This window comes from Nematolebias whitei, chromosome 9 (genome assembly GCF_014905685.2).
Source record: "Nematolebias whitei isolate Nwh7 chromosome 9, NemWhi1, whole genome shotgun sequence".
In the NCBI taxonomy this organism is placed as follows: Eukaryota; Metazoa; Chordata; class Actinopteri; order Cyprinodontiformes; family Rivulidae; genus Nematolebias; species Nematolebias whitei.
The window spans coordinates 46,092,037-46,162,967 of NC_056506.1; the positions used below are offsets into that span (position 1 = coordinate 46,092,037).

Here is a 70,931-nt window from a genome sequence, read left to right on the forward strand (position 1 = left end):
CTAACGCTGAAGCGCTAAAAAGATCAAATTGATCGTAAACTAACGCTAAAGCGCTAAAAAGATCAAATTGATCGTAAACTAACGCTGAAGCGCTAACTTTTCTCGTACACTGCTGTCGCTGTAAGACTGTAACGTGACAACGTTGTAAGTGAACACGACTCAAAACGGTTCATAAACCACAAGTAAAGCGTCCATGTCCCGTTCAGAGGTGAGCTTTCAGAAATGAATCCGGTCCATCAGAACCAAAGAGGTGGAGCAGAACTCTGCTGTGCTGAAGCAGAGCGATGCGTTCAATGTGTGTCGGACGTCTCCCTCATGCCATTTACTATTAATTCACCTTGGAGATCCTCTTTGTGGTCAACTACTCTTATAAACTAATTACAAAGTTGCTGTGCGTCATCATCAATATTCTCTCTGTAATAAATCTATGTTAAAGGAAAGATGTGTGAGAGAGTCGCGCCCCAGAGACAGTGTGAGTGTTGCAAAGCATGCTGGGTAGGAATTATGTGTGCGATGGTTTTGACTGTTTACGATGTTTCTGAGTGTGAAAATTTGTTTTTCATGTTGTTTTCCTGTTCTGGTTTGGCTTCATTTATGTTAAAGTCTCTTATTGTCTGTAAACTGACACCATGAGTCAGAGACCGTTTGTGGTACATGAGGGTGAAAGCACTGCGAGGGTGATTAATGAAGTACTTATAGAATGCCTTTCTATCTCATCAAGATACTCAAAGAGCTTTACAACACAATCTGTGTCCTCATTTACACGTTCATACAGCACTCTACTAGATCTATACAAAGAATAATCAGAGCTTTATCACATTCATACACCCATGGGACACACATTGGAGGCAGTGAGGGGTTCAGTGTCTTGCCCAGGGACACTTCGGCATGTGACTGCTGGTGGAATTGAACCCCCCATGCTCTGCATAGCGTCGCTCTGTGTAAATCACTACTCTCCTGTACTTTTAGTGCAGAGAACTCTTTAAAAAAAATTAGCGGACTTGAATTTCCCAAGTTTAAATGTAGCTGAAGCTAGTCTCGCTAAACGTATTCAAAGTTAGCGAGAACGCTAATCCGCTATTCTGCTTTTAGCGGATCCGCGCCCATCACCGCCATAAATCTTTTTATAAATCCAAATGTCTCTTGTAACAAAGACGATCTGGAAACTGCCGAAGAATAATTTTAGAAAACTGTTTGTTTTTATGTTTCAGTCATCCCCGATTCTCCACAGCCGCCGGAAACAAAAGAACCAAGTCCTGAAAAGGACGTTGAGGCTCCTCAACTTTCACAAGTACCGTAATCTTTATAATTGGATTTAAAACTAGATTATGCTTTTTTTTAATATTTTTAATACAGATATTGGATTTTACAGCTGATTGACGTTTCTTACGATTTTTTTGTACATTCTTGTTGTGTTCAGGGAACTGCAACCAAAACAAGGAAGAGGAGACGAGTCCTGAAGTCTCATACATTTCAGGATAATGAAGGATGCATCGGTATGAGAACCATGAGAAAACGAATGCTGCTGAAATGATAATACGAATCAGTTTGATCAAATCCGTTGGCAATTTAACACCATAAACCAGGGATGTCAAAGTCAAATGGACGGAGGGCCAAATAAAAAATTTAGCTACAAGCCGAGGGCCGGACTGATCGAATGTTCATTGAAATTTTTTTAAATGACGCATATAGTCTAGTGAACCTAATTGAACCAACTGAAAACCTAACAAATATATTCCAATATGATCAGATAAATAAAGCAATATTTTCTTATGGCTCTGTCAGTAATCTTTAATTTTCAACAGACACAAAAGACAAATTTCCTTTATATAAAAATCCCCATAACGTGAACATTAAATGAAAGAAACCTGTATTATTCAAGGCACCATCAGTAGCCTATATTTTCTATTTTAGCAAAATTGGGCTAAATTTACTTCAAAGAAAAAAATAATAGCAATTTTCTATCATCCACTCAACTGAAATATTTTTAAAATATAATTGGATTGAAATACAATAAAATAAAGTGCAAAAATCTATTAATCAAAAACAACACTTTCCTCAAGGAGAAGTAACATGCAGTGAAAACAAATATTAAACTTTAACTTTTAAACTTATAATAAGTATATAATAATAATTTATTCCCATGTTGTGGGGGGGAACAGATTATTTCAGGTGGCTAAAATATTCTGTTCCCCCCTTCTAACTTTGGCAAATAAAGCGCAAATGTTTCCAAATTCTCAAGGAGTTGTGTGTGATGATTGAACCTAAATGTCAAGATGATTAATCACCAAAACATTACTGAGTGTGTTTCAGGCTGAAATCTTGTTCCACGTACTTTGAGGTTTAAGCATTTTTTTCTCCTTAAGAGAAATAAGAGAGAGAGAGAGAAAAAACAGACATTAAATGCAAAAAAATAGCAGCTAGAACTATCTGTTCTTCAATAGTGTCATATTTTTCATATGAACGAGATTTACCAGAAAGCCTATATTTGTTTTCAGGAAGTTTAATTGTTCGTGTCCTGCTCTCACCAGCTTCCATCCTTCTACATTAGCAAGAAAAAATTATAAATACGCATGATGTGTTGGTGACTGACTCATATTTGTCAGGCTAAAATGAACATGACCAAAGATTCTCTCGGCGATAAAAAAAAAAAAAACAAGACCAGGTTTTTTGTTGTTGTTGAGGTTTTCATTCATTTATTTATTTACCAGGAGCTGTCCATTAAAATGAAAGTTACAACCGTGACACGATTACGTGGACTCGTTTTACCGAGAAATTTATCAGATGAGCCGTGAAGACGGTCGGACCCGCCTCTCTGGTTGCAGTGCGCGCTCCCGACACAGGGGGAACAGATTTTCACAGGGGAACAGAATTTCGCACAAGACCGGCTTGCTGCGGTCTGCGGGCCGGTTCTAATAATAAATCAAGATCATCCCAGGGGCCGTAAAAAACCTTCTCGCGGGCCGGATGTGGCCCGCGGGCCTTGACTCTGACATATGTGCCATAAACCTTAGTGTGGGGTTGTCCATTTTTATCTTTAACCTACTAATTTCTAATTACTGTGCAAAGATGTCCAAGTTTGATGTCTTCATATTGCCTTCAGTGTCTGCACAAAAATCTAACCTGGAATTTGTTGTTTAAAAGAAAAACAATCTTAATTTATTGAGTCTGTTTAGTACTTTATACACATCGATTCTGTTTAAATAAACAAAACAAATGTCAGTAGTTTTCACAGCGTTTACCGATAGTTTTTATATTAATTCATAACTTTTGTTTTTTTTTTAATCCACAGTGACAGAAAAAGTCTACGAGAGTGAATCTTATTCTGAGACGGAGGACGATTTCCAACCTGCCAAACGAGCTCCGAGAGACTTTAAAGCTAAACTTCCATCAAGTAGCAAAGAGAAGGAGAAAAAAGCTGCGAAGAAATCTTCAGCGAGCTCGCATAAAGGAACGAAACAAGCTTCTATTATGGGATTCTTTCAAAAGAAATGACAGACGACAGTTCTGAACAGTTTCTTTGTTTTTTTTATTTGACGTCTTAGAATGATTTATTTTGTTACAACCAACTCTGTTCAGACAGACGACTGAAAGGAGAACGTCTACTGTAGAAAAGACTTAAACAATGAAGTGTTGAGTTCAGGGCATTTTACTTTTGTGCAACTATCAGCTGTAAACTTGTGTAATATTCAATAAAACTTTGGATCAAGTCCATTTTTTGCTCATCACACATGATGGCTAGTAGGATTATTTATATTCACTTCAAAGAAAGGCAGTATAACACGAAAATACTACTACAAGCATAAAATTGTACTTTTAGTTTATTTCAGTAAGAATGTATTTATAGAGCAGGTGCTGCTAAAGTTTAATTTGTGCACAGTTGTTTTCTAGTTCAGCATTTCTTTATGATTTTAGCTACTCTGAATATTTTGTGCTATTTTAACCATTTATATCTCAGCATTTGGCTCAGTCAGGAAAAGTACTATATCTTTTAGAGTTTATATCTAATACCTTTTGAAATTTTTAACTTTATTAAAAACTCCCCATAGACATAAGTTCAGAGTAATTAACTCCTTACTGACTGAATTTACAAATATTTTAAGTTATTGCTGTTTTAGCTGTGCGATAAGTAAAATGGTTATAAAGTGTATTTTTCTGTCTTAGCTATGCAAATTATTTTATTCTGCTATATCTGAAATAAGGCTTTGAAGCTGAATTACCAGTACAGTAAATGTTTCACTACAAAAATGTCTCCCTTTATCACTATTTCAAAAACTAACTGCTGCTCAGTCCCAAAGGCTGAGCAGGTTGCTGGTACGATCCTAGATTTGTGCCAAATCAAGTTTTGTTGTCACCTTAGACTTGAAAGTGGCTCGAGGCAAATTCAACAATACAGTACTTTTTTTAATTACTTTATTGAACAAAATGTACAAAACAAACGGGTACTGTAATTATCAAACAGCACTTCCAAAACAGTGATAAGACTTTTTAAGAGAGTCCGTTGTAAAACAAGTACAAATTATACAAGATAATCAAAGATACTATTTAAGAACAAACTGGAGAGAACGGGATAAAGAACAACAAAATTAAATTAAAATTTAGTCAGAGGTTACTGGAAAATATAATTTGTAATTAGAAAGAAACAAATTAGCTTTATTTATTATTAATCAATTTAAGGGAATCAATCAGTTTAGTTCTGACTGAAAATGAATAAAATTTGGTATCAAATGTGCAAATTTTTTGTTTGTGGATGAAAAAAATTGCATATAAAATGATAAAACTGAGTATATGTTCAAAAATTACAATTTTCAGAGTTACTGTAGTAGCAAATAATATTTTGGCGATTTAATGAACATGCAATTTTAGTTGAGTGAAAAATGTAAAGATTCAAGGTCAGTCCAAAATGTTTTGGACATGTCACAACAAAAAAAATAAATGCAGTGTCGTTTTTAAGTTTGTTTTACAAAACGTACAAGAGTTATTAATATCTATGAATTTAGCAATGATACAGTTCACGGGATATATTTGTTTTGTTAGAGATACAGAATTTGTGGGGTAAGAGCCAGGCCTTCTCCAATTTATGTTGTCAATTTGAGCTCTCCAATAAAATTTACCTCTGGGTTCCACATATTTTTCCTTATGAAAGCACTGGCGTGTGTCTATTGTTACATTTTTTTATCGGTTAGTTTAATTCCTTCCAGTGAGAGCATGGGTGGAGTTTTCGTAAATTAACTCTTTGGGAATAGCTTTAGTTATATTAAATTCTCTGAAAGGAATAAGAAAGCCATGGACAGACATAAAATTCTCATAACATATTTTCAGTATTATCAAAAAGATTAAGGATGTGGGTGATGTCTTTATTGAACCAGTTAAGAAAAAAAATTGATTTGTTCATGATCAGAATATTGCAGTTATTCCAGAGGAGAGCTTTATGGGGTGGAAAACTGTGGACACAAGCCAGTTTCCAAGCTAGCCTGATGATGAAATTTGGACAATTTGTTGGGTAAGAAGTTACATTTCAAAAAGAAAGACAGACCTCCTATTCGGTTTCAACAATACAGTACAGTGCATACGGGTTCTCATGCGACGTAACACATCTGGGCACTTTTGTTGCTAACCATCAATGTAGGCACACTGCAGAAACGGATGAGTAAGGTCCCGCTTATACAAGAAAAACCTCTGGAAACTTTTTTTTTCAGTGTTTATTGGTGATTGGATTTACATGAAACGCTGTAGTTCCAATGTCAGTTGGGTTGCCAGATAAGAAATTATAAACTATAGTACTGTGGCTTTGAAATTATAGTATTTGGACCTAAATTGTCACATGTGCTGAGTAAATATATTCTAAGATGAGGTGTGTGTTGAGTTTGGTGAACATGTGCACAGAAAAGGAGGGGGTAAAGAAAACATTTTACATGTATCTGGCAAACCTGTTGCAGGACTCAGACGCATTCATTGCGCATGCAGCGTCTGGCCTGCATGATCACGGTTATGTCCAAACTGGTGAATACACTAACGTCTCTTTGGACCCTGGATTTTATTAGTTTTGCTCCTACATGCTGAAAAAGGGTGAGTAGCACAAAAACATATGCTCTTTGCCATTTATTATAATTGTTGTTAGTGTAGAAAAAACCGTTGGACTGCAGCCGCCTGTAGTGCGCATGTGCGACTTTACACTTTCAGAGCATTTCACTGTTGGCCTTGAAGCACATGATTACAAATAAACAAACACAACTACAAATCAAAAAACAATACAAATATTCAGACACGGGGCTTTAAACCAATAATCCTGAGCTCTAATATGTTTAAAATCTGATGTTTATTTGTTGAGAAGTTTGAACGTGCAACTAAGAAATTCTTCCTCCGGAAACAGAATCCCTCTGGGAAATGTTCCACCTTGTCTCTTAACACATAAAATTATGATATAAGATGCTATATAAAAACAATTTATAAAGAATACAAATAATCACACATTAGTGTAAGATAATATATAGCCTGATAGAAATATATTTCATTGTTAGGAACAATTTTGCTACATTTTTGTTATAGCTAGATGTCCTTCACAGCTCTTAGTTGTGTGTGTTTTTTTAACCTAAGGTTTTGCTATATTTTGCGTTTTCGGACCAAATGCAATTTCTTATTTTTAGTTCAAATAGCAGTTTTAAAAAAAATTCCTTGCTTTTCCCACAACTGTCATTTCACTTTTAGCTAAAATTTTATCGAGTTCTTGTATCTTGCTTTTAGTCTTTTGTATCTTCAGTCATCATCAGGGCGACAAAGGATGTGCAAGCGCTGCAATGCAAAAAATATAAATAAAAATTACTGACTAGAAAGAGAAATGCCAACACCATTACAAACAGTACTGAGATTTTCAAATAGGGAAAGAAACATGTTATAGTACAACCCAATAACTTTAAAATCAACACTGAAAATACTGACTAATAATTGATCATTTTCTATTGGCGGTCAGAAGTATCATCTGTAATACTAAATCACCAAAACGACTGCACACTATGCTTTAAAGGAAGATGGCTCTGGTGTTTGTTGTTTATTGGTGGACGATTATGGTTTAGTTTTTCCACATGACTCATCTGCAGGAGTCTCTTCTTCAAGCACAAACCTGTCTGAAGGTTCCTGGTGTGAAGCACAGCTGTCCAGCTGCCCACAGCGGCACCAGGAGGACAGAGGACAGAGTCATGGACCATCCCAGACTGTATGCCCAGTTAGGGTAAACATACCAGTCATTCACCTTATGGTGTTTGTAAGCAACCAGACGCAAGATGAAGAAAATCTGGAAAACATTTCCAATGGAGCATTACTGATGGTGATTCTGTTGGAAATCCCAAGATTTTATCAATGAAACTGCATGGAATATAAGTCATAAAACTCAAATTTGTGTTTTCAGCCTCACCAGTGACAGTAGAGGAATAATGTATTTCCAGCAGAGTTTAAAGAAAACTGATGGTTTCTGTCCCGTCATGTCTTCGATGATGTTTAAAAGACGATCAGCTCCTGAGCAAAAGTCAAATAATTGAATGTTGATTAACTCGTGTTACATTTTAAACATGTTACAAGATTTAAAGAAACTGGTATGACTAATGTTTGACGGCAGGGCTAACAGCACAAACAAACACATTTGTACAGCTAAAAACATTTATTTGTAAAAATTATTCACCTACCAAATATCCAGGCTATTGCCAGGCAGAGACATACAGCCATAAAATCTTGACTGGCTCTGGTAGAACCATAGTAATCAATAAGTGTAAATATGTAAATTCCTCCCTGAAGAAAAGAGAAATAAAATAAATATTTGAAAATAAATTTAATTAAATAAAAACTTAACACCATATGTTATTTACCTCAGTGACCATAGGTAATTGTAGGAGGAAGACTGTTGAACAGATGACGAGGGTAAACATCTCCCGCCTCCTTGGAGCACGAAACAGTTTTGGAAACAGGTCGCAGACCGAAGTGATTATAATTTCTACTGAAACAAACTGGAGACGAGAAAACAAGAGTTTGAGTTGAGTACTTTTAACTCAAGGAGCAGTTAAAGTGTCTTACATGTGTGTCAACAGCAAGCAGAATCAGCATCAGGAAGAAGGAGACAGTCCAGAACTGTGGTAGAGGCATCATGGCTGTAGCCTGAGGGTAGGCGATGAAGGCCAAACCTGGACCTGGTGATTAGAAACAAACAAGATTATTCTTTAAATAGGTAATTGGACAATGTTAAACAAATATATGAGACCATCAGTTAGCTGTCTGAGTAATGGTATGTCTTGGGAATCAGTCACAGCTACTACCACACCAAATTTAACATCAGTGTTTATAGAAATTACTAAATCAAGACACTTTTTGTGGAGTTAGCTAACAAAAATCATACCAGACTCAGCCACACTGTCCACAGTAACACCTTGTTTCTGAGCCATGAATCCCAGTACAGAGAAGACAACAAATCCAGCAACAAAACTGGTTCCACTGTTCAGCAGACAGAGCCAGAAGCAGTCCCTAAGGGTCAAATTGATGAATATACAAGTGACTAGTACTCCTCCAATCATCAATACATTAGATTCTTCATGTAACATACTTGTAGCAGTTGTTGTGGTAATCATTGTAGCTGCCCAGAACACTCAAAATTCCTGCAACCAAACTGTAGGAGAAGAATATTTGAGAGGATGCCTCCGTCCAGACCTGTGACATGAGAGAAAATTTTAGACTTATATGTTTTGTTTAACCATTAATTGCCTGGGGCTGTGTGGAATACTTATAAACAGTTAGTTCATCATTGTCTGTATACTGCAGTAAGAGAACTCTAACTTTGAAAAATCAGGGAAAAATACTGGTAGAGTCCTGCTATTTATAGAAAGGAAGATTTAAGAACAATTTCACTGTAATCACTGTTGTGAGAAATTCAGAGAGGAGCTGTTAAAGGTTCAGGGTGGCAAGAAGAGCTCGCAAATGACTGTGCTACTACAGCAACAGTAATAAGATAGACAGGTAGGAAGATACTCGGTGTGTCATCTGGATTGTTGATAAGGAAACCTGGTGGTGGAATAGCGAAATGCAGGATGCTTCAGATTCAAAGAAAGAGGTTAGCCAAGAAGAAATATGACAGAGGTCGGAAGAGGGGAAACAGGAATATAAGGAGATGCAATGTAGAGCAAAGAGGGAGGTAGCAAAGGCAAAGCAGAAGGCAAATTATGAGTTGTAAGGGAGGCTGGACCCGAAAGAGGGCGAGAAGAACTTGTACCGATTGGCAAGACGGATTAGACTGGAAAGGATGTGCATCAGGTTAGGCTTTGGTTGGTCATGGTAAAGAATAATTAGTCCTGAAATCACTCCTGAAACTTTTCTCCATACACTCCATCCTGCCTGGACTCTCTTTTTCAACTCTTTTCCACACTCCCCATTTTCCTGGACAGTGGACCCCAAGTACTTGAAGTCCTGCACCTTTGTGACCTCTGCTTCTTGTAGCCTCACTGTTCCACTGGCCTCCCTCTTATTCACACATGTGCTCTGTCTTACTACAGCTGACTTTCATTCCTCCTCCTTTCAAGTGCATACTTCCACCTTTCCAGTTCTCTTCCACCTGTTCCCTGTTCTCACCACAGATCACAATGTCATCTGCAAACATCATAGTCCACGGGAATTCCTGCCTGACTTCATCTGTTAGTCGGTCCATCACCAGAGCAAACAAGAAGGGGCTCCGAGCCAATCCTTGATGTAATCCCACCTCCATCTTGAAGCTATCCATCACTCGTATAGCACATCTCACCACTGTCCTGCTGTCCTCATACAGGTCCTGTACCAGTCTAACATACTCTTCTGCCACTCCAGATTTCCTCATGCAATACCAGACCTCCTCCCTCGGCACCCTGTCATGTACTTTTTCTAAATCCACAAAGACAATTAAGTTCTTTCTGACATTCTATGTACTTCTCCATCAGCATTCTCAAAGCAAAGATGGCATCTGTGGTGCTTTTTCATGGCATGAAATCATACTGCTACTCACAAATAGTCGCCTCTCGTCTAAGTATTGCTTCCACAACTCCCTCCCAGATCTTCATTGTGTGGCTTATCAACTTAAGTCCCCTGTAGTTGCTATAACTCTGTACATCACCCTTGTTCTTAAAAATGGGCACCATTTCTTGGGCATTTTCTCACGCTCAAATATGTCATTGAATATTTGAGTCAAAAACTTCACTGCCATCTCTCAAAGACATTTCCAAACCTCCACTGGTATGTCATCAGGTCCTACTGTCTTCCTTCCCCTTCTTCATTCTTTTCAGAGCTTTACAGACTTCTCCTTCATTAATCTTTCCCACTTCCTGGTCCACAGTTTCTATGACCTCTACTCTTCTTTCTCTTTCATTCTCTTAATTCATTATCTCCTCAAAGTACTCCTTCCATCTTCCTGTCACACTCTTCTCACTTGTTAGAACATTACCATTCCTATCTTTAATAAGCCTAGCCTGCTGTACATTCTTTCCAGTCTGATCCCTTTGTCTTGTCAATCGGTACAAGTCCTTCTTGCCCTTTTTAGTGTCTAGCCTCCCATACAACTTATCATACGCCTTCTGCTTTGCCAAAGCTACCTCTCTCTTTGCTCTATGTCCCTTCTCCTTATATTCCTGTTTCCTCTCTTCAGTCCTCTCACTGTCATAGTTCTTCTTGGCTAACCTCTTTCTTTGAACTGCATCCTGCACTTCACTATTCTACCACCAGGTTTCTTTATCATCCGGATAACAACACCAAGTACATTCCTACCTGCCTCTTTAATTACTGTTGCTGTAGTAGCCCAGTCATTTGGAAGCTCTTTCTTACCACCAGAGCCTTTAACAGTTCCTCTCTGAATTTCTCACAACATTCTTCCTTCTTTGGCTTCCACCATTTGTTCTTCTTCTCTGATTTTACTCTTTTTCTCTTCTTCACAACAACAGTCATTCTACACACAACAAACTGATGCTATCTGGCCACACTCTCCCCTGCCACAACCTTACAGTTTCAAATCTCCCTCAGGTTTCCTCTTCTACACTGAATGTAGTTGACCTGCGTACTCCTTCCTCCACTCTTATACGTCACTCCGTTCCTCCCTCTTTTGGAAATAGGTATTGACTATAGCCATTTTCATTCTCTTGGCAAAATCCACCATCATTTTTCCTAGTTTCTTTCCTTGACACTAAACCTACCCATCACTTCCTCATCCCCTCGGTTTCCTTCACCAACATGTCTATTCAGGTCTGCTCCAATCACCACTCTTTACTCCTTGGGAATACTCTCTATCACTTCATCCAGATATTTCTAAAATTTATCTTTCTCCTCCCTATCACATCCAACCTGTGGAACATAACTACTGACAATGCTTAGCATCAGACCTTCTAGCAGGGTAAATGAGGGCACAGATCGTGCTGCAAAGTGCTTTGAGTATCTTGATAAGATAGATAAGTGCTATTTAAGTGCAGTCCAGTTACCATTCTACCTTCAGGCACGTCACCCTATCTGACACTCATTTTACCTCTACTACATTGCCAACTCCTCCTTCGGGATCATCCCTACTCCATTTCTCTTTCTATCCACACCATGGTAAAACAGTTTAAACCTTGCTCCAATGTTGCAAGTCTTGTTGCCCTTCCACTTGGTCTCTTGGACACATAAAATGTTTACCTTCCTTCTCTGCATCATGTCAGCTAGCTCTCTACCTTTGCCTGTCATTGTCCCCACATTTAGAGTTGCAACCCTCAGTCTTACATTCTTGACTTTCCTCTTCTCCCTCTGTCTCCTGACATGTTTCCCTCCTCGTGGTCTTCGACTAACAGTAGCACAATTTCTGCCAGCGCCCTGTTTGACAACAGCATCAGTGGCTGTCATTGTTAACCTGGGCCTCAACCGATCTGGTATGGTTTCACTTTGATGAACTTGCATTATGGTTTTGGCCAAAGTGTTTTACATCGGATGCCCTTCCTGACACAACCCTCACCATTTACCCGGGCTTGGGACTGGCACAAGAGATGCACTGGCTTGTGCTCCCTAGTGACTGGTTTATTTGTTGGTTTTAAACATCAACATTAATAAAAACAAAGTATTTCTGTCTTCATTTTCTTCAGAAAAGGATCCAATTCTATGGTGGCTATAAATTCCTAATTATACGTGTTTTGATAGTCTTTATGTTCAAAGTTGAGTTGTAAACATTTTGTAAGATGGTACATGGTTTCTAAACCTTTAGAATTATTGTGCTAAACTTTTACAAATAAAAGACATACCTCAAGGTTAGCCAGGCGGTTTATGTCCGGATACAGGTAATAGTAAATCCCATCCCAAGCTCCGGGCAACGTCAAACCTCTGATGAGCAGGATGAAGAGCATCACATATGGAAAGGTGGCGGTAAAGTATGCTACCTGAAAAGATAATTCATTTAACATTTTAGGGATGTTTAGGGTAGGCACTTCTAGTGCAGTGCAAGATGTTCTGTAGTACCTTTCCAGATGATCTGATGCCTTTCCAAATGCAAAAGTAAACGATAAACCAGCTGACCAAAAGACACAAGGCCAGCTCCCATCTGATGCTGCCCAGCTCCTCAATACCTGAAGACATGTTTAGTACTCGCCGTCTGAAGAGAAACACGCATCAAGTCCAATATTTAGAGATTGATTCCCGTAACGGCAATTGAAATTATGGATGGATGCAGTCTCTGATTGGTGCCTCATGCACAATAACCAACAACTATGAGAAAAAGATATACAAAATAAATTTAAAAAATATATATATAATTTATTATAAGTTCATCATACAAATCCATATATAATAATAATAAGTCTTTATGAATCATAAACTTTAAAAAAAAAGTATTTACAGTGCAGCAAAAACAGTAAACGTGGATCACAGTTGCTAAAACATACTGTTGTTAAATTTTAAAGTCAATTAAAGTCATAAGAACGTGAATGGCCGAATGTATCAAACAATTTACAAATCTTGATCCATATGATCTTCCTGAGAGTAAAAGTCTAAACGGGTGATGTCAAGGGTATATATGGTCCCTTATGATATTCATGACTCTGGCGTGGTAGCAGTTGTTTGCTAATAGCTCCAATAAGGATGGGGGGGGGGGGGGGGGCAGTCACTGATGTCCTGTCCCATGGTGGTAATTTTCTACAGGGCTTTTTTTAACCCAGCACTGAGCACCCAGTATACCACTCTGTGAGGCAGTACGTTAGCATGCTCTCAATTGTAGAGTGATAAAAAGCCACCATCGGTGAGTGACATACAAGAGATAATTCCTCCTCAAAATCCTCAGAAAGTGCATGTGCTGTTGCACTTTTTTTTTCTTATTTTTATTGTAAGTGGAGTTCATGGACCAGGAGATTTTAACAGCATTTTGTGTCCCAAGACACTTAAAGCTGGGCACAATTTCTGCACGTACATTCATGACAACAAGAAGTGTGTCAGCTTTTCTTTTTTCCAACGACTAATACTAATTATTTAGTTTGTGTTGAGTGACAAGTTGGAACCCAACGTTAGATTTTTTTAACGATGAGCAGGCTTGTAATCCTCTGAAATGAGTTAAATGAACAGATAAAAACAAGACTTAGATCATGCAGTTGAGAATAGATATTCCAAGTTTTATAAATTAAAAGAGCATCTTGGATTTTGGCTTATCCGTTGGACTTTATCAATTTTAATCAAAACTTTAGTTTTGACTAAATAATTTACAATTCAGGATGTCTGATTAAAAAAGGAATTGTAACTCACTCCCAGAATTCAATTGCAGATGAAGTGGTGTTGGTGTGAGTCACAGTAACGTTGGATGAATTCAAAGACAGAACGTCGATACAGTTCACTGTGTATTAGGAGGGAAACAAAAATGAAAGAGAAACATCTTTATCATGACTGTCAGAAATACAACATGATTTTTATTCTGATGTTTTGTTTTATTTGAGCCCTTAATTTTTTTATTTGATTTTAGATCTTGGACATTATGTTTTTGCACACAAAATTACAATCTTAACCAAAAACTAAAAAAAATACATATATCAAAATATAAGTATTACTGTTCTTACATTTTATTTATCATTATTTTACTTCTAACTTAGGTAATTATTATTAGATTTTATAGCAGATTTGGATTAAAATTATTTCCTACCTGTATTCCAGGTGTTGTTACAGCTGGCCCAAGGGAGTTGGGATCTGAATGAGCAAACGAGGTAGAACAGAGCCCAGACTTGGACTAAAATGTAGCTGATCGCATAAAGTTTCATCATGAAAAGTCCGTACCCGATGCCTGAAATAAACATTAGTGTCACTATTTAAACATGTATAACTGGGAGAGACTGTGAACATACAGCCAGTTTGAGAGTGAGCTCACCTTTTGCCAGCGGACACAGTTTGTTCCAGCAGGTGATAAAACCTTCCTGAGTGTACTGACCGAATGAAGTCTCCATCAGGAAAAGAGGAATTCCACACACCACAGCAAACAGAGTATATGGAACCAAAAAGGCACCTATGAATAAAGAGTGAGATATGTCAAATAGTTATACTGATCATCTTATACTCCATAAATCATATTAAATCAACACTTGCATTTTTAAAAAGTCAATCTAAACTTTGTTCATTACCTCCTCCGTTCTTGTAGCAGAGATAAGGAAATCTCCACACGTTGCCCAGGCCCACCACGTTCCCTGCAACAACTAAAATATATTCTGTTTTACTGGCCCACTGTCCTCTGTCTCCATCCTTCTTGGTGTGGTTTATTTTTCTTTGTTCTTTATTCATCATAGCTCTTCTTTCTACTTTTGTCTAATATTTCTGAGATTAAACAAATCCAACTGTTCTAACAAGGTTGAGTCTGAACCTCTGGACAGATTCTTCTTTGTTGAAATGAATTGTTCATCAGTCTGATGCACTGCAACAAGCTCAGTCTTATAAGCAGCACATTCCCATAGTGGATCAACCAGTTTACTGGTGACAGCCAAAATGAGCTGTTTATATGCAAAAGGAGGACGTTTGGTTGTAAACTAATTTGATCATATGATTCACTAAGGGTGGCACAGTGTTGCAGTTGTTTTTAAGATTGCTGTAATGTAACCCTTACTTTAAAAAATCTTATCTTGGTTCAGGAATTCTGGCCAATTATAGACCTACATCTATTCTAACATTGATCTAAAAAATTCTAGAGGAAATAGTTGCAGGTCAGTTGCATGAACATCTACAAATAAATAATCTTTTTTTTTAATTTAGTCAAAGTTTAGAGCTCACCATAGCATGGAATCTGCACTAGTGAAAGTTACTAATTATATTCTCATGGCATCTGACAATGGACAAGTGTCTACACTGGTCCTGTTAGACCTCATTGCTGCATCTGATACAGTTGATCATAATATTTTATTACAAAGACTTGAATATGATATTGGGATTACAGGAACGGCTCTAAAATGGTTTAAACCATACTTGTTTGATTGATTCCAGTTTGTAAATGTAAATATCTTCATATACCAAATATGCTCATGGATTTCCTCAGGGTTCAGTGCTTGGCCCAATACTCTTTACCTTGTATATGCTTCTGTAATGTTATTAAACAGCACGGGATAAATTTTCATTAGGCTGATGATACACAGTTATATTTGTCTATGAAACCCAATGAATCCAATCAGCTACTTAGACTACAAGCATGTCTTAAAGACAGAAAAACCTGGATGACCCTAAATTTCTTCTTTTGAACACATATAAGACTGAGGTTTTGGTTTTTGGACCTGAGCATCTTGGGAATAAATTTTTCATTCTTTCACCGTCCTTGGATGACATTAATCTGTCCTCCAGCTGTAATGTTAAACATCTTGGTGTTATTTTTGATCTGGACGTCTTTTATCCCCCACATTAAAAAAGTTACTAGAACCGCCTTCTTCCACTTGCGTAATATCACTAAAATTAGAAACATCTTTTCTGAAAATGATGCAGAAAACCTGGTCCATGCATTTGTCACATCTAGACTGGACTATTGAAATGTTTTTTTATCTGGTGTCCAAATACTTCCTTAAAATGTCTTCAGCTGATCCAAAATGCTGCTGCCAGAGTCTTAACTGGAGTTAGTAGGAGAGATCATATCGCTCCAGTTTTAGCTTTTCTCCATTGGCTTCCAGATCCAGAATTTAATTCAAAATCTTACTTCTAACCTACAAAACTCTCAACAACCTAGCTCCATCTTATATTACAGATCTTATTGTTCCATATTTTCCTAACAGAGCACTTTGCTCTCAGACTGCAGGTTTACTTGTGTTTTCAAGAGTTTCCAAAAGCAGAATGGGAGGAAGATCTTTCAGTTATCAGGCTCCTCTTTTGTGGAACCAACTTCCAGTTTCTGTCTGTAAAGCTGACTCACATTGTCCAGTTTTAAAACTTGGCTTTCTTTTGATAAATTCTAATAATTTGCATTTGTTATTGTTTCTATTTTAACATGTTTTTTTTTTTATGTATTTCCTCCTAGTGAGTGACATGCCCGCCTTGATTCTGGACCTGCCATTCAAGGATTCAAGGTACTTTATTTGTCATAAGCACCACATGTGGTACATGTGGTAGAACAAAATTATGTACACAGGGTCCCATTTACATCCACCAAAAGCATTAAAATGTAAAATAATAACAGTAATAAGATCTAAGATATGAACTAAGAAAAACATTAACTAAAAATACACTAAGCACTAATAGCATTAAAAAAAAGCCAAATAGCAGCACGAACATGAGTCTGTGTGAGCAGAGGAGCATGAATGAACACAGCAACATGAAACAGATCAGCAGCAACATGATGTGATTTTTTTAAACCTTAAAAAAAAGATCTGATTTTTCAGTGATTATTCTGGGTAGATATTCATGAGTCTAACAGCCTCAGGGTAGAAGCTGTTCCTCAGTCTAGTGGTTCTACACTTAATGCTCCTTTACCTCCTTCCTGAGGGGAGCGGGGCAAAAAGTGTGTGTGTGCTGGGTGAGTGGGGTCCTTCATGATGCAGGTGGCCCTCTTCCTGCATCTGGAGGTGTAGATATACAGTATGTGATGGTGGGGAGGTTGACTCCAACAGACTTCTGTGCAGCCTTCACCACTCTCTGCAAAGCTTTTCTTTCTGCAGTTGTGCAGCCTCCATGCCACACGTTGATGCTGAGATTCATGGCTCATGAACATTGATGTGAAGGTTGTTCTTCTTGCACCAGCTCTCCAGGTTTTCCACCTCCTGCCTGTAGCTGGACTTATCATTGTTTGTGATGCATCCCACCACCGCTGTATCGTCTGCAAACTTTACAATATGACAGCCTGGATGGGTAGGTGCACAGTCATATGTGAGCAGAGTGAACAGGAGAGGGCTCAGCACACAGCCCTGAGGGGAGCCATTGCTGTGGGTTATAGCGGAGGAGAAGTTGTGCATTCTCACAGACTACAATCATTTTGTTAAGAAGTCTAGGACCCAGTTGCAAATGGAGGGGCTTAATCCTAGTGCGAGTAGTTTGATAAACCATTAGCTCAGGGCTGTCTAGACCTCATCCAGTCCTTTAACTTTGTGCAGAGTGTTGTTGGTCCGACTCACCAGCAGGGCCACACTCTAGACTTAGTTTTAACACACGGTTTGTCTGTTTCTGATTTAGAAATTGGTGACACTGTTTGTTCCAACCACAAACCGGTTTTATTCAACACCTCTTTGATTTGTGAACCTGCACCTCCCTCCACACCCAAGCCCTGTAGGATTTTTAACCCTTCCACCGCCACACTCTTCTCTTCCATCTTTGCTAGTAATTCAGTTTCAGACTCTGAACTCTCTGCAGGTCTTACTACAAAGGAGTTGCTTTCTCAGCATCAGGAGGCCTGTGTACAGATCCTGGACTCAGTCGTCCCGTTAACGCTCAGGAATCGAAAACGCACGTCCCACCCTTGGGTAAATGAGACCACAAGAGAGGCAAGACGCCTGTGCAGGAGAGCTGAACGTTGATGGAAAAAATATAAACTCCAGGTTTCCTTTGATGTGTTAAAATCATGTTGGAAAGCTTGTCAGGCCACCGTCAAACAGGAGAAAAACAAATATTTCTCAAAAATTATCAACTCAAACAGTCACAACCCCCACGTTCTTTTCAACACCATTAGCACCATTCTAAACGTGCCTCAGTCTGCCACCATTGAGGCCTCTGTTGACACCTGTAATGAGTTTTTCAGGCATTTTGTTGAAAAGGTTGAGTCGATTAGATCATCAATTCCACACTCCACAGCCGACCCTTCAGTTCTTGTCCCCTGCTCAGCAGTCTTCAGTCACTTTGACCCCATCTCACTCTCATTTTTAAATGAGGTCGTTAGTCACATGAAACCCTGAGGCTCCCCTGCTGATCCCATCCCTGCTGCATTTTTTAAACAGGTTCTGCCATCAACTGGACCCCCTGTTCTTGCCATTATTAACAGCAGTTTGGCTACAGGTGTGGTTCCTGATGTTTTAAAACATGCAGTGGTAACTCCATTAATTAAAAAACCCGGACTTGACCCTGCAGCTTGTTCAAACTTCAGGCCAATCTCAAAACTTCCATTTCTATCTAAAATCTTGGAGGAAATAGTTTTTAAGTCAACTAACCAAGTTTTTGAATGTAAATGGAATTTTTGAGATTTTTCAGTCAGGATTTAAACAACTGCACAGCACTGAGACAGCTTTAGTAAGGGTCTGTAATGACATTCTGCTAGCAAATGACTCTGGTTATTCTGTGATCCTGGTACTCCTCAACCTTACTGCTGCATTTGACACTGTTGATCACAGCATCCTTATGTCACAGCTAGAACACTGGGTTGGGATTACGGGGTGGCGCTAGAATGGTTCCGTTCATATCTGGGTGACAGGGGTTTTTGTGTTAACTTTGACAATCATTTATCTGCTTCTGTCCCTCTTTCCTGTGGGGTCCCACAAGGCTCCATTCTTGGACCCCTTCTGTTCTCATTGTATCTGCTCCCCTTGGGATCAATCCTCAGGAAACATGGTATTTTGTTTCATTGTTACGCAGATGATTCTCAGATTTATCTGCCTTTAAAACCAAACAGTTCCTGTTCCATCCACCCTTTGCTAAAATGTCTCTATGGCATCAAGACTTGGATGGCTGCGAACTTCTTGAGTTTTAATGATCAGAAGACTGAGGTCATTGTGTTTAACTCAAGCTCTACCACTGTCACTGATCCTGTAAACCTGCACTCCCATCAGCCACATCTAAAGCAGTCGGGTACCAATCTCGGGGTAGTGTTAGACTCGAACATTAGGTTTAATAAACAGATCAACTCTGTTCTACAAAAAAGTTTCTTTCAGCCAAGTCAAATAGCAAAGCTTAAGTCCGTTCTGTCCAGATCCGACCTTGAAAAACTAGTCCATGCATTTATTACAACCCGGCTGGACTACTGTAACTCACTTTATGTTGGGATTAGTCAGGCTTCATTTTCATGTCTCCAGCTCATACAAAATGCGGCAGCTCGGCTTTTAACAGGAACTCGCAGGTTTGAGCACATTACTCCAGTTCTGTCCTCCCTTCATTGGCTTCCTGTGCGTGTCAGAGTTGATTTTAAAATTCTCCTGCTGACATTCAAGTGCATTAACGGCCTTGCACCATCATACCTCTCCAACCTTCTTCATCCTTATACTCCTTCTCAGGCTTTAAGATCTTCAGACCAGCTGCTTTTGGCCGTACCAAAAACCAGCCTGAAGCTCAGAGGAGATTGAGCATTTTCAGTCATGGGCCCTAAACTTTGGAACAATCTGCCCATCAACATTCAATAGGCCACCTCAGTCTCTGCTTTTAAAGCTCTCCTAAAAACTCACCTATACTCAATGACATTTAACACAGGGTGATTGGATTTAGATATATCCAAAAAAGTTCAGTCTGGTCCTCTGGACATTCAAAAAAAAAATAAAAATGTAGAAATGTTTCGTCTCTCATCCGAGAGACTTCCTCAGTCTGAGGTGCTGTATTCAGCTCAGTCTCTTAAATAGCACCTTCTCAGAGTGGATCAACCAGTTTTGCTGCTGACAACCAAAACCAGCTGCTCACATGGTTAAGAAGGACCATCAGCCTAACAATGGATCATTAGCACACTGATGGCTGTTTACTATTCACAGAGGGCTGAGTGATACTAGCAATCACAGCATTGTAAGAGGGGGACAGTTGAACCCGGAGGCCTCCACCCCTGTTTAATGATGGACGGTTTCTTTTCACAAAGATGGCCTCCTTTACTCCTCTCTCAAACCATCGTTCCTCTCTGTCCACGATGTGAACATCTTCATCCCTGAAAGAGTGACCGCTGGCCTGGAGATGAGTGTAGACCGCAGAATGCTGATTCTGTTTATGCTTTTGTTATTATTCCTATTTAACACAAGGTCATCAGATCTGATTTAGTATTTCATTGTTTCTGACTGAGTTTATGCTTTTTGTTATTTCCTTGAATTTTGACACAACGTGATCTGATTTAGTATTTCATTGTTTCTAATTGTTTTTGGTTTTATATTTTTATTCCATGTACTGTAAATATATCTTGCTACTTTTTATTTGATGTTGTGATATTTTTGTTAAGCACTTTGGTAACAGTTTCTGTTTTAAATGAGCTCTATAAATAAATCTGACTTGACTAGTTTGTCCATCAGGGTTTGGGGGATCATGGTGTTCAAGGCAGACGTGAAGTCCACAATGAGCATATGGACGTAGGGATCCTTCTGCTCCAGATGGGTGAAAGCAGTGTGGACAACAGAGGAGATGGCATCTTCTGTAGATTGATTCTCGCGGTATGTGTACTGGTGAGGGTCCTCGTTGATGTTGATGGTTATTTTGATGTGGGTCATGACCAGGTTTTCGAAACATTTAGCGACTATCAGGATGAGGGCTACTGGCCGGTAGTCATTCATTGGGACTGGGATGGTTGCTGTCTCCAGGTAGGTGGGAACTGTCGCCAGGGTAAGTGAGGAGTGAAAGATGTCAGCCAGCACCTCGCAGAGCTGATCGGCACAGTCTTTCACACCTTACCAGGGATGGACTGTAAATGGACTGTACTTGTATAGCGCCTTTCTATCTTATCGAGATACTCAAAGAACTTTACACTACATCTGTGTCCTCATCTACCCATTCATACAGCACTCTACTAGATCTCTACAAAGCTAATTGAACAAATCATTCTAAAGATACTAATCAGTGCTTTATCACATTCATACACCGATGGGACACAAATCTGAGGCAACAAGGGGTTCAATGTCTTGCCCAGGGACACTTTGGCATGTGACTGCTGGAGTGATGTTGTCTGGGCTGATTGCTTTGTGACGATTATTCCTCCTGAAAATACTCCTCACTTCGGCTGAGGTCATGCTGAGAAGCTTTTCTTGTGGTGGTGGTGCTGGGTGGTCTTTTCGGGTCTTCAGTGTCATTCAGTGTCCGTTTCTCCTTCCTGTCCTCTCAAACCCAGCTGGATGAAGCAGATGGCCACTTAAAGTATCTTGAGCCTGGTTCTGCTGGAGGTTTCTTCCTAGTGTGAGGGAGTTTTCCTTGCCACTATTGCCTTTGTGCGAGCTCAGGAAGAGAGACTGCAATGAAATGAAGACTCAATGTGTCTGCTGGCTTCCTTCCTTCCTTAGATAGATACATTATAAATGCCAATTAGTAAAGTTATGTGAATGTTTTTGTTTAGTGCCCTGAGATAACTTCTGTTGTGACTTGACACTATATAAAAAAACTGACTTGAATTTAATTGAATAGAGCTGCTGCTTCTCAGCGAGAAGGTTGCCGGATCAGATTCCATCTGGGGATTTTCAAGATGGAGTTTGTATGTTCTCTCTGTGCATGCATGGATTTACTCCGGTTTCCTCCCACAGACCATAAACTTGCATGTAGGGCTGACGGGTAACTTTAAATTGTCCCTAGATGTGAGGGAGAGAGTGAATGCTTGTCTCGTTTGTCTCTATGTGGCCCTGTGATGGACTGGAGACCTGTTTTGGGTGTACCCTGGCTCTTGCACAGTGATGGCAGGACATGGGCATCAGTGACCCCCGTGACCCAAAAAGAAAGAACCGGGCAAAAGATAATGGATGGATGAAAGCTATCCAAGAGAAATGCAAAACATCAACTACAGAACAGTCTACTTGTTTTGTTTTTTAATGTTTTTATGTACAATGTCCTGAATGACTGAGAATCTACACCTGCATATTGTTCAAAAGATTCAGAAGGTACAATAAACATAGAGTTGAAAGCAGGTATTTATGTACACTGTATAAAAAAATACACAAAACCCTTTTTTTCACTCTTTCACATTTAATCAGATTTTAGTTTGTACATGCACACAGAGACAAATACCTCAGTTCTATTTTGCTATAATGACCTTTGCTTCATATATATGTATTTATAAAACTGAAATGTAAACTAATTGAGCTAAATTTCATCATGCAGATCTTGTATGAGTTCTTGGATCTTGCTTTCAGTCTTTTTGTATCTTCAGTAATGTGGATCATCAACAGGGCGACAAAGGACTTGCAAACGCTGCAAAGCAACAAAAGAAATATTACTGACTTCACATAAAAATGATAACACAAGCAGTACTTTGAATTTTAAATAGGAAGAGAAACACTATGTTTTAGCACACTACATCTTCAAAACTCAACACTGGAAACTACTGGAGGTCAGAAGTGTCATCTCTGCAATGCTAAATCACCACAACACCTGCACACAATGCTTTAAGGAAGATGGCTCTGGTGTTTATGTTGTTTGTTGGCAGAAGCACAAACCTGTCTGAAGGTTCCTGGTGTGAAGCACAGCTGTCCAGCTGCCCACAGCGGCACCAGGAGGACAGAGGACAGAGTCATGGACCATCCCAGAGAGTACGCCCAATCAGGGTAAACATACCAGTCATTCACCTTAAGGTGTTTGTAACCAACCAGGTGCAAGATGAAGGAGATCTGAAAAAGATTGCAAATGGAGCATTACTGTTGGCGATTCTGTTGGAAATCTGAATATTTAATAAATTAAACTGGAAAAAGTCATAAAATTCAGATGGATTTATGTTTTCAGCCTCACCAGTGACAGTAGAGGAATAACGTATTTCCAGCAGAGTTTAAAGAAAACTGATGGTTTCTGTCCCGACATGTCTTCAATGATGTTTAAAAGACGATCAGCTCCTGAGCAAAAGTCAAATAATTAAATGCTGATTAACTTGTGTTACATTTTAAAGGTTATAAGATTTAAAGAAACTGGTATGATTCTGGTGTATGACTGCTGTGCTAACAGCACAAACAAACACATTTGTACGGCTAAAAACATTTGTAAAAATAATGCACTTACCAAATATCCAGGCTATTGCCAGGCAGAGACATACTGTCATAAAATCCTGACAGGCTCTGGTAGAACCATAGTAATCAATAAGTTGGAATATGTAAATTCCTTCCTGAAACAGAGAGAAATAAAATATTTGAAAATCAATTTAATTAAATAAAAACTTAACACCGTATGTTATTTACCTCAGTGACCATAGGTAATTGTAGGAGGAAGACTGTTGAACAGATGAAGAGGGTAAACATCTCCCGCCTCCTTGGAGCACGAAACAGTTTTGGAAACAGGTCGCAGACCGAAGTGATTACACTTTCTACTGAAACAAACTGGAGACAAGAAAAGAAGAGTTTGAGTTGAGTACTTTTAACTCAAGAAGCACTTAAAGTGTCTTACTTACATTTGTGTCAACAGCAAGCAGAATCAGCATCAGGAAGAAGGAGACGGTCCAGAACTGTGGTAGAGGCATCATGGCTGTAGCCTGAGGGTAGGCGATGAAGGCCAAACCTGGACCTGGTGATTAGAAACAAACAAGATTATTCTTTAAATAGGTAATTGGACAATGTTAAACAAATATTTGAGACCATCAGTTAGCTGTTAAAGTAACGGAATGTCTTGGGAATTAGTCTCATCTCCTACCACACCAAATTTAAGATCAATGTTTATAGAAATTACTAAATCAAGACACTTTTTGTGGAGTTAGCTAACAAAAATCATACCAGACTCAGCCACACTGTCCACAGTAACACCTTGTTTCTGAGCCATGAATCCCAGTACAGAGAAGATGACAAATCCAGCAACAAAACTGGTTCCACTGTTCAGCAGACAGAAGCAGAAGCAGTCCCTAAGGGTAAAATTGATGAACATATAAATGACTAGTACTCCTCTAATCATCAATACATTAGATTCTTCATGTAACATACTTGTAGCAGTTGTTGTGGTAATCATTGTAGCTGCCCAGAACACTCAAAATTCCTACAACCAAACTGTAGGAGAAGAATATTTGAGACGATGCCTCCATCCAGACCTGTGACATGAGAGAAGTTCTTAGACTTTTATGTTTTGTTTACCGTTAATTGCTTGGGGCTGTGTGGAATACTTATAAACAATTAGTTTCTCGCCCTCTGTACACAGCAGTAAGAGAACTCTAACTTTGAAGAATCAGGGAAAAATACTGGTCGAGTCCAGTGACTGCTATTTATAGAAAGGAAAATTTAAGAACAATTTCATCTGGCATGACACTAAAACGACCCTGTTAAGTGGCAAGAACCTCCCTCCAAAGAACTACCACCTTAACTTGGTAGACAGATTTCATTACCCTTGTTATTATGCAAGCTATGTTGTCTGGGGCATCACTGGGCCACTAGCCACTTCTCCCATTACAAGCAGTCCTCAGGGGTAGAGTCAGACCAAAAGTGATATAGGGCTGTCATGGTTGGCACATCTTTTTATATACTGGGGCAATGTCTAAATGTGGCAAATCAGGGTGATAGTTCCTAATTAAAAAAATAGTATTTGAGAGCGCATTCCAACAATCAAGTGATCACTTTTTACTGACTCCAGGGTGTTGTAAGGAAGGATATGATCGATTGTCAAAGCTCAAATTAAAGAGGATCAGTCTAGTTTTGTACTGGTCACAGGACAGTGCACTAGTTCTTCACCATTGCAGTGTTGCTAAGAGAGACTCATAGGAGCTTTAATCTCCAGTCTACATGTTTTGTGGGTGGGCAGACTTAGTACCATAGTCCTTGAAGGATTCTGTGTGGTGTGCTATGTGTGTAAGAGTGCCAGTGTTGTCTATAGTCGCTTTGCCATGGCTAAGTTTGACACCACTTGGCTCTCATTTTATTGGTTCTTCTCAGGTGTATATGATTTACCTTTGACTTGTTTTTCCTCTCTGTGGGCAGGATCATCAGTATAAGGTGGGTGGTATCATAACGGGTCATTGTGTCCAAGCCGCTCTGCCCATTGTGGTCCTTAATCACCCTTTAATCTGACATCAGTTTCTTTAGCCTAACCTGGCACTGCTTATAAGTCCAGGTGTAGCCATGATGCTCCATCTTCTCCGACAGCTCTTTGTCACTGCGCTTATTTCTTGTGGCGCTGTCCATCAGCAAGATCAGAGAGGAAATGGAGATTCAGATGTAGTTTGCAGTTTAACTGGGTGGGTCATCTAATGACAGCTTTACTGGCTAGTCCATGGCTGCTGTCTGCTTACGTCAAAATCGTCTCCTCCGAGCAGTTTGCTTGGAACCACAAACAAGGTGGTCCCATAAACTGGACTAAGTGGGGGTTGGGTACTGACAGTGGCAGACCCTTAACTGCTGCAGTGTAGTGCTGAACCAGTGAAGGTTGAGATGGGGCAAAGCTCCTTATATGGTCCATGTATAACCAAAGCAAAAACTGTGTCCTTTCCTTTCTTGGCACAAAGTTGAGCTCATTCTCTGAGCAGGTTTGACTTCACCAGGACTGTCCCTTGTCTCTGCTCCTGTGTGTGATGTTCATGGACAGGATCACAAAGCACAGTCATGGATAGAAGGGTCTCTGGTTTGGGGACTTCAGGGTCTAAGTAGCCTCTAAATCAGAGCCTACATTTCTTAACCTGACTCAGATTGAAACGGGCAAAATACCCACTCTGTTTCATGGGAAAGTCTTTGTCTCAAGTGGACAAATTCAGGTATCTGGGCGTCTTGTTCACGAATGATGGTGAGATGAAGCAGGAGATGGATCAAGAGAGCGTGGCCTTCTCAGTAATGAGGGTGTTGCTCACTTGGTCATGGTAAAGAAGAAGTTGAATTGAAAAGTAAATCTTTAATTTACTGGTCCATCTACATTCCATCCCTGATCTATGATCTTGAGGTATGGATCATGACTGAAAGAACAAGATCCCAGATACAAGCAGACTACATGAGAGTCCTTCGTAGGGTGACCTTAAAGATAGGAGGAAGAGCTTCGTCATCTAGCGGGATCCTACTTTGTAGAATAGAGCTGCTGCTTCACTGTTGAAAGAAGTCTGTTCGAGTGGTTCAGGCACCTGATTAATGAGGTTTTTGCATAGTAAAGTCCAATCTGGTCCAGATCTTCTCCAGATCTTCTCCAGCACTGCACAGCCTTGGCTGTTTTTGCATGTGAGCAGGATCACCATAGAAAGAACGCTCGAGGCTCATGTGATGTCATCTTTTGCAATCTCATGCTATTGTACATCGTTTTCTCATCAAAAATATGAATATATGAAAAAAACATATTCTGTTGGCATACATTTGTTGGTTTTAAACATCAACATTAATAAAAACAAAGTATTGCTTTGTTTTTAATTTTAAATTTTTAGTCAGAAACAGATAACATTCAAATACATGGAGGGGCAGGACTAAATGTATGTGTTTTGATCAGGGCTTAATTTGTAAAATGATTGTTGCTAGAACAGCGGGCAGGCTGGGGTGGGGGGGTCCATGTGTCCTCTCACAGAAAATTTTGAATAACAGAGATGCCATTTTCTGCATTCTGGTGTATTTTAAAAGGTTGTTATACATCAACATTTACCTACATTTGTAGACACTTAATTAAATTACTATTTTGGAGAGGAATAGCAGGTTGTGTGTGAATTAGAGCAGCACTGATTCTGTCAGGTGTCCTAAACCCCCCTCCTCCCTCCTTTCACTTCATGGTTCTGAGCTGAACTCTTCTCTGCTCCTGCTCCAGTCTTGTGACACCGTTTGAAGCACCTGAAGGATTCAATTCTCTGTTGTCCAACTAAGGACAATCAATCAATCCATTTTTTATTCAAGTAAATTGGACTGTCTTTTTGACATTTTGATCGCTGTTGTTATTTTGACAAATTAGCGCCGTTGTTTTGAAACGTGAAGTATAATGTGAATAACACATCAAACTTTTCTCTCTTTGTATTTTTTATTTATTTTTTACAGCAAGCTTTTGTATTTATTATGTCTGAAATGTAGCAGGAGTTCAGACACCTGCTGATGTGTGCATGCGCTGGGTAGAGATTGGAGACGGGAATTTATTTATTCTGTTGAATAAATGATTGTTTCTGTTTTGGGGGTCTGAAAGGAGGGGAGAGGGGGTGTTTTTCAGTGCACGGCCCGCTGAGGAGGGACAATATTTGAAGAGGAGGAGGAGAGAAGGACTCTGCGCAGCACCTCTGTTTGTAAATGTGACTATCTGATCCACCCCCACCCCCACCCCCCCACCCCCAGGCTCCTCTCCTGCTCCTCGAAGGAGCGTGCCGTGTAGCTGTGCTGGGCGTGCTGCGGCTGGAATATCCACAGACTGGGTCTGCCGGACTGAGGGCAACGTCTCCTCTCGTATTTTTTTAAATAAATAATCAAAATAAAAATGTGCGATGACTTTAAACTTTTAGGGGCGGAGCTGCCATATCCACTCAAAGAGTTGCCGGAACAGAAAGGGTCAAAATGAGAGAGTTCCCGGATCTTGTTCCGGCAGGATCCGGCTCAAATTAACCACTGGTTTTGATAGTCTTTATGTTCATAATTGAGTTGTTGTTCAACATTTTAAAATACATTGGTACTAAACTTTTTTGTTTGTTTTAAATTTGTTAGAGAACTAAACATTTTGTTAGATGGTACATGGTTACTAAACCTTTAGAATTATTGTGCTAAACTGTTGCAAATAAAAGACATACCTCAAGGTTAGCCAGGCGGTTTATATCCGGATACAGGTAATAGTAAATCCCATCCCAAGCTCCGGGCAACGTCAAACCTCTGATGAGCAGGATGAAGAGCATCACATATGGAAAGGTGGCGGTAAAATAAGCTACCTTTAAAAAATAATTAATTTCACATTTTAGTGATGTTTAGGGTAGGCTGCTCTAGTGCAGTACAAGAGTTTCTATAATACCTTTCCAGATGATCTGATGCCTTTCCAAATGCAAAAGTAACAAATCAACCAGCTGACCAAAAGACACAAGGCCAGCTCCCATCTGATGCTGCCCAGCTCCTCAATACCTGCAGACATGTTTAGTACTCGCCGTCTGAAGAGAAACACGCACCAAGTCCAATATTTAGAGATTGATTCCTGTAACTGCAATTGAAATTATGGATGGATGCAATCTCTGATTGGTGCCTCATGTACGACAATCAACAACTATGAGAAAAAGGTATACAAAACTAAAAACATAAGAAAAATTCCTGTGGACCCACCGCCTGCAGGAGGGGTCATATGAGTCGGGTACATGAATCCATGGACAGTGGCCGAAGGCTGGGATTGGCGTTCTGACCCTGGCTTAACAAAGCTGGCTTTTGGGACATGGAATGTGACCACTCTGGCGGGGAAGGAGCCTGAGCTTGTACGTGAGGTACTGACTAGATATAGTTGGGCTTACCTCGACGGACAACATGGGCTCTAGAATCAATCTTCTTAATAGGGTCTGGACTTTATTCTACTCTGGAGTTGCCCATGGTGAGAGGCGCCAAGCTGGTGTGGGTCTACATTTAGCCCCCTGACTTGGTGCCTGTGTGCTGAAGTTTTCCCCAGTAAATGAGAGGGTGGATTCCCCGCATTTTCGGGTGGGGGGACAGGCTCTGACTGTTTTTTCCAATGTGTCAAATGGCAGTTCAGAGTATCCAGCCTTCTTCGAGTCCTTGGCAAGGTGCTGGAAGGTGAACCAGCTGGGGCCTCCTTTATTCTGCTGGGGGACTTCAATGCCCATTGGCAGTGATAGTGATAGTGTGACCTGGAGGGGCATGCCTGGGAGGAACAGCTTCTCTGATCTGAACCTGAGTAGTGTTCCTGTTGTTGGACCTCTGTGCTAGTCATAGTTTGTCTATCATGAACACCATGTTTGAACATAAGGGCATCCATAAATGCACCTGGCATCAGGACATCCTAGGTTGTAGATCCATGATAGACTTTGTAGTTGTGTCATCTAATTTATAGCCATTTGTTTTGGACACTCGTGTGAAGAAGAGAGGATCTGAGCTGTTGACTGATCACCACCTGGTAGTGAGTTGGATCAGATGGCAGGGGAAGATGCCGGACAGACTCGATTGACCCAAACATGTAGTGAGGGTTTGCAGGGAATGCCTGGCAGAAGAACGTGTCAGAAAGATCTTCAACTCACACCTCTGGGAGAGCTTTAACTGCATCCCAGTGGAGGTGGGAGACATTGAGTCTGAGTGCTGTGGGCCATGTTCTGTGCCTCATTTGTTGAGGTGGCTGCCTTGAGCTGCGGCCGCAAGGTTGTCGATTCTACTCACTGTGGCCAACCTCGAACTCTGTGGTGGACACCCCAGGTTAGGGAGGCTGTCAAGCTGAAGAAGGAGTCCTAATGGTCCTTGTTGGCTGGTGGGCTTCTGGAGGCAGCTGAGGAGTAGCACAGAGCCAAGCAGTCCGCAGCCTTTGCTGTTGCTGAAGTAAAAGCTCAGAGGTGGAAGGAATTCGTTGAGGCCTTGGATAGAGACTCTCAGTTGGCTCTGAGGAGATTCTGGCAAACCATCAGGTAGCTGAGGAGGGGAAAGCAGCTCTTTACTAACACTGTGTCCAGTGAATGTTGGGTGCTGTTGACCCCAACTGGTGATGTCGTTGGTAGATGGAAGGAATACTTCTCAGACCTTCTCAATCCTATCGACACAACTTCCATGGAGCAAGCTAAGTCGGGGGACTTCAGGATTGGTCTGTCCATGACTTTGGCTAAGGTAACCGAGGTAGTTAAAAAGCTCTGCGGCTGCAGGGCTCTGGGGTGGATGAAATTTGCCCTGATTTCCTTAAGGCTCTGGATGTTGTGGGGTTGTCTTTGTAACATTGTGTGGACATCGGGGGCAGTGCCACTGGATTATAAGACTGGAGTGGTGATTCCCTCTTCAAAAAGGGGGACTGGAGGGTGTGAGTGGTATCACTGTCCTTAGCCTCCCTGATAAGATTTATTTGGGGATATTGGAAAAGCGAGTCCGATCGTTGGTCGAACCTCAGATCCAGGAGAAACAATGCGGGTTCCGTCCTAGCCGCGGAACACCGGACCAGCTCTTTACCCTAAATAAGGCCCTCAAGGGTTCATGAGAATTTATCCATCCAGTCTACATGTGTTCTGTGGACTTGGAAAAGGTTTTCGACTGTGTTCCTCAAGTCCAAAAAAGTTCAATCTGGTCCTCTGGACATTCAAAAAAAACAAAAAACAAAACAAAGCAAAAAATATATAGAAACGTTTCATCTCTCATTCGAGAGACTTCCTCAGTCTGAGGTGCTGTATTCAGCTCAGTCTCTTAAATAGCACCTTCTCAGAGTGGATCAACCAGTTTGCTGCTGACAACCAAAACCAGCTGCTCACATGGTCAATAAGGACCATCAGCCTAACAATGGATCATTAGCACACTGATGGCTGTTTACTATTCACAGGGGGTTGAGTGATACTAGCAATAACAGCAGTGTAAGAGGGGGACAGTTGAACCCGGAGGCCTCCACCCCTGTTTAATGATGTTGATGACACTTGGGTTAAAATTAAATCTCAGGAAATCCAACATTTTACTGACCACATCAACTCTGTGGATAAATACATCAAGTTCACACAAGAAGATGTAAAAAATGGCAGGTTGGCTTTCTTGGACTATGAGATCTCAGTCTCTGATAGAGGACATTTGCAAACCGAGGTGTACCGCAAACCCACCCACACAGACCAGTATTTGCAGTTTGATTCCCATCACCCTTTGGAACACAAGTTAGGAGTCATCAGGACTCTGTATCACAGAGCAGACAGCATCCCCACTAACTCAGGAGCCAGGAAGAAGGAGAAATCCTACACAAAACAGGCTCTAGAGCAATGTGGATATCCTAACTGGGCCTTCCTGAAAGCAGAGAAGAAACCCAAACACGACTCCAGTCAGCCATCAGGTGAAAAGGAGGAACCCAGACCAGTGGTCATTCCGTATGTTGAGGAAGTATCAGAGAAACTGAGATGTTTATTTTCTAAACATAACGTCCCAGTGGCTTTTAAACCCCAAAATACAATACGGCAAAGACTGGTTCATCCCAAAGATCCAGTCCCCCGGTACAAACAGAGTAATATTGTGTATGCTGTTCAGTGTCAGGAGGGCTGTGATCAGTCTTACATCGGGGAAACTAAACAGCCACTGGCCAAAAGGATGGCCCAGCACAGAAGATCAACATCATCAGGCCAGGATTCTGTGGTCTGCACTCATCTCCAGGCCAGCGGTCACTCTTTCAGGGATGAAGATGTTCACATCCTGGACAGAGAGGAACGATGGTTTGAGAGAGGAGTAAAGGAGGCCATCTTTATGAAAAGAAACCATCCATCATTAAACAGGGGTGGAGGCCTCCGGGTTCAACTGTCCCCCTCTTACACTGCTGTTATTGCAAGTATCACTCAACCCCCTGTGAATAGTAAACAGCCATCAGTGTGCTAATGATCCATTGTTAGGCTGATGGTCTTTCTTGACCATGTGAGCAGCTGGTTTTGGTTGTCAGCAGCAAACTGGTTGATCCACTCTGAGAAGGTGCTATTTAAGAGACTGAGCTGAATACAGCACCTCAGACTGAGGAAGTCTCTCGGATGAGAGACAAAACATTTCTATATTTTTTTGCTTTGTTTTGTTTTTTGTTCTTTTGAATGTCCAGAGGACCAGATTGAACTTTTTTGGATTTTTCTACCTGGATTATTGAGCATGCATCAGGATGTGTTCCTCAAGGTACACTTTGGGGGATCTCCGTGAGTATGAGATAGGGGGCCCATTACTATGGGCTGTTCGGTCCCTATACAAGTGGTGCTAGAATTTGGTTCTCCAAGTCAGAGATTCTTTATTGTCGTTCGCACCACATGTGGTACATATGGTGGAACGAAATTATGTACACAGGGTCCCAGTTACATCATTTCCAGTAGTAAGTTAGACCCCTTTAGGATGTGAGTTGGTCTTTGCCAGGGCTGCCTGTTGTCACAGATTCTGTTCATAACTTTTATGGACAAAATTTCTCGGTGCAGCCAGGGAGCTGAGGGATTCCAGTTTGATGGCCTCAGGATCCCATCTCTTCTCTCAGCCAATGATGTACTGTGTCATGGTGGTCATTTTCTTTAGGGTTTTGTTTTAATCTGCCACTGAGCTTCCAGCATACCACACTGTGAGGCACTATGTTAGTATGCTCTCGGTTGAAGAGCAATAATATACCACCATCAATGAGTAACATACTGTAGATAATTCCTCCTCAAAATCTTCAGAAAGTACATGAGCTGTTGCACCTTGTTTTGACTTTGTAAGTGGAATTTATGGACCAGGAGATTGATAGAAGATGTAAAGGTCATGGATGTTTTTCACTTACTAATGTCAAATGTTATAGAACCATGTGTGTGTGTTAAGAGTTTTGTCTTTGCAAAGTGGAGCCTGCAGAAGCATGGAGCCATTCACCTGATAAACTCAAGGCCCTAAGCTGGAAAACAGAGTTGTCTTGACTTTGTATTTTTACCATTATAAATTAAGACTCTTCCTTATACTGCCTATGAGCAGACTTTGTGAGATGAAGTGACATGAAAGATCTTGATGCTTATTTTTTCAACGCTGCTCCTCTTACAAGATTAAACCTGGCCTAAAAAAAATCTTCTCTTTTCCTGTGTGGCTTATTTATTTAATGAGCTGATGACAGGATAATTAAATTATCCAACAGAAATTTTAACTGCATTTTATGTCCCAAGACACTTAAAGCTGGGCACGATTTCCACACATACACCATTAATGAAAACAGGTGTGTCAGCCTTTCTTTTTTCCAATGACTAAAACTAGTTCTGTTGTTTTGTGTTGAGTGACAAGTTGGAATGCAATTATGTTACATTTTTAATTTCATCCTGTTGAAAGACTTGTTACTCTCTGAAATGAGATAAATGAACAGATACAAAAACAACACTTTGATCATGCAGTTGAGAATAGATATTCAAAGTTTTATCAATTAAAAACTCATCTTGGATCTTGACTTTTCAATGGGACTTTATCAATTTGAATCAAAACTTTGTTAATAAATAATTTACAATTCAGGATGTCTGATTAAAGAAGGAATTGGAACTCACTCCCAGAACTCAGTTGCAGATGAAGTGGTGTTGGTGTGAGTCACAGTAATGTTAGATGAATTCAAAGACAGAAGGCCAAGACAATTACCTGCATATTAGGAGATGACAGAAAATGCAAAAGAAACATCTTTATCATGACCATCAGAAATGCAACATCATTGTTATTGTTATGTTTTGTTTTATTTGAGACCTTAATTTTTTATTTGATTTTAGATCTTGGACATTATGTTTTTGCACAAAAATTACAATCTTAACCACAAATTAAAAATATACATATATCAAAATATAAGTATTATGGTTCCTCCTTTTTGTTTATCATTATTTTTACTTCTAAATTAGACCATTATTATTAGATTTTATAGCAGTTTTTCATTAAAATTATTTCCTACCTGTATTCCAGGTGTTGTTACAGCTGGCCCAGGGGAGTTGGGATCTGAATGAGAAAACGAGGTAGAACAGAGCCCAGACTTGGACTAAAATGTAGCTCATGTCATAAAGATCAATCATGAGAATCTGCCACAGCCAGTGCATGAAGCTTGTTTTTATACGCTTATCAGCTCAGCCAAGCTCACAGGCTTGGAGGCAACCTTGAAGGAACAGCTGCACATTGTAGCTTCAAATCAGCTCCTCATCCAGCTCTCTCTGCTTACTCAAACATGTGGTTCATGGGCAGTTAACATTTGCATTAGTTAAAAAAAAAATTCATAAAACCATAACCAAAAATTCACTACAAGGACCATCAACCTAACAACTGATTGTTAGTGTCCTAACGTTTGGTCATTAGTGCCCTGATGGCCACTTGCACTTCACTACAGACCGATTGATACTTGCAAAAACAGCACTGTAAGAGGGTGACAGTTGAACACAGAGGCCTCCGTCCCTGATGGATGGGCAAGTAGCTGCAACAAACAGTCTTATAAGTGGCACCTTCTCATAGTGGATCAGAAAGCGAGTGGATTAAAACATGTGAGACTTAATCTAAATTATATAACAGAGCTTTATGAACTTTAAAATGATTGGAACTCCACACATTTCAGTTTATATAAATAAAAATGCTATCCAAATGAAAGGCAAAACATTTCCAACTACAGAAGAGAAGTCTAGTTGTTTAGTTTGTTTATGTTTTTTTAAGTACAATGTCCGGAATGACTGAGAATCTACATCTGAATATTGTTCAAAAGATTCAAAAGGTGCAATAAACATACCGTTGAAAGCAGGTGTTCATGTACACTGTATAAAAAATACACATAATCAGAAAATGGTTACGGTCACTTTTTGGTATTTAATCAGATTTTAGTTTGTAAATGCACACAGAGACAAACAAATACCTCTATTTAGTTTTGCTATAATGACCATTGCTCCACATTTATGTATTTATAAAACTGAACTGTGAACTAATTGAGCTAAATATTTCATGCAAGTCATGGATGAGTTCTTATATCTTGCTTTCAATTTTTTGGTCTTTTTGTATCTTCAGAAATGTGGATCATCAACAGGGCGACAAAGGACTTGCAAACGCTGCAATGCAACAAAAGAAATATTACTGACTTCACATAAAAAATGTTAAGAAAAACAGTACTTAGAATTTTAAATAGGAAGAGAAACACCATGTTTTAGCATACTACATCTTCAAAACTCAACACTGGAAATTATACAATAATCTGCTGATTTTCTATTGAGGCAGCACGGTGACGCAGTTGATAGAACTGCCACCTGTCAGCGAGCAGGTCGCCCCAGTTTAAAACCTTGTTTAGGGCCCTTTTTTGTAGGAGTCTGCATGTTCTCTCTTTGCATGCATGGGTTTCCCCCGGGTACTCCGGCTTCCTCCCACAGACCAAAAGCATCTATGTTAGGCTATTTTGTTTCTTTTGGCTGACCCCTTCTTCATCCATATATCTCCTCTTTGGCCTTCCTCTTTCTTTTTCCTGGCAGTGGCATTTCTAACATCCGTCTACCAATATACCCACGGTCCCTCCTCTTGACATGTCCAAACCATCTCAGTCTGGCCTCCCTAACTTTATCTCCCAGTTGTTCAACCTGTGCTGTACCTGTGATGATCTCATTCCTAATCTTATCCAGCCTTGTCACTCCTAAGGAGAACCTTAGCATCTTCATTTTTGCCACATCCAGTTATTTCTCCTGTCTTTTTGTCAATGCCACTGTCTCCAGACCATACAATATAGCTGGTCTCACCACTGTCTTGTAAACTTTTTATTTGACCTTTGCTGACACCTTTTTGTCACAAATCACTCCTGAAACTTTTCTCCATCCACTCCTGCCTGAACTCTCTTTTTCACTTCTTTACCACATTCCCCATTTTCTTGGACAGTGGACCCCAAGTACTTGAAGTCCTGCACCTTTGTGATCTCTGCTCCTTGTAGCCTCACTGTTCCACTGGCCTCCCTCTCATTCACACACATGTACTCTGTCTTATTACGGCTGACTTTCATTCCTCTTATTTCAAGTCCATACTTCCACCTCTCCAAGTTCTCTTCCACCTGTTCCCTGTTCTCACCACAGATCACAGTGTCATCTGCAAACATCATCATCCATGGGGATTCTTGCCTGACCTCATCTGTTAGTCAGTCTATCACCAGAGCAAACAAGTAGGGGCTCAGAGCCGATCCTTGATGCACTCCCACCTCCATCTTGAAGCTATCTGTCACTCCTATAGCACATCTCACCACTGTCCTGCTGTCCTCATACATGCCCTGTACCAGTCTAACATACTTTTCTGCCACTCCAGATTTCCTTATGCAATACCACACCTCCTCTCTTGGCACTCTGTCATATGCTTTTTCTAAATCCACAAAGACAAAATGGAGTTCTTTCTGACCCTCTCTGTACTTCTCCATCAGCATTCTCAAAGCAAAGATGGTGTCTGTGGTGCACTTTCTTGGCATGAAACCATACTGCTGCTCACAGATAGTCACTTCTCATCTAAGTCTTGCTTCCACAACACTCTCCCAGATCTTCATTGTGTGGCTCATCAACTTAATTCCCCTGTAGTTGCTACAACTCTGTACATCATCTTTGTTCTTTAAAATGGGCACCAGCGCACTTCTTCATTTCTGCGGCATTTTCTCACCCTCATATATGCCATTGAATATTTGAGTCAAAAACTTCAATGCCATCTCTCCAACACATTTCCAAACCTCCACTTGTATGTCATCAGGTACTTCTGCCTTCCCCTTCTTCATTATTTTCAGAGCTTTCCGGACTTCACCCTCACTAATCTTTCCCACTTCCTGGTCCACAGTTTTTATGACCTCTACTCTTCTTTCTCTTTCATTCTCTTCATTCATTAGCTCCTCAAAGTACTCCTTCCATCTTCCTGTCACACTCTCCTCACTTGTTAGAACATAACCATTCCTATCTTTAATAAGCCTAACCTGCTGCACATCCTTTCCAGCCTGATCCATCTGTCTTGCCAATCGGTACAAGTCCTTCTCACCATCTTTAGTGTCCAGTCTCCCATACAACTCATCGTACGCCCTCTGCTTTGCCTTAGCTACTTCCCTCTTTGCTTTACATCCCATCTCCTTATATTCCTGTCTCCTCTCTTCAGTCCTCTCGCTGTCATATTTCTTCTTGGCTAATCTCTTTCTTTGAATGGCATCCTGCACTTCACTATTCCACCACCAGGTTTCCTTATCATCCATTCTCTGTCCAGAAGACACACCACGTACCTTCCTACCTGTCTCTCTAATTACTGTTGCTGTAGTAGCCCAGTCATTTGGAAGCTCTTTCATACTACCCAGAGCCTTTAACAGCTCCTCTCTGAAATTCTCACAACCTTCTTCCTTATTCAGCTTCCAGCATTTGGTCTTCTTCTCTGATTTTACTCTTTTTCTCTTCTTCACAACAACAGTCATTCTACACACAACCATCTGATGCTGTCTGGCCACGTTCTCCCCTGCCACAACCTTACAGTCTCCAATCTCCCTCAGGTTTCCTCTTCTATACTGAATGTAGTCAACCTGCGTACTCCTTCCTCCACTCTTATAGGTCACTCTATGTTCCTCCCTCTTTTGGAAATAGGTATTGACTATAGCCATTTCCATTCTCTTGGCAAAATCCACCACCATATGTCCTTCCTGGTTTCTTTCCTTGACACCAAACCTACCCATCACTTCCTCATCCCCTTTGTTTCCTTCACTAACATGTCCATTCAGGTCTGCTCCGATCACCACTCTCTCCTCCCTGAGAATACTCTCTATCACTTCATCCAGATCTTTCTCTGGCTCTGGTGTTAAGGTTGTTTACTGGTGGATGATTATGGTTTTGTTTTTAACATGACTAATCTACAGGAGTCTCTTCTTCAATCACAAACCTGTCTGAAGGTTCCTGGTGTGAAGCACAGCTGTCCAGCTGCCCACAGCGGCACCAGGAGGACAGAGGACAGAGTCATTGACCATCCCAGACTGTACGCCCAGTCAGGATAAACATACCAGTCATTCACCTTATGGTGTTTGTAATCAACCAGGTGCAAGGTGAAGGAAATCTGAAAAGCATTGCATAACAAGCATTACTAATGGAGATTCTGTTGGAAATCTGAATATTTAATCAATGAAACTGGAAAATGAGTCATAAAATTCAAATAAATTTATGTTTTCAGCCTCACCAGTGACAGTAGAGGAATAATGTATTTCCAGCAGAGTTTAAAGAAAACTGATGGCTTCTTTCCCGTCATGTCTTTAATGATGTTTAAAAGACGATCAGCTCCTGATCAAAAATCAAATAATTAAATGTTGATTAACTTGTGTTACATTTTAAATATGTTACAATATTTAAAAAAAAATCTGGTATGATTTTAGTGTTAGACTGTTGGGCTAACAGCAAACAAACACATTTGTACGGCTAAAAACATTTGTAAAAATGATTCACCTACCAAATATCCAGGCTACTGCCAGGCAGAGACATACTGTCATAAAATCTTGACAGGCTCTGGTACAAGCATAGTAATCAATAAGTTGGAATATGTAAATTCCTCCCTGAAGCAGAGAGAAATAAAATAAATATTTGAAAATCAATTTAATTAAATAAAAACTTAACACCATATGTTATTTACCTCAGTGACCATAGGTAATTGTAAGAGGAAGACTGTTGAACAGATGAAGAGGGTAAACATCTCCCTCCTCCTTGGAGCACGAAACAGTTTTGGAAACAGGTCGCAGACCGAAGTGATTACACTTTCTACTGAAACAAACTGGAGACAAGAAAAAAAGAGTTTGAGTTGAGTATTTCAAGTTTAAGATTCTTTGTCATTTGCATCACATGTCGTACATGAGGTGGAAGGAAATTGTGTACACAGGGTCCCAGTTACATACAACAATAGCAAAAATATAAATTGTGAAAGAAACAGTACTAAGGATCTAAGACATAAACTAAGACACTAAACTAAGAAATATGCTAAACACTTAATAGTGCAAAACAATACGCTGAACAACAGCAGCATGAACATTAATTAGTCTGTGTGAGTAGGTGGGTACGAATGAATACAGCAGCATGAACATTAATTAGTCTGTGTGAGTAGGTGGGTACGAATGAATACAGCAGCATGAAATAAATCAGCGGCATGTATGATCAGCAGTACTTATCACAATCAAAGTGGCATTACAGTGATTTTTTTTTTTCCCAAAGGGACAATCGTGATTAGGGATTCATGAGTCTAACAGCTTCAGGGTATTAGCTGTTCCTCAGTCTAGTGGTTCTACACTTAATGCTCCGCAACCTTCTGCTTGAGGAGCATGAGGCAAACCATAAGTGTGCAGGGTGAGTGGGGTCCTTCATGATGCAGGTGGCCCTCTTCCTACATCTGGAGGTGTAGATGTCTGTGATGGTGGGGAGTCTGACTCCAACGGTCTTTTGTACAACCTCCACCATTCTCTGCAAAGCTTTTCTTTCTGCAGCTGTGCAGCCTCCATGCCACACGTTGATACTGGAGAACAGGATGCTGTCCACTGCACACTTGTAGAAGAAGGTGAGGACTGAGCTTCCCATCTCAGCCGCCTGAGGAAGTAGAGTCTCTAATGTGCTTTCTTGATAGGCTGATAGTGTTGTTGCCCCAGCTGAGGTTGTCGTTCATGTGCACACCCAAGTACTTGTAGCTGGAGACCACTTCTACCGCAGATCCTCCTATTTTCGGGGTGGGGGGTTGTACCATCTGAAATCCACAACCATCTCCTTTATCTTCTTCACACTGATGTGAAGATTGTTCTTACTGCACCAGCTCTCCAGGTTTTCCATCTCTTTCCTGTAGCTGGACTCGTTGTTTGTGATGCATCCAACAACCGCTGTATCATCTGCAAACTGTACAATATGACAGCCTGGATGGGTAGGTGCACAGTCATATGTGAGCAGAGTGAACAGGAGGGGGAAGCCAGTGCTGAGAGTTATGGTGGATCAGAATCAGCTTTATTGTCCATCCATCCAACCATTATCTTTACCCGTTTATTCCATTTTGGGTCACGGGGGTCACCGGTGCCTATGTCCAGCAATCACTGTGCGAGGGGCGGGGTACACCCTGGACGGGTCGCAAGTCCATCACAGGGCCACGTAGAGACAAACAAGACAAACAACCATTCACTTTCTCACGCACACCTAGGGACAATTTAGAGTTACCAATCAGCCTAACATGCATGTTTTTGGTCTGTGGGAGGAAACCTGAGCACCTGGAGAAAACCCACGCATGCACGAAGAGAACATGCAAACTCCACCCAGAAAGGCCCCTGGACCGGGGTTTGAACCAAGGACCTGCTCGCTGAGAGGCAGCAGCTCTACCAGTTGCGCCACCGTGCTGCCCAGCTTTATTGTCATTGCACGAAATTACATTTCAGTACAGCCCGTCCGAAAAAAAACTCCATAAACAGACATGTTTCACCAAAAACTTGCATGCTAGGCTGATTGGTAACTAAAATGTCGCTATGTGAGGCTGAGCGAGTGAATGGTTGTTTGTCTCGTTTGTCTCTATGCGTTCCTGTGATGGACTGGAGACAGGGTGTACCTCACCTCCCATACAATAATGGCTGGATATGGGATCCAGTGACCCCTGTGACCCGAAAAGGAAGAAGTGAGCAAAAGATAATGAATGGATGGAAGATTTGGTAAACAAAATTGCATTTTAATTTATTATTAATTCCATATCAGATTTTTGTTTAGCAAGAATTTTCCAGTCAGTTTCACTCTAATTCACACCTTCATGCATGTGACCAAGCAACTGTCTTGTGAGCCATGCAAACAAGTACCCTAACGACTGTCCATTATGTTGGACGTTGTTTATTCAAGGTTCTTTATTGTCATTCGCATTTCACGTGGTACATGAGGAGGAATGAAATTGTGTACTCAGGGTCCCAGTTATAGTGCACACAAAAATGGCAAAAATATAAAGTATAAAAAGAAACAGTATACAAGGATCTAAGATATACGCTGGCTAAACACTAATAATGTAAAATAAGACAAGATAGAACTTTATTGATCCTGCAGGAAATTGTTGTACCAGAGTTTGAGTACAAAGGAACATAAACAAGGAATCGCACAAGATATACAGTATATATATTTATAGATGTGTAAATACTAAAATAAACTACTACTTGCTGCTTGTACTACTATTCCTACTTCGCGGTTTTCCACTTATCGCAGGGCTTCAGAGTACAGATCCCCCACATTAAACTACTGTACTCCGGTGTCCTCCCACAGATCAAAAACATGCATGTTAGGCTGATTGGTAACTCTAAATTGTCCCTAGGTGTGAATGAGCGAGTGAATGGTTGTTTGTCTCTATGTGGCCCTGTGATGGACTGGAGACCCGTCCAGGGTGTACCCCGCCCCTTGCACAGTGATTGCTGGACATGGGCACCAGCGACCCCCGTGACCCAAAATGGAATAAGCGGGTAAAGATAATGGATGGATGGATGGATGGATGAGAGCGTAAGAATAGTTGTCTCGTTTGTCTGTATGCATCCCTGTGATGGACTGGAGACCCGTCCAGGGTGTTCCCCACCTCTCGCACAGTGACTGCTGGATATGGACGCCATAGCATCGGCGTGACCCGAAAAGGAAGAAGCGGGTTTAAGAGAATGGATGGACGGATGGATGTTTTTATGTACAATGTCTTGAGTGACAGAGAATCTACACCAGCATATTGTGCAAAAAAATTAAGAAGGTGCAATAAACATACAGTTGAAAGCAGGTGTTTAGGTACGTTGTATAACAAAAAGACACGTTAGCATTTTTTTCCTCACTTTTTGACATTTAATCAGATTTCAGTTTGCAAATGCACACGGAGACAAAGACCTCAATTTTGTTTTGCTTCGCTTCAATGACCTTTGCTGCATAGGTCATACGTATGTCAGATGTATCAGCTTTGTAATGCTAAATCACCAGAACGGCTGCACACAATGCTTTAAACTAAACAGTGATCAAAAGATAAAAGTAGGTAGCATAAAAAGACTAAAACAGAACGAGTGTGCTGAATCTAATATCAAACAGAACAAAGTTTAGAAGAAATATGAAGATTTCTCAATTTTTTTCTGTGGGAGAAATACTTGTAAATAAATTTGGAAAAATATAGAAATTACTGATATCAAAAGTCATAGCACGCATATTCTGAAAGAACTAAAATGCAAGATAACATAATGTTGGACCCAACTGCTGGAATATTTTTAACTGTCTAATTCCTGTGAGAAGAAATTGGATTTTAAGTTCATATAGACTATCAACAGAAACCCGTGTGTAAACTGAAGCAGTTTATTTTTAATAAATCATACTATGAAGTGTTTTTTATACATGAGGTTTATAAGATATAGATAGGAAATGCTAAAGTAGAAATAGATTCATTGATGTATAAACATCATATATTTTTACAATGCAACTTTATTTATAAAGCACTTTAAAACAACACCGTTGGCCAAAGTGCTGTACACTAACACATGCAAGCATAAAAACTATAAACTCAACAAATACAAAAGTTAAAATGTTAATGTGATACTTTGCCATCCAGGCCCCATAGAATTATTTTTGTGCAAACCAAGGTTCAATGTTGTTTTATTGTCATGTGAATCGCATGTGGTACACGAGGTGGAACGAAAGTACTCAAAGTCCCAGTTACATCCAAACCTGGGCAACATCAAGAGATTTTCATTTCCCCCCATAAACTAGAGATTAACTATTCAAATCAGAAATTTGAAAACACTGTTCTTATTATAGTAATTAATTTGGCTCGTACATGACAGGAACATTTCAAACTGTTCTTTTTATTAGGGACAGCTTGTACTCACAATAAACAAGTCAGCACAGATCCGTTTTCATGGACTTACTGTTGCATCAGAAAACAGGAATGGACCAGTCTGTTGATTCTTCGAAGGTGAAAACTCAGAAAAACGTTAAAACCAGAGATAAGATGGAGACAGTGGAACGTGGGTGAGTAAAGCTGCATACGTTCTTGCTGCAGGAAGTATTGTCAGTGTCTGCCTGCGCTACGAGGATGGTGGAGGTAAATCTTATAAACTGTGATAGCACTGTAATGCTCAGTTCATAGGTCTAGACCAGTGCTTTTCAATGCTGGAGTCGGGACTTCATTGTGGATCACACAACAACAAGTTGGGGAACCTGAGATGATCAAATTTAAAATAATTACTGCTATCATGTCTGTATTATAATTGGTAAAAAACAAACAAAACAAAAAAAACACTGGATAAATGGATAGATGGGCATTGTGTATCTGTTTATTTACATTTTTAGCGACCTCTATGTAGTTCAACCAAAAATTATTTGGAATTTGCGATGCCATCCATCCTTCCATCCATCCATTACATTTGAACTCCTCCACCTGAAACAAAGACTCAACATTAGTCAGGAATTATCAAGATGGAGACAATTTTTTAATCGGTGCCAGAAATACATCATTCTTCTACTGTCACCAGAGTCTAAACAGTTTTAACAGCAGTTAGCTTTGGGTGGGTTGCTCAAGAAGTTTGAATAAACATAGTTTAATCTGCAAAGCAGGGTTTGCTTTAACTGTTTTTTGCTAGTTTTATCATTTGGTGTTTCTATTTTTACTGAACGCTTAGCTAAGCCTTTAGATTTTAGCTGCCAAATTCTTGAACAGTCTCTAAATTAGCTCTTAATGTTCAGTCCAAGTCATTTATAATTAACGTGACCACATTCATCTCTGTTAACTTGTGAATATTTCAATATATTTTGACATTTTGTAAATGATTGATTAAATAAATTAATATCATTGACTGAAAATGAAGATTGGCTTCATGTTTTGCTTTAATGTGACAATGCTAATCTTCTGCTCTGTTCCTGCTATAATTAAATCCTTTTACAGTTTCAGGTCTGTAATTGAACATGCGCACAGCTTTTAAGGTTTTTAACAGATGTTTATTCAAAGCAGAGACACAACTGTTCAAATGTGTAAACCATGAGAGTCGTTCAGGTCACAAAGTTAAAGGTTAGTGAATCTCAAACACAGAGAAAGGCATGGCCTTCCATTTTCTGTTTTAATTAGACCAACCTTGTTAAAACATCTCTTAGAATGAAGACACTTTTTTAATTTGAACATGTTCTTGTATTTTAACATAACCTGGCATTATAGTGTACTATATAACGATGTAAATAAGCTGTGCATCTTGTTCTCTTATTATTATTTATGTCTTGATTAGGCACCCGGTATCTCATTCTGAACGAGGAAGTTAGGCACGAACAATTAATGACCGATCAAGACCTTTTTATACGTGTAATGATTTTGCAAAGGGGCTGACACAATTTAACAAGCAGTTAGTTTTGAATAATTCTCTAGAATAGTTTACAATAATTTACCCGTATATTGCCAAATGTACAGAGCAGGCATTCTACTATTTTAATATTCAATTGATTTTAGTCAGAAAAGTTTCAATTACTTATAGACAAAGTTTTCACAAATTGGTGAACTCCAGTGCATAGAAATTTAATATTTTGAGAACCTTATAAACCCATGTTTTATTGGAACAAAGTGAACATACCAAATGTTTAAACTAAGAATTTATACCTTTTTCATTGGAGAACGTCTGCCCATTTTTACTTCTAAAATGCGTTTTTTATACTCAGTTACCCGCCGCCAGTTGACGTAATTTGTTAAATTCTTCACAAGGTGTTTAAACTTTATTTTATTTTTTATACACTACCCTTTCCAAACCTTTTTGAGATGTGTTGCTGCCATCAAGTTCTCAATAGACACATTTTTTGGCTTAAAGTGAGACACACTCAACATCCCAGTTCTTGGGGGGAACTTGGGTTGTACATACATTCATCAAGCTGAAGCTCTGCAGTGTTTCACAATAGAAGTGTGACACCCCCCCCCCCCCCCACACACACACACACAGTAAAATTAGTTTTGACCATCAGCACTTACAGCGCAGGCAGCGTGTCTTCATGTCTCGTTCTATTGATTAATTGAATTGTGTTGTTGCCGTAGTTAAAGTTTGGCATGACATCCTCTCTCCTTTTTCTCCTCAGCCAGTTTAAATCCTCTGCAGGACAAAAAAAAAAAAAAAAAAATGGTGGAACAAATTACAAATATTGAGTTTAACAGTCGGCAGCACGGTGGCACAACTGGTAGAGCTGCTGCCTCTCAGCGAGCAGGTCCTTGGTTCAAATCCCGGTCCAGGGGCCTTTCTGGGTGGAGTTTGCATGTTCTCTCCGTGCATGGGTTTTCTCCGGGTACTCCGGTTTCCTCCCACAGACCAAAAACATGCATGTTAGGCTGATTGGTAACTCTAAATTGTCCCTAGGTGTGAGTGAGAGAGTGAATGGTTGTTTGTCTCGTTTGTCTCTTATGTGTCCCTGTGATGGACTGGAGACCCGTCCAGGGTGTACCCCGCCCCTCGCACAGTGATTGCTGGACATGGGCACCGGCGACCCCCGTGATCCAAAACGGAATAAACGGGTAAAGATAATGGATGGATGGATGGAGTTTAACAGTCTTTGCATAATGAAGACATTCATCTAGAAAAACACTAATTTGATGGACTTAATTTGAGGATTTATTCATTAACTTTTGCACAATAGCATTTCACTGTTTTTACAATTTTCTAATCATCCACTAACTTGTTTTAAAACACAACTCTACTTTTAAAGGCCGCATGATTTACTTATTGAAACAAGTATTTTTAATCTAAGTTGCATTGGGAGTGGTATTAGATTAGGAGATGTTAGAGAAGGTGGTTCTGTGATCGGAAGGTTGCTGGTTCAATCCCCTGACGGACATCATCAAAAAGTGGCTGTGAAATGTGACACGCCCACACCTGTCTCCACCCTCATTTGCCCCGCTCTGGGCCCTTGAGCAAGGCCCTGAACCACCATCTGCTCCCCTGGGCGCCCTAGACAGCAGCTCTCTGCTCCACACAGATGGCTGTGGTAGCTCGGTGGTTGCATCAGGAAGGACATCCGGCGTAAAAACAATCGCCAAGTCTTTGTGCGAGTTAGTTCACTGTGGCGACCCCTGAAGAAGGGAGCGGCCGAAAGGAAAAAAAAAATCTAAATGGCAAAAATATCATATAGAAGAATACAAATGGTTATTTGTTGGTTTGTTTGTTGTTTATTACTGCCTGAAGGATTAACAATGAACACAAATCTACAGTACATGACTTTAAACAGGAAGACACAGCTGTCCACTAAGAGGCTTAGCTCGAGTCCTGTGCTACACAGATGGAGAGGAGCTCTAACAAATATGTAACTCAGCGACATGAAATAACCCGCTGTATTTCTTTATTGTTTTATAATAAAGAGCAGAATATTATTTAAAATATGATAAAAGCTCAAAGTGGCTCAGACTTGCAGCAGCCGTGTGGGGACTGTAACAGACCGTCAGTCAGCTCAGACAGCAGCACCACACCCTCTGAGAACACAAGTGGGCCAGCAGAACTGGTATTCAGATCAGCTCAGCACTCCAGCATGAAAAAGGATATGCTTTGGTGTTTCTGGGAGTGGCCTGGAAATCCGCGCAGCCTCTAGCTGTTCTCTGTGGTTGTTCCTCCATTATGGCATCTGTTGAATGAGGTCAGACGTTGATTTTTTTTTGGTCTCACAGCTGCAGCGACCACAGCGTTCACTCCTGGAAACAGCTGATTCACAGGCTGCAGTTACTGTACATCCCATGTGGGAGCAACAATGACTCTACTGTTCCACGTATTTTCTCCATCTCCCACACAGTGCAACACAACAAAATAGTCTGCTTCTCCGAAAGGTTTTGAGCTGTGTTTCACTTAAATTCAGCAGATTTAAGACTGTTTTGTGCTTCATTAACCAGGATAAATAAATTTATACTTTCTGCAGGACAGGGTTTTATCTAACACATTTTGTGAAGTGGTATTTATTATATGTAATACTAATACAGTTTAGTGCTAATAATCTGCCTTTTTGTTGTGTGAATGTTGAGTCAGAATACAGTTTCTTGTTTATGGTTACACATTTTTTTGCAATACTACGTCTACAGACTTTGTGCTATTTTAACCACCTATGTATCAAAATGTTCAACTTTATGTAACTTAACTTTTATACTTTAAAACAACATGTAACTTCCTTCAAAAACTTTGCCGTCTGAATTCTCAGCATTTTGCTAATTTTTTGTTCACGTTTCTTTTGGATTTTAACTACTGCCTTGCTTGTTTAAGCTTATAGCTATGGTTAACCCAATTTCAGCATTTTCTACAACTTTGCTATTTAAGATTTTGTTACTCTTTTGCTGGTTTGAGCTTTTAGTCACTGTTTTGTTAATTTGTTCTTCTAGCTATGAGTTTGCTAAATGTAGTTTTTTGCATCAGTGATGCTAATTTTAGATTGCTTTGTTTTTATTTTTTACTTTTTGGCTATAGTTTTTAGCTATTTTAGCTTTTAGTTGCAGTTTTGCTGCTTTTAGCTTCTTTGTCGCTAATATTAGCTCTACTTTGCTTATTTAGCTTGAACAGATCTTATTGTTCAATATTTTCCCAACAGAGCACTTCACTCTCAGACTGCAGGTTTATTTGTGGTTCCTAGAGTTTCCAAAAGCAGAACGGGAGGAAGATCTTTCATTTGCAGGCTCCTCTCTTGTGGAACCAACTTCCAGTTTTTGTTCGTGAGGCTGACACAATGTCTACTTTTAAAACTAGGCTCAAATCTTTCCTTCTTGATAAACCGAGTCAGATTGGGTTTCCTGAGCTGTCCCTTAGGCTTAGACTACTGGAGGACAAATTGGCCTCATTTCATCAAATGAATACTGGTAGCTACAAATTAATAACGAATAGTTTGTATTTGTAATTATTTCTATCTTAGCATGTGTTTTTATTTTTTAGCTTTCCCCCTAGAGAGGAACCTGCTCGTCTGCTGGCCTCCATTCTGGACCTGCCATTCTGTGTCCGTTTGTCCTTCCTGTCCTCTCAAACCCAGTTGAAACAGATGGCCGCTTGACTTGTCTTGAGCCTGGTTCGGCTGGAGGTTTCTTCCTATTCTGAGGGCGATTTTCCTTTCCACAGTTGCCTTGTGCTTGCTCAGGATGGGAGACTGCGACAAAATGAAACCTCAGTGCAATCTGCTATCTTCCTTAGATAGATAACTTTACTAATTGGCATTTATAATGTATGTGAATGTTTTTGTTCAGTGCCCTGACCTTCTGCTGTGACTTGGCACTATACTATAAATAAACTGAATTGAACAATTTTAGCTCATAAATAAGGTATGTGAAATATGTCATTTCTCAGATCTTGTAGGTATGAAAAGTTCAGGATAATGAATGTACAGTACATATAAATACTCAACTGGACAGTAAAACTGCTACTTGAAGGCACAATATTATACTACTTACTAACATTCAAGGGAAATTTGTTAAAAGAGAAAGTAATTATTATCTTAAGGGGATGGAGATGTTTGTGAAGCCGTGGTGTCGCACCAGTCTGAAGATGCGATCCACTAGATCTCAGGGTATTAGATTGTGGAATGATCTGGAGGTTGATATGAAAAATGCCAAAACTATGTACATATTCAAGAAGATGATAAAAATTTGTTTTTTTAAAAAATATTAAGTATAATGTGAGTTCATAAAAATTGTTCACAGTTGATCTTATATTTTAGCTAAGTTTTTTATTTTATTTTTTTTATTTTTTTTATTAATTCAACGTGCTTTTGTATAGTAAATTTGTTTGGAATATATTTTGGGGACAAGGGGCAGATATTATAAGAACTCATTCTTCTTCTGCTGCCTTTCATTTTATTTCTGTGATTGTATATCTTTTTTCTTTTCTTTAAATTGTATTATATTTGTTGTTTGGATGAAATGAAATGAATAAATAAAACATACAAAACATACATTATTGAACATTTAGTTACTAATTTCATGATAGAAATCCTGGTTTGTACCCAACAGTATTTAAATATGTCAAACCATGGCTCTTATACGGAAGCGTAGAAAATATTGCTCATTAGACAATGTATTTATTTTATTTTAGATGCTGCCTTGTGTTTTCGCTGGGGAGCGCCCTCTCCGGTGACGTCATCGTGATCCACATCCGCGGCAGCAGGAGGGGTGAGGCGCACCGCCGCTCATCCACCGGTGTCATGGCTTCCTCGAGCGATTGAGAGGAAAACAAAGATCTATTTTTTTTTTAACTGTTGTTGAATACACGGTTGATTACTACTCCCCTTTTCCAGAGCTTGATATTTGGACAGAGGGGGGGCTCGGCCTACTCATCCGCCGCCCCTGGGATCCAGGATCTACTTTAGTTTCTTTATCCGTGAATTTCCATTCGGTAACGGTGGAAGATGGCCGACCCGGCGGAGTGCACCATCAAAGTGATGTGCCGTTTCAGGCCCCTGAATAGCTCCGAGGTGACCAGAGGCGACAGATACATTGCCAAGTTTCAAGGGGAGGACACCATAGTTATTGCGGTGAGATATTTTTAAGATTTGTTGTGGCTTCCTCTGTTTTTTTACCAGAGCTCTCTCTCGCACGGTGCGCCATTTCTGATTGTCCTGTAGCTAAGAGTTAGCAGCTTAGCTTGTTAGCTGGGCTGACCTGTTCACCGCTGCGTCGTTCCTCTGCCACCAACTTCTAACTCCAGCAAATGTTTCACCCACCTAAACTCCAGCCATTCGTTTTAACTCAAAATGACGGTGGACATTTTTGGTGGATTGTATATTTCTGAAAGATGGTCCGCGCGCTGTTTCCTAAAACTCGGCGGTCGCCTTGTCATGACTTAGCGAGCTGTCATTCAACGAAGGAGCCACAACTCACAGCCTTTATATTGTGTCATCGGGGGGAAAGATGGTACACACCTGTAACTAAATTTGTAAATGATGACTAGTTTAGTATAACCGCTTTGGATCGGTAGTGCTAATTTTTGGCTATCAGGCTAGGCCAGCTGTTTCATCACAGATTAGCCGGAGCCGCTAGCAGGCTAGTTTTGAAGCTTAATTGGAGCTAGCATGAGCTAATTGGCACCAAACCCTTATTCTGTAATCCATAATGATTGTCAGGTATAATTTATACATTTAAGAATATCCCTCCGTAAGGGAAAACACACTGAGATAAGTGACAACCCATCTTTATATTGTGAATGAACACTTGGCTGCAGCAAATTAAACTTTGTTTTCATGAGTATGCTCATTTTGGAACCACTTAAAAGTGTGCTGTCAACACTGTAATTAGCTCTCTTGTGAGGCCAACCCCTCCTGAGCTTGATAAGCATAAAGCACATTGGCACAACGTCCACCAAGAGAGAAAAAGGAAATGCTTTGCAGTTGCTTGATATTGGCTTTTAGCTGTACCAATAAAACATTCGCCTTTAGGTCTGTTTGAAACTAATGTGCACACAATGCCTTATCAGTTGAGACTCACGCAGTAAGAAAAACTCATTCTATTTGAATTGTGAACTTGTGTGCTTCTGTACCGTATGGCAGGAGTAAAAGTCACCTGTTAAGGGAGGTGGGTTGCCATATTTCAGTAAAAGCACACAATCATCATGCTTTATTTAAGGTTTACATAGCAACTTGCGTAAGTCATTGGCATACTGTGCGTAGTTGAATATTAGTTTGCCAAAGCTACAATCTGTCATTGTCTCTGTGGACTTTGGCGTCTTTGTAACATGCTCACTCATACAAATATGACTTCCAGAGTTTACAAGGTAGTAGTAAATTGATCGTTAAATATATTCATAAATTTGCCAGTTTTGGCTAAATGAATAATAATACTGGACTTTTGGTTGACCTGCTACATACGATGTTTAGTGTAGATTACAACATCACTATTACTTTTAGAACAGGGAACACTGTTGTAGTTGTGATTCCTTCAATTGTTTTACAGGCATTTTCTGCAGGCTTTTAGCTAATGGCGACGTTACTTTCTGTCCCACTAAGGCGTGGTGTGGACCTGCCCAGTGCAGAGTGCCGGTCAAAGTGCCAAAATGCCAGTGCGCACTGAGAGAGACACGTGTTGTAAGCCAGCAGTGAGTACGTAGTCTCTCGTGTTGCATCTGCTGTATAGCACTTACAGTGCCCACAGGTAGCAGCAGCGTTACCCGGGGTCTCCTGGGTAATCCCTTTTATTTTCTCTCCTGGTTACCAGCTGTTCAACCAATTAGACACCATTAGGCAATCTCTTTGGATGGGGAGGGTAAATATTATGGTGATGTTTTTTTTTTTGTTTTGCTGATACTGACCTACAAGGTTGACCTACTCGCATAGCTTGCTATTTTGATCCATTTTCAGAGAATCTAGGGTGTGGACTTTATATTGAAATTGAAGCCTCAGTTTCAGTGTTTCGTCACTCAGCCAGTGAACCTGACTATAGTTCCTGTTAAGGTGTCCCTCGTTGGGTTGCAACAAAAAAATTGTGAAGAAAAGACAAGTTTCCATTGTTGTCTGACTAAAGTTTAGGTTGAGAGATTGCGACCACCGAGCCATGTGGTCTCGTTTTGAATGTCCATCTTTTATAATGGGCCTTTGTTTGTGTGTGCAGCTTTTTTTTTGTATTCTAAGCCACTGCCAGATTATTAAGTTGCCCACATTGTATCCCCTTCAGCTAGTTTTATACCCACCTCAGCAGCTACACCAACTTTTAATGAATTCATATACTGGAGTACACTTTTGAAATTAAGATAGGAAGATTTGGACCAGTTTTATTTTTTTTTAATAATTTTTAATTCTCAGCCCGTTTTTTTAGACCCAAACATTTATGTCTGTAGCCTTAAATGTTTTCTGTCGTAGGAGAGCTCCTGTGCAGGTGTCAAAATACTGCTCCAGCGCTCTGTAATTTAATCAAACTAAATTAGGGAGGTTCTAGATGAGTTTGAGATGCCTATAACTGATGAGTTTGGGAGGAAACATTTTGCACAAATTTCTTTGAATAAATTAAAAAAACAAGCGACAAGGCTTCAAGCCTCTGCATCTCAAGTAAGGAAACTGCAAATCCTTGTAATCCCTTGCAGACGTCCTTCACCAACTGAGATACTGGTTTTATGAAGTAGCCATAAATCAGACCATACCAGTGTTGTTTAGATTCTTGGTGTTATTCAGCCAAATTTCTAGATGATGTTCTGAGTGGTGCAACAAGCTTGATTTGCCAAACTAACTTTGCCAGTAAAGCGAGTGCGCAGGTGAATTATTCCTGCAGCTGCCGCTTCTCCCACCAGCCGTACACTTTTCGAGTAGTTGATTGTTCCATGTTTTGTCACGTTTTCTTTTTTCTTTCGGTAACTCAGGAAAGCCGTACGAAACCAGAGCCGAGTTAAATTTAGATGGTGTTATTTTGGAAGTGCTTGAGAGGTAACGTGAATGAAAAGACTACAGAGATCAGTAACCGTTTAAAGTATAAACATGTTTACAAGTTGCGTGCATCCAGTAAAGCGAAAGTTTTCTGCCGTATGAAAACCAAACAGTATTTGTGAGGGCTTCAAAAAACCAGAAACAAATGATGGACTCCATAGCGACATAAAACCTGTGTGACTTCATGGTTTATCAAAAATTATGAGGATATTCTGAATAACCTTGGGCAGTGACTGTCTTACTGTCCCTTACTAAGAGCTTATTTGGGCAGTGTTATAATAAAGCCATCAAGAGAAGAAGGATGTGACAAAGCACTTTTACACAGACTGACAATGTATATCAGTAATTGTAATTTCAGATGGTAATCCAATTAGAAGGAAGTGTAAGTAACGAGGCCGGTAGCAGCAGTAACAATCAGGACTTTAAACTCTCCTCGGTTTGCTTGTAGCCTCTGGCAGTCCAGATACTGGCTCTGTGCTCTTGTACTGGGCAAGGTTAATTGCCAGGATGTGGCTGTCTGGAGTGAATTACAGCCGTCTTCAGATGCTGCTGGTTCATATAGACAGAGCTGTACCTCAGGTGTAACTGTTTGTCAGGAGAGTTTATGAGCGGCTGTGCAACATCAGGACATTTCAGTTGTAGCAGTCTTACAATACGGAGCAGTGAATCGTTTAATGTCAGACTGAGCCTAATGTGTTTTTTCCACCTTAAAAGGAACAAGGAATTTGCTTATGTATTATCATCCCCAAACCAGTGAGCACTAATAACTGGTGTCTTCAGAGACGCCAGCTGCTTGTCAGCATTCTCAGGTTGGCTGCCTTTATAGATGTTAACACCAAACTACATAAACTGTTCCTGTTCTGCAGACATCTTGGTTGTTCTTTGTTTTTTTTTGTTTCATACTCTGCTAGAGCCCCACCTACGGAGAAAGAAAGATGAGTCAACTGGGACTGAAAACCACCAAACGCAGCTTGCCATCTCAGATGAACCTCAGATTTGCTTGTAACATCAGATTTATTGGCCTGCACTTTCCATCTTAAACGCAGCTATTGATCACTATCTCCCTGGGATTGTGCTCTGAAGTTTTGACTAGCCCACAGTCAGCTATGCTCTGATTGATTTACTTCTAAATTGATACTAAAAGCTCAGGATCCTGCTAAGTTGACTTCAAATGCCATGCTGAGCTGAATTTAGCCTGAGAAATTATAAAACGTAGGAAGTATAATGGGTTGGGGGCGCTCTTGTGTGAAGACTAACCAACACCTCTTTAAGTCTCTTCAGTGCTTTTTTTTTTAACACTTGTCATTTTCTATTAAATATCCACTGTTTACTATAAGTAAAGTAATTATACCTTTTTTAAATTGGTTTAGAAACATGTTTTTAAATCACTGTACACTTATCGTCTCAGCTTGGTTCTGTTGCGTTGCTTCTGTGTTTCCTGACAGTCCGTTTGTAAATGTTGCTGATAATTTGTGCCGTCCTAAAATATGTTAAATAATACTATATGCAGGTTGTTGCTTTCCCTCAATCAGTTTTCCATGGAATGGCAGCGGCACAGAAAGAAATGTAGATATTGCCTTGAATTTTGTTAAGCGTAAAATAGGAGGTAGATGTTCTGCCATGGACTTTGTTTTTAGTCTTTTTAATATCCATTGTCCATGTTGGTATTCACAGCTCACACCGTATAGTGTGTCTTTATGAATAACCTAAATAATTAAAAATGCAACATTTATTATTTAGTTTCAGTTTTTTCCCTCTCCTTTTTATTTTGATCAGATTGTGTAATTAAATCATTTTGTTAAAGAAAGTGTTAATCGCAGATTTTCTGACAAGCGTGATGCATTAATTCCATCCATCATCATTTACTCGCTTCTTCCATTCTGGGTCACAGGGCTCGCCGGTGCCCATGTCCAGCAATCACTGTGCGAGGGGCGGGGGACACCCTGGACAGATGGCAAGTCCATCACAGGGACACATAGAGACAAACAAGACAACCATTCACTCTCTCACTCACACCTAGGGCCAATTTAGAGTTGCCAATCAGCCTAACATGCATGTTTTTGGTCTGTGGGAGGAAACTGGAGCACCCGGAGAAAACCCACGCATGCACGGAGAGAACATGCAAACTTCACCCAGAAAGGCCCCTGGACCGGGATTTGAACCGGCGATCTTCTCACTGAGAGGCAGCAGCTCTACCAGTTGCGCCACCGTTCTCACTTTAACATAAATATCAAACTGCACAGCTGACCTGACGCATCAGCTGTGGATGATCCTTATTGATTTCAAGGTCACAGACGCCTCTTTATTCAAACTTTGTCTATGCTTCTTAACATACAATTAACATAAACATGTTAAACCCATTGTTCCCTAGTTTGTGCCCGTTTATGTATAAGATGGTCCTGAGTTGTGTGTCTACAGTGTAACTTCACAAATGGAATAGAAAATGTCATCAGACATTATTTTAATGTGGTGCTGGTGAAGTCCACGCGTCTGGTCATAAAATGGTTTCGATCCTCTGGTAGTCATCAACAGGTTAGTTCTTCACATTCAACAAATGGCTGCAGTTTCATGTTCTTTAATATATATATATATTTTTATTTTCATTGCACATCATGCATACAGTGAGACTGCAGTGCTTTTCAGTAAATAGAACAGTGAAACAACAAAACGGGAATAAATAAAATATCGCATAGAGTATTAAAAAGATTTCAAAAAAAGAATATACATTTTCACTTTGTTTACCCTTAGCATACACATTAGAGTTCAAGGACCTGATGGCCCAGGGAAAAAGAAACAGGGTTATTTTGTCCTGCTTTTAAGGTATCTGTATCTCCTGCCCGAGGGCGTGATGGTGAACAGGTGCTGTCCTGGGTGTGAGGGATCAGCAACGATTACCCTCGCTCTCCTGAGACACCGCATGCTGCCGATGTCTTCCAGCAAGGATAAGGGACGGCTGATGACACTAATGAATGTGGTGTCACCTGCAAATTTAACAATGAATTTAACTGAACTGTCGATTTACACCGTGTGTGACACCACTGTCATTATCAGTGAGCGTGACCTTTGACCCCACCACAATCCTGGATGTACTACCTGTATATACACCTGGAACACCTTGCAGCAGGAACTGAAGCTGTCCACCCTAATTTCTTTAGGGGATTTTTTTTAAACATTCGACAAGGTCAATAGAAACGTTAAAGCAAATCTGTTCTTGTTTTTATTATTTTACCTTGTTTTATAACGCTACTTTTATTGTTGTCTGTACTTTTATATGTTCTGTCTAAAACAGGTCTCTTGTAAATGAGTCCTCGTGGCTCAGTGAGACTAACCTGTATAAATAAAGGTTGAATGAATAAATGACTGAATGAATACTATATAAACACATATTCAGCATTGCTGTGTGACACAATACATGCTTTGTATTTTGATTACCGTACGCTGACGGGCGTATTATGTACCAATGGCGTCACTCTTGTTTTAAAACTTGCTTGTATGACTCACATCTTTTCTTTCTTTATTTCAGGGTAAACCCTACATGTTTGACAGAGTCTTTCAGTCTAATACGACACAAGAACAAGTCTACGATGCTTGCGCCCAAAAAATTGTTAAAGGTGACGCTTTTTTCTTTTTACAGTATATTTATCTTTACAGTTTTACTCTAAAAACGTACTTTTTTGAATGCATAATTACTTTACTAATGTCTGCATGGTGTCTAATAGATGTTCTCGAAGGCTACAATGGAACGATTTTTGCTTATGGGCAGACGTCATCTGGCAAAACACACACCATGGAGGTAACAACCCGAGACCTCTAACCTCTACTTTTATTGTTGATTATAGGGTGTTTTAAATTATACAACTGCTGTCTGTTTGCAGGGGAATCTCCATGACACAGATGCAATGGGTATCATCCCCAGGATAGTGCAGGATATATTCAACTACATCTATGCCATGGATGAAAACCTGGAGTTTCATATCAAAGTAAGCAGACGAGGCATGTTGGTCTACTGTTGCACCTGCGGCGGAGAAACAAAAAGGCAGTACTGAACATAAAAATACATTTTTAACCTCGGTTACTGAACTTATGTGATGAAATGTATGATTATTATTGGTTATGCATGCTTTTAGGAGAATTTCCAAACACAAACCGCATTTAGTTTTTTAACAGCGTGTCATTTCTAAGCTAACAATATAAGTGACGTGAAAATGAACATACAGAGTTGTACTGCCGTATCATGCTTCCTGTGTTGCATCGTTTTCAGTTCTGCTTTTATATATCTGAAAAAAAGTAGAAGCCAAAGCACAATATATTTTCACATCTGTTATACACATTAGTATCTTGTTCCCTCATTTAATGTTTTTCTTTTGGTTGTATGTTTGTGTAGGTTGTGTTGTGGCTGTAAATAATGAGGCTCTTTTTGTTCACAGGTTTCATATTTTGAAATCTACCTTGACAAAATCCGAGATCTTTTGGATGGTAAGCGACTGAGCGCGTAGAGTGAACACATCATCTCTCGTGTTCCCTTAATTGTACCGAACTGTGGCAGCAGATGTGCCGGAGCGAGCTGCAAAGTGTGCCAAGAAAAAAAATTAATGAGCAGTTGTGTCATGATCATTAGGAGGCAGACTGTTGAACAATGTCGTACACAACCACTCTGGACCATGTTAAACCTGAAAATGAAAATATTCTCTCTTTTTTTTTTTTAAAAGGTGGGATTCATTGATGCCTCTAAACTAGGATTTTATTGTCAATTAAATGTTTTTTTTTTTTTTTGTAATTTTCATAGTTTTAGTAGTTTAAGCTCATCTGCTTCATACACTAACAACCATGTAAAGAGAAAAATATTTTAAGAGTTTAACATTCCATGATCAGAGATGAGGATGAGCTCAATATATCAAGATATGAGCCCCGTTAGTATGAACATTCAGACAAAATCACTTAATTATGTTTTCTACATTCCTTTCCTCTATTAAGATTTCTGTGGTATGACATCATCTGATCCGTTTTTTTCATACTTGGTAAGTTTCTCTGATGCATTTGTTTTTTTAATTCCAGTGTCAAAGACCAATTTATCCGTGCACGAAGACAAAAACAGAGTACCCTATGTCAAGGTAAGAGCTATTAAGCTGTCACCTGTCAAAATATCTGGTAAAACCTGTTAACGGAGCTCAACAACTGTGCTTCATGTTGCTTTGCTTTCAAAGGGCTGCACTGAGAGGTTTGTCTGCAGCCCAGAGGAAGTCATGGATACGATTGATGAAGGCAAATCTAACCGACACGTAGCTGTCACAAGTAAGATCCTGAAATAGATCCTGTCTTTAGACTGGTTTGTATGTTTAGGGCTTTTGACAGAGTGTCTTTTCTCCTTCAGACATGAACGAGCACAGCTCCAGGAGTCACAGTATCTTCCTGATCAACGTCAAACAGGAAAACACTCAGACAGAGCAGAAGCTCAGTGGAAAACTCTACCTGGTGGATCTTGCTGGTAGTGAAAAGGTGAACTAAAACATCTATAACAACGACCAGTCTTTCATTAATGGTGCATACTAATAATGTGCAGTGTTTCCCCTACCATTATGCAAGCAGGGGTTCAACAGAACAGAGCACCCTGCCTACCAAACTGAACTGTCTGTACCGAGCCCCCACCCAGACAACTCATGGCACTGACGTAGTGCTAAGCAAGCAGCGCACAACACAGCAATACAGATGCGCTAGCTAAAAAGCTACAGAGGTAGCGCTCTATTTCTCTCACGCTGAGCCGTCTCCACCCCCCGAAAACTGTCGGTGCAAATGGCGCGCAACACAGCCATGTCTTAATCTCCCCACCCCACTGACAACTGCTGGCACTGACGTAGCGCTAAGCTAGTGGCGCGCAATACAAGTTCAAGTATCTTTATTGTCATTCGCATCACGTGTGATACATGAGGTGGAATGAAATTGTGTACCCAGGGTCCCAGTTACACCCCAAAAATGGCAAAAATATAAAGTATGAAATGAAACGGTATACAAGGATCTAAGATAAACGCTAAACGAACGCTAAAAAATACACTAAAAGATCTAATATATACGCTAAACCCTAATAATGTAAAACAATACAGTATATTAAACAGCAGCCCGAACACGAGTCTGTAGTGAGTAGATGGGTATGAATGAATTCAGCAGCATGAGATAGTCAGCAGCCCAGATAAGTCACATATCACCAATTAAAGTGGCATTACAGCAACATAGCCGTGTCTCCATCGACCCACCCCACCCTGCCAAGGCAACTAATCTAGGGGAAACACTGATGTTATCTAAACTTTTTTTAATATCGTCTGCCTTTAATTGATGATGGAATCTGTATTTTTCCGTAATCCGTCATGTTTCTGATTGGTTAACCTCGGTGATGTGCAGGTCAGTAAAACTGGTGCAGAAGGAGCTGTGCTGGATGAAGCCAAGAACATCAACAAATCTCTGTCATCTCTGGGAAATGTCATCTCTGCCCTGGCTGAAGGAACGGTCAGTAGCTCCTTCACAGCCAGTTCTTTCCTGTCGCCCTAAATTTGTTTATTGCTGCTTTCTAGAGTTACTTTAAGGGTTTTTTGTTATTTGATGGATTTTGTCATTAAAACAAAGCGTGCGTTATTGTGGCACAGTGTGTAAGCTTTAGCTGTTACCGTGTAACCTAATAAACCTAAATCTGTTTGTGGCATATTTATCTTGCTTTTTATCTCAATAAGTGCTAAATCTCTGCCCTAGGTGTAATTATTTTATTTTATTTGGATGTAGAGCCTTAAATCGACACACTACCCTCGATACAACAGAAAGAAGTACTCGATGTTTAGCAGCTGCAGAGCCTGGAGCTTGTGTCTACGTGATAAAAACCACCGTCTTTATCTGTTTTCTTTGTGCTGCAACTCCCATTTTAAGACATCTACAGGTCTTTTGTGTTGCAGGGTGAACTTTTAGCAGATAAAGCCTTTCCTCTGAGCAATCTCTTTCTCCAGCTCTTGGTTCTAATTTCACCCTTTTCACTTTGATCAAGTGTTGGTTTGTTGTACGGCTCGTTCGCTCTGTAAACAACCTGCGGCGGACAGCTGCTGATGTATTTATGATGCTCAAAAACAAATTAGCTATTGTCCAGAGATGCTTCACTACCCACTGAGCATAGTAGTTTGTGAAGAAGGACGACAGCTTTCTGCAGTTTAGCTGTACGTTTCAATACTAATCGTAAATCGAGTTAGATTTTAATTTTGATCTCGTTTTACTGAACTTGTAACCTAAGCTGCTACAGTCTGTTCAGATCTGGTGAAACCATTTTTTTTTTTCAGTTTCAGAACAGAACAAATCTTTTAGATTGAAATATATCGGCTTAGAAAGTCCCAGACATGTTTTAGTTTTTTTAATGTAGGTGTCTGTTTGATTACTTACTGATCAGTCAAGACTCTCATATTTTTTGTAAATCTTTGTTTTACGTATTTCCAGGCCTACATCCCCTACCGAGACAGCAAGATGACTCGTATCCTTCAAGACTCACTGGGTGGCAACTGTCGAACCACCATTGTTATCTGCTGCTCGCCTTCCTCTTTCAATGAGGCCGAAACCAAATCCACCCTGATGTTTGGACAAAGGTTAGTGGGCCAAACAACCGCTCCAGTCACAAAGACACTGAAGGGCTTGCTTTACAAAATGGATTACTTTACAAGAGGGTGCAGATTTATAAAACCTCTTTTGAGTAATTGTGTGAATGCTGATTCCATATTCACATTCAATTGTTTTCCGTACAATTTTTTGCAACATACTTCTAAATACTTTGTGCTATTTAATCCATTCATATACCAAAATGTTCAGCTCATTCTGGAGATGGATGCTAAGACTAATAGTTTTTGTAAATTTTACTTTTAACTTTAAAAGTTAAATTAAAATATTTGACTTTATGGATATTTTCTCCTTTGAAATGCATTGAGACCGCAAAAAAAAAAAATCTTCTCTTTGAAATCTGCCTCCACTTTTACTATCTTTGATTTTGTTTTCTCATTCAATTTTTGGTGGCAATTCTGCTACTTTCAGTTATTACCTAGCTTTTTTTTTTTCATTTTACCTTTTAGCTAGCCTTTTGCCTTTAGCTAATCTTTGGCTTATTTGAGCTTTAACAACTCCGTTAAAAATTTCTTCAGCAAAGCTTATCAGTAATTAGCATTTACGCTGCATTATTGCAAAAAAAAAAAAAGCAGTTTTTCTATTATGCAAAAGGAATTTTCTCTTTTTTTTTTTGTACCAGAAAAGATCAATCAAACTACAAGTTAGGAGCGATAAACAATAAATCAATTAATCACATGATAAATGAAAAGTACATCATTTTCATTTATCAGCTTTATTGTTTCTTCATGTCTCTCTCTTTCTACTGAAGACACTGGATGACAAAAGTCTCAACTCCCAAAATCACGTTTTTGGATCGTTGAAAGCAGCTAAGCTGAGAAGCTAAGCTACGAGCTAAGCTAACAGGCCCACCTCGGTGGGGGGTGGGGGGGGACCGCAGTCTTGTCGAAACTCCAAAATTCACAGTTGAAACCCGTGCCTTTGTGTAAAAAGTTGTTTTTCTCTGCAAAAAGAAGCTGAGAACTTGTTTACTGATTTTTTTAAAATTAAAAACTTTATGTGACAAAGCTCAAACCACACCGAGCATCCGCCATTTTGCGAACCGACAAAAAGGAAAGCGAGTCAGCCCGTGCCACGTCAGCCTATTTTTCTTAGAGATATGCTGCTCGTTCCCTCACTATCCATCCTTCGGTTCAAACTGTCTTATACTACCGTCCGGTGGTCAAAAAAGGTACTACACACAAAAATTAACAAACATTTCTTCTTAAATTTGACAATAATTACTAATTATTGTCAAATTTCAAACAATATTATTGTTTATTGCAATAAATTCTGAGACAGTTAATCGCCCAGCAGAATTTGTTATCGTGACAGGCCTAGTCAGGAGGAGGTAGATTAGACAATATGATAAAATGTTTGGCAGTTAATTAATTTTTTTACTTCCAGAGCAAAGACCATCAAGAATACTGTGACGGTGAATATCGAGCTGACGGCAGAGCAATGGAAACAGAAGTATGAGAGAGAGAAGGAGAAGAACAAGACTCTGAGGAACACCGTCACCTGGCTGGAGAATGAGCTCAATCGCTGGAGAAATGGTGGAGCAGAACGGATTATAATCTCCACTGAGCCTACATTTAATCCACTCCCACTTATTGAACGTTTTTCTGTCCTGCTTCAGGTGAGAGCGTGCCGGTGGAGGAGCAGTTTGACAAGGAGAAAGCCAACGCTGAGGTGTTGGCTCTGGACAACATCCTCAACGACAAGCCAGCGTCTACACCCAACGTGCCGGGCGTTCGACTGACGGATGTGGAGAAAGACAAGTGTGAGGCTGAGCTGGCCAAGCTGTACAAACAGCTGGATGATAAGGTAAGCGAGAGCACAAAGCAGAAAATACAAGAACTTTATTTTATAACTGTGTTTGTTTTTGTACAGAACTCTTTTTAGAGCCTTTCTTACATTTTACATGTTTGTTGCTGCTCCTTGGAAACAGTCTCAAGGAAATGTCAGTGCAGCTTGTCTTTACTGGTGCTGATGGTATTTCAGCTTTGTTCTGCTGTGGATATTTCAGAGGTGGAAGAGGACAAAGTTCTGCTTTTTGTTGAACCTTTAAAATGCTCAACATTAAGACCATCCACTACAGCTGCTTTTTAAATGTACTCTTACGTTTACACTCTGTGTTAAAATGGCTTGTTGGGTCTCTTTAAGCTTAAACAGCCTTAAAACTTCAGTGTGATCTTTGACGTGTCACAGTGTTGGCTTTTGTAGGACCGTATTCTCGTCCACTCGGGAGTGAGACTGAAATGAACCCTTCTCAAGCTTCTGTCAATTATCGGATGGTTCCCTTTCTGGTGTCCTTACAAAGAAATGATAAAGATATGATTTGACTGATCTATGCATCTTCAGCCAAAGTATGTTGAAGAGCAGAGATTTCCTCTGGTTCATCTTGAAAGTATCCAGTAATGCTGAAAAATGGGAGTTTTTTGGTAAATCTGCTTTGGATTTTTGTGAAATCCAATGCTTTGCTTTTTTTCATGGACTATAAATGGAATTTTAATTTGACAGATGATTCAGTAAGCCCCTTTTGTTTTCAATCCAGATACCAGAAAAGAATAGTGTTTTCTTTATAATAAAAGCCTGTTTTTAATAAAATGGTTTATTCCTGCGTGTGGACTAATTATAAACAGTGACGCCACGTGTGTGAGAATAGTGACACTGTTAAATGTCTTTCTTTTTAATTTAATATAATTTTAGGACGATGAAATCAACCAGCAGAGCCAGCTGGTTGAGAAGCTGAAGCAGCAGATGCTGGATCAGGAGGAGGTGAGTGCTGAGAGTCCAACAGGTGGGGCGGAGGCACCAGACTGAGTGATATTATGATTTCTGGAGCTTTTTTGATACGGGAGACCATGAAAAGCTGTTACTGTACGTGCAGTACTGTAGTGTAGTTTTATGAGCTAAGATCTGGTATCATTTCTGTAACTTCTGATTCTGATCAGTGCCTTTATTTCCTCAATGTAACGCTTAATGACTGCATTAGCACTAATGAGTTAAGTCAAACATAACTACTTAAATATGCATAAACCTAATTATGCACCTCCGCTCATTCAGCTCCTAGCTTCCTCCCGGCGAGATCACGAGAACCTCCAGGCCGAGCTGAACCGCCTTCAGGCAGAGAACGAGGCCTCCAAGGAGGAAGTGAAGGAGGTTCTGCAGGCCCTGGAGGAGCTGGCTGTCAACTATGACCAGAAGAGCCAGGAGGTGGAGGACAAGACCAAGGAGTTTGAGTCCATCAGTGAAGAGCTTAGCCAAAAATCTGTAAGCTGGGGGCAAACATCAGCATGCCTGAATCCTTGGAGAGGGTTGAGTTTACTCAGGCACCTTTGATTTGTTTTTGTGGTGTCAGTAAAGAACATAGAAACCATTAGACACTTTAACAAAAACATCCTACAGGGATTTAAAAAATTACAACATGCACAGTAACTGCTGCTGCATATTTTATATACACACATATATATATATATAAAAACATTTTTAAATCGCTGTGAGGGAGAAAAATCCTCAAAGTACAGTCGTCCCCACGTCTGAAGTCGTGTTTGTGAAGCAGTCACGTTGGTCGCGATTACACTTTGAAATGAAAGTACAGCTCCCCTCAGGAGATGATGCAACAGTGGAGTCAGAAGGCAATAAATTCACGAGGTGTGGCTGATGAGGTTGTGATGGTCATAAAATGTCAGGTGGCAGAGTTGGTTACAGTCACGAGAAGCTGGCATGGATTAAAGTTCTCCTTCGCCGCAACAGATTTGCTTAATTTTGAATGTAGCTGGACGGATTTCAGTCTTCTGTAAGAACGAGGAGAGGGGGAAAAAAAAGTGTTTTGCTGTCTTTTATAATATTTCCAATCTAATGATGGCACAGGAATTAATCTGACGCTGCTTTCTCCCTGTGTACAAAATTTCATTCCACCACATGTACCACATGTGGTGCGAACGACAATAAAGAATCTCTGACTCCGCTACCCTAACAGAACCACCCACCCCTTCATCAAGGTGATGACTTGGATTAAATTATTAAACATCCGTGTTCACACGTGACCAATTCGGTGCAGCCGTGGGAGATACCAGAACTGATGCAGCATCACCCCCTCCTGCACCGCGCCCCTACCTCTTGGGATTTTTGTATCTAAAATCTAACTTTGCATTAAATGTTAATGTGTTCGGAGCGTCGTCATCGTACAGACGCGCAACCTTCGCACGTGACCAAACTCCAGGTCCGAGGGCGAGACACGGAGACGATCGCCGCTGTGGGAGCGCGCAGCCTGTTGAGTTTCTCTCACGGAGAGAGAGGCTGTTTCTACTGCTTTAGTTTTTCTAAATAAATATTACGGCTAAAAGACGAATATTTATGCCCCAGATTATAGCGGAGCTGCGTGTCTCTGTTGAACTTTAATTTCCCCCCAAAACTCATGAAGTTCTCTGAGATTCAGTTTCAGGTGTTTTGTAGTTTACCGTAAACATCTGCTAGATTCAGTTCTGTAGTTTTAACAACGACGAGATGCTGTGGCTGTTTGAATGAGCTAAACTTGATTATATTTAGAAGCATCCTGAGAGGTTACTGTACTGACATAAATGTAATTTAACATATGAAAAATAAATAGTAATAAATTACTACATGAGCACCTCTAGATATAGAAAACGTTTATTAAGTCAAAATGTTTTTTTCTGCTTTGATCCTTGAGCTGACGTCAGACTTTTCTCTGCTGGTAAAATAATAGATGGAAGTTTAACAGAGTGTGTCTCTGAAGTTTTTCACGAGTGAATCTTATTACACATGTGCTTTGTCCCGTTCATGGTGTTTTATTAAAACTGTGGCATCATAAAACCTTGGATTACGCTGTTAAAGTCTCTTGTTTTTGCAGTCCATCTTATCGTCTCTGGACTCTGAGCTCCAGAAGTTGAAGGAAATGTCCAACCACCAGAAGAAGAGGGTGACAGAGATGATGTCATCGCTGCTTAAAGACTTGGCTGAGATTGGATTCGCAGTGGGCAGCAATGATATAAAGGTACACCAACGGTTTCTTCACGGAGAGCTGTCCCTTTTTTTCCTCTCCTGCTTAAACGGCGTCTCTCTTTATTCTGCAGCAACACGAGAGCAGCAGCGGCCTGATAGACGAGGAGTTCACGGTGGCGCGTCTTTACATCAGCAAGCTGAAGTCGGAGGTGAAGACGATGGTGAAACGCTGCAAGCAGCTGGAGAGCATCCAGTCAGAAAGCAACAAGAAGATGGATGAGAACGAGAAAGAGCTGGCTGCCTGCCAACTGCGCATCTCCCAGGTCAGTAAAAAATTAACTGCGTTGTTTAGTTCCTGAATGCCCTAAAAGATCACATGCATCTAAGTTTCTGTTTTTCATCAGCATGAGGCTAAAATCAAGTCGCTGACTGAGTACCTTCAGAACGTGGAGCATAAGAAGAGGCAGCTGGAGGAGAACGTGGACTCGCTCAATGAGGAACTAGTAAAGCTTAGTGCTCAGGGTAAGTCATTAAAGCACGTTTTACCTTTTTGTTCTGTTAGTTTTTAAAGAACAGTCAAAGTAACAGCGTCCAATAAATTATCAGAAAACGGGTAGATGTTCTTCTTTTCAGTTCCAGTTCAACCTTCAGGCTCTTCAGTGTTTCAGCTTAATGCAGCAGCTGTTGTCTCCTCTTTATTTTTTGTTTTTAACTTTCTCCTGCATAAGATACTTGTTCTCTCTTAAATCAAACCCCCACATAACAGAACTTAGGACCGTTTATATTAAATATTCATAAAGCATAAGCTTTTCTAACAATCAACGAAGGACCTGCCCCAGTCTATAAACCAGGGTGATCGAGTAACGTTAATTCTTTGTTGGTTCAGAGCGGGGCTCTGCAGCCTGTGGCTCTGGGGCCACATGTGGTCCTTTGGTCCCTCTGGGGTATATGAAATATGAAACTAGAAAACGTGCACATAATCTCTAAAAAGGGATCGCGTCAGCAGTTATTTACTTTAGTGAAAATATGTGAAATGAATGTTTTTGACAGAATTATGCTAATAATAAAAGAAGTAAACAGTTGGAGCTGTTAGCTGCTTCATTTATTTATCTTCCAGCCACACAAAACAATCGTTCTCTGAAATCTACCAGGAGTTAAACATTTTACCACAGCTGATGCTACATTAAAGGAGGGAACACTAAAAGTTTAGCTCCCATACAAAGTCGGGAAATAACAAAAGCTTGTTTTGATTAAAAAAAAAGTTGATGTCGATAACGACCTTTGCCTTTATTAAAGGCAATAAGTCACGTATACAAATGTTTTGCGGCTCTTGACAAATTTAATTTTGTGTGGGAAGTAGCAGAACTGGTCCAGTCACGGTCATAGAAACCAGAGTACAAGAATGATGTAATGTCTGGGCGGACAGTTCCAAGAGAGAACGATGAAAAGAAACTATTTTAAAGCAGGTACAGCAGAGGAGGAACACGAGTTAATACGAGAGTATTTACTGCCAAACTGCACCATGTGAATGGAAATTCACAAAAGCCGTCAATTGAATTTAGAATGATTCTTCAAGATTACTTTTACAAACTGTGGCTGGTGTTTGACACCAAGTGGAGTTTATAAAGCAACGAGAATCACATTTGTAGCAACATTCATAAATACTATTCATTTTGCAGATGTTCACAATTATTAAGCTTTGTTCACGGGCGATATTCGTTTGGAAGAAAAACTCGTTAAAACACAGAAACCTGTGTAGTTTCCTTTAGCTGCAACCTTCCACAGAGAAAGATAATTTGTTTTGTGATTTGACGCTCTTTATTTTGAAAACTCACCTGTTTCTGTGAGGAGAGAACATGTAAAGCTCTGATGAAAAGGGATTAAAATAGTTTCTGAGTTCAGACGCTGTAGGACAAAAGTTAAATGCTTTCATCCAACATGAAGAACTGACATTTTAAGAATTTCTAGAAATGGGCTCTTAACAATAACAACTCAAAATCAAAAGTTTGTCGTTATTTACCTGGACTGTAAACTAAAACAAGCACCAGAATATATGTATCCAACTCCGTTCACGCTTTTAAAATACCACAGTTTTTGTTACATAGAAATGTTACTTCCTGGGACATTGTAGAAAAACTAATTCTGACATATTTTTATATTTGGCAAACGATCATGTAACTACTAGTAATTCAGTAAATCAGTTGTACGTTGGTTAAAAATAATCTGACTGTCAGTCCATTGTTTCTGTTTTACAGAAAAAGTTCATGCGATGGAGAAAGAAAATGAGATCCAAACTGCCAATGAAGTCAAGGTTTGTACAAATAATGTGGATGTATTTGTTTAATTTTGGGATTAAATCTATGTGTAAAATTGTATATTTGTGAGTAATCCTTCAATTGGTCCGTCTGTGTTCAGGAAGCTGTGGAGAAGCAGATCCACTCCCATCGTGAAGCTCATCAGAAGCAGATCAGCAGCCTGAGAGACGAGCTGGACAACAAGGAGAAACTCATCACTGAGCTGCAGGAGTAAGACTCGATAATCTGCTGCTTCCCTCACAAAGATTAGAAACTGATTAAAATCCACGTTTAATAACACTTCAGCTGGAACCAAACGTTTTGTATGCTACATGACGATGTGTAAAGTGACGCGCTGATGCCGTCGTCCTCCATGACCCGCATGTTTTGATGGGAATCGTTTATTTCTGTCTGCGTTCTGTTTCCACCAGTTTGAACCAGAAGATCATGCTGGAGCAGGAGAGGCTCCGAGTGGAGCACGAGAAGCTCCGATCCACCGACCAGGAGAAGAGCCGCAAGCTGCACGAGCTCACGTAGGTTTAAGACATTCACGTGCGCAGCTAACAAGTCTGTCTTTGTTGTGGACAAACGCCAACATTTGTTGTTTGTTTTTTCTCAGGGTGATGCAGGACAGGAGGGAGCAGGCCAGACAGGACCTGAAGGGGCTTGAAGAGACCGTGGTGAGTTCATCTACGTCATTAAATGATAACAGAACTACCGTAATTTCCAGACTATTGTTCTAGAATTGCGCCGCTCGGGGTGGCTGCATGTTGGAGTAGCGGTTACTTTCATTTTGAGTTATTGCCTTTGAAAACTTTAATTCCTCTTTTTTCTGGATGATTATTTCCTGTGGTATCAGATGCTGTGCAGCTGGAAGGATTTTTACGGAAACCTTTTTAATTTGGGGCTTTTATGATGCGTAACCGTGGCAACAAGATGCTTTTTAACAACCAGGAGCAACTGATAAACACCTCAAAAGCTCAAACACCTCAACTACAGCCCCAAATCCCAAATGAGTTGAAAAGGAGGCGCCGTGGATGAATTCCCATCAACCTGGTGGAGATGCTCGAGGACCTGACCGCCAAGATCATGGAGCTGGTGGGAAACTCGCCTCGTGACAAAGGGAGGACCGGGATCACACCCCGGCACCTTCAGCTGTCTCTCCGCGGTGACGAGGAGCTTTCGGGCAGTCCTGCTGCCCAGGAGGGCCGAGAGGCCCGCCGGATCTGACAGCAAGCTGGATCCAGGTGGACAGATCGATCTGTAGCCAGATTCTTCGAATTTGCTGCAGGAGATCCTTCCTGCCCACAGCTATCAGCATCTACAACAACTCTTGAATGAAACCAGGATGATGAGCTACAACAGCACTTAATTTCCCTCTGGGATTAATAAAGTATTTATGAATTGAATTGAATTGAATAAGCCGCACCCACTAAAAAAAAAAAGATTTTGTACATATCTCCCCCCTTGTTCTCTCCTCGAGTGTTTCTCCTACCATTATACAAACAGGGCGCCCCACCAACAGAGCAGAGTGCCCTACCTACCGACCCCCCCCCCCCCCACAACTCTTAACACTGACATAGCACTAAAATAGCGGTACACAATACAGACGCGCTAGCTAAAAAGCTAGAGGTAGCGCTCTGATTCCCTCACGCTAAGCGGTGTCCCCCTCCATTTAAAAACTTGCAGTACAAACAGTGCGCAACACAGATGTGTCCCCCCCCCCCCCCACACACACACACACACACACTGTCAAAAATCATGGAAGAGGTGATTGCCCTGCCAACGCAAGTAAATGTAGGAGAAACGGTGCTCCTCCCATTTCATTAGTGGGATAAAAAAAACTATTTATACAGGTAGTCTCATTAAGTCATGAGGACCCCCCCACCCCAAGAGAGATGTATTGGGCAGCTATGTGAGCGCCTGAGTGCGACGGGACGAGTTCTGGTGACATGAAGCTCGTTAGCACATCAAATCCATAAATTAGCCCCAGCGTTGTATCAGTCGCGCGGTTCAAAGCGTGTGAAAAAAGTAGCTGCTTATAGTCCGGAAATTACGGTATTTTCTGAATTTGCCTAATTGTTGATATGTGACTTGAAATTACAATCTGTTGCGTTGCTCAGACTTGAATTAATGAGACCAAATTAAACTTGTTTGGAATAATTTCTGAGGAATTAAATGAGTGGTTTGATGAAGTCTGGATTCCTTAAAACAGTTAGTTTAAATTTCCATTTTTGTAGTTCTTGATACACTCAAAATTAAAATAACCAAATTAGATGAGAATTAAATTAAACTGGACGTGTGTGTTTGTTTATAGCTACCTGAGAAGACATTGATAGTTTAGTGACACCAGGTGAACGAGCTACGTTTGAATTTATTGGATGTGAACTGATCAGAATTGGATGTTGTTGTGTTGCAGGCCAAAGAGCTACAAACTCTTCACAACCTGAGGAAACTCTTTGTCCAGGACCTGGCCACCAGAGTGAAAAAGGTCAAACGCTACCAGTTCTCACACACTACACTCAAAATAAACATGGACTCCACGTTGGAGAGTAAATTAAAGCAGGTTTCTTGCATGCAGTTACTGATGAGATGATGGGCGGCTTTATTTGTGCTCATGTTTGTGTTTGTTTGTTTGTGCAGAGTGCCGAGATGGATTCAGACGACACAGGAGGCAGCGCGGCACAAAAGCAGAAAATATCTTTTCTTGAGAACAATCTTGAGCAGCTCACCAAGGTTCACAAACAGGTGGGAGTTGAACGTGCGCCGTCTTAGTTGCCATGGTTACCGTGTGTCTGCTCCTTTGCAGCTCTTTTCTTGCAGTTTTTTTTAAACGTCTCTTATTAATGTGTAAATGCTGATTCAGCTACTCCTGCACACTTTGAGCTGTTTCACTTCAGTTTGTTCAGTAGAAGGTTGCTACATGTTTTGTAACTTTTATACTTCTCAAAATATTCAACTTTATTTACAAATTATTTTCTGCATAGAAACATTGAAATATTTTATGTATTTATTCAACAAAATATTGTTTGTTTAAAACCTGCTTTTGCAAACTGGCTCTATTTTAGTCTTATTATGTTACCTTTAGCTTCTAGCTACTGTTCTGTTCCTTTTAGTTTCCAGCCACTGTTTTTATACTTTTTGCTTTTAGCTGCAGTTCTGCTACTTTTAGCTGTTAATTTTGTTTTGCTACTTTTAGTTTCTAACATGTTTTTCTACTTTTAGCTTGCAACTATTAGCTACAGTTCTGCTAATTTTAGCTTATAGCTAAGATTATGCTACTTTTAGCTTTTAGTTACAGTTCTGCTACATTTCGCTTATAGCTACAGTTCTACTATTTTTAGCTGTTAGTTTTGTTTTGCTACTTTTAGTTTCTAACTTGTTTTTCTACTTTTAGCTTGCAACTATTAGCTACAGTTCCACTAATTTTAGCTTATAGCTAAGGTTATTCTACTTTTAGCTACAGTTCTGCTATTTTTAGCTGTTAGTTTTGTTTTGCTACTTTTAGTTTCTAACCACTGTTTTTATGCTTTTTGCTTTTAGCTGCAGTTCTGCTACTTTTAGCTGTCAGTTTTTGTTTTGCTACGTTTAATTTCTAATTGTTGTTTTTCAACTTTTAGCTTGCAACTATTAGCTACAGTTCCGCTAATTTTAGCTTATAGCTAAGGTTATGCTACTTTTAGCTACAGTTCTGCTTCATTTCACTTATAGCTACAGTTCTTTTTTTAGCTGTCAGTTTTGTTTTGCTACTTTTAGTTTCTAACTTGTTTTTCTACTTTTAGCTTGCAAATATTAGCTACAGTTCTGCTAATTTTAGCTTATAGCTAAGGTTATGCTACTTTTAGCTTTTAGCTACAGTTCTGCTACATTTAATTTATTGCTACAGTTAATCTACTTTTTGCTTTTAGCTACAGTTCTGCTACATTTAGCTATAGCTACAGTTCTGC

The 70,931-nt window shown here is 40.0% G+C and overlaps 4 protein-coding genes across 5 annotated transcripts in view; 2 read left to right on the plus strand and 2 right to left on the minus strand.

Moving 5' to 3' along the window:
* The window catches only part of pold3 (polymerase (DNA-directed), delta 3, accessory subunit), a 7,081-nt gene extending 3,416 nt beyond the window's left edge, over positions 1 to 3,665 (plus strand). For both annotated transcript variants that reach the window (XM_037681918.1, XM_037681919.1), the window contains exons 10-12: positions 1,212 to 1,291; positions 1,421 to 1,496; positions 3,293 to 3,665. In XM_037681918.1, the coding sequence (XP_037537846.1) occupies positions 1,212 to 1,291; positions 1,421 to 1,496; positions 3,293 to 3,495 (359 nt within the window). In that variant the 3' untranslated portion in view covers positions 3,496 to 3,665. The remainder of the gene's footprint in view (positions 1 to 1,211; positions 1,292 to 1,420; positions 1,497 to 3,292) is intronic.
* A 3,091-nt stretch (positions 3,666 to 6,756) lies between these two features.
* On the minus strand, positions 6,757 to 14,766 carry LOC119414299 (sodium- and chloride-dependent betaine transporter-like). The gene is made up of 14 exons (XM_037681394.1): positions 14,610 to 14,766; positions 14,360 to 14,494; positions 14,138 to 14,275; positions 13,747 to 13,834; positions 12,475 to 12,607; positions 12,261 to 12,395; positions 8,588 to 8,691; positions 8,384 to 8,508; positions 8,065 to 8,177; positions 7,860 to 7,997; positions 7,680 to 7,782; positions 7,412 to 7,512; positions 7,121 to 7,291; positions 6,757 to 6,792 (listed from the first exon to the last, which is right to left on the minus strand). Exons 1-14 carry the CDS (start codon positions 14,764 to 14,766, stop codon positions 6,757 to 6,759), a joined length of 1,677 nt encoding a protein of 558 aa, XP_037537322.1.
* A 7,698-nt stretch (positions 14,767 to 22,464) lies between these two features.
* LOC119414300 (sodium- and chloride-dependent betaine transporter-like) lies at positions 22,465 to 33,835 on the minus strand. Its single transcript, XM_037681395.1, has 12 exons — positions 33,718 to 33,835; positions 33,329 to 33,416; positions 28,165 to 28,297; positions 27,950 to 28,084; positions 24,216 to 24,319; positions 24,012 to 24,136; positions 23,693 to 23,805; positions 23,484 to 23,621; positions 23,308 to 23,410; positions 23,044 to 23,144; positions 22,755 to 22,925; positions 22,465 to 22,509 (listed from the first exon to the last, which is right to left on the minus strand). The coding sequence occupies exons 1-12, from the start codon at positions 33,833 to 33,835 to the stop codon at positions 22,465 to 22,467; spliced, it is 1,374 nt and encodes a 457-aa protein (XP_037537323.1).
* Positions 33,836 to 48,807: 14,972 nt separating this feature from the next.
* The window catches only part of LOC119415246 (kinesin-1 heavy chain), a 25,294-nt gene continuing 3,170 nt past the window's right edge, over positions 48,808 to 70,931 (plus strand). Inside the window, exons 1-23 of the mRNA XM_037682412.1 lie at positions 48,808 to 49,231; positions 55,629 to 55,716; positions 55,825 to 55,898; positions 55,981 to 56,085; positions 56,533 to 56,581; positions 57,161 to 57,216; positions 57,310 to 57,397; positions 57,477 to 57,601; positions 58,499 to 58,603; positions 59,570 to 59,715; positions 61,130 to 61,278; positions 61,362 to 61,549; positions 62,435 to 62,503; positions 62,792 to 62,998; positions 64,599 to 64,742; positions 64,822 to 65,013; positions 65,095 to 65,212; positions 66,946 to 67,001; positions 67,106 to 67,215; positions 67,416 to 67,517; positions 67,604 to 67,664; positions 69,404 to 69,475; positions 69,628 to 69,732. Of these exons, the coding sequence (XP_037538340.1) occupies positions 49,106 to 49,231; positions 55,629 to 55,716; positions 55,825 to 55,898; positions 55,981 to 56,085; positions 56,533 to 56,581; positions 57,161 to 57,216; positions 57,310 to 57,397; positions 57,477 to 57,601; positions 58,499 to 58,603; positions 59,570 to 59,715; positions 61,130 to 61,278; positions 61,362 to 61,549; positions 62,435 to 62,503; positions 62,792 to 62,998; positions 64,599 to 64,742; positions 64,822 to 65,013; positions 65,095 to 65,212; positions 66,946 to 67,001; positions 67,106 to 67,215; positions 67,416 to 67,517; positions 67,604 to 67,664; positions 69,404 to 69,475; positions 69,628 to 69,732 (2,535 nt within the window). The 5' untranslated portion in view covers positions 48,808 to 49,105. The remainder of the gene's footprint in view (positions 49,232 to 55,628; positions 55,717 to 55,824; positions 55,899 to 55,980; positions 56,086 to 56,532; positions 56,582 to 57,160; positions 57,217 to 57,309; positions 57,398 to 57,476; positions 57,602 to 58,498; positions 58,604 to 59,569; positions 59,716 to 61,129; positions 61,279 to 61,361; positions 61,550 to 62,434; positions 62,504 to 62,791; positions 62,999 to 64,598; positions 64,743 to 64,821; positions 65,014 to 65,094; positions 65,213 to 66,945; positions 67,002 to 67,105; positions 67,216 to 67,415; positions 67,518 to 67,603; positions 67,665 to 69,403; positions 69,476 to 69,627; positions 69,733 to 70,931) is intronic.

Bases quoted from the DNA above. Each gene is read 5' to 3' on its own strand.
- LOC119414299 (XM_037681394.1), bottom strand. From the start codon at position 14,766: ATGAATAAAGAACAAAGAAAAATAAACCACACCAAGAAGGATGGAGAC. The intron at 14,495-14,609 runs GTAATGAACAAA...CTTTATTCATAG, and splicing joins CTGCTACAAGAACGGAGGAG to GTGCCTTTTTGGTTCCATAT. The intron at 8,509-8,587 runs GTATGTTACATG...TTTGACCCTTAG, and splicing joins TACCACAACAACTGCTACAA to GGACTGCTTCTGGCTCTGTC.
- LOC119414300 (XM_037681395.1), bottom strand. From the start codon at position 33,835: ATGATTGATCTTTATGACATGAGCTACATTTTAGTCCAAGTCTGGGCT. The intron at 24,137-24,215 runs GTATGTTACATG...TTTTACCCTTAG, and splicing joins TACCACAACAACTGCTACAA to GGACTGCTTCTGCTTCTGTC. The intron at 22,510-22,754 runs GTTTGTGCTTCT...GTTGCTTTGCAG, and splicing joins CACCAGGAACCTTCAGACAG to CGTTTGCAAGTCCTTTGTCG.